Source organism: Silene latifolia, chromosome 9 (assembly GCF_048544455.1).
Source record: "Silene latifolia isolate original U9 population chromosome 9, ASM4854445v1, whole genome shotgun sequence".
NCBI lineage: Eukaryota > Viridiplantae > Streptophyta > Magnoliopsida > Caryophyllales > Caryophyllaceae > Silene > Silene latifolia.
The window spans coordinates 131,915,202-131,987,290 of NC_133534.1; positions in this window are offsets into that span (position 1 = coordinate 131,915,202).

Sequence of the window (72,089 nt, forward strand, 5' to 3'; positions counted from 1 at the left end):
ATAAACCCACCCCAAGAGCTAAGAAGATGTCAGAACAACAAGTAGTCGTGACCGACGAAACCGAGCTACACCAAGATGATACATTTCACCATTCTGGAATAGTGCAACCCTCCACCGGCGGAGTAGTCCAACCAGAAATCGGAATGCCGATAACACCGGACACACCGCCGCCCGTCAACCAGGTCACCATCATGGGACAGGTGGTTGACATAGCGAAACTGAAGACACTCCTAGACCTGATTGGGAGTGCACCAGCTCACGCAGGTACGCCGACACAAGCGGCAGAAGCCGTCCAGGAGACCAGGGCCCAGAACGTGACTCCAAGAAACTTGAACGGAGCACTGGGAGAAGCAGACCTTATCAAGACGCCGGAAGAGCCCAAGGTAGACGTGGTGAACCTAAGCCCTTCTCGCACCCGGGAGAGGACATCGTCGCCGCAGCACCGACGAGGCACACCCCAGAGGAGCCAGAGAAGCCCGACTCAGGTGAGTCGGAGAAGAAGCCCGAGTCGGAGAAGGAGTCCTTCACGCTACGAAGAGAGAAGCCGGACTAGGAATGCGAGGAGCCGTTCGCCGCGCGCCATCCGACACGTGGTCAAGCAGCCACTCAATGATTATGTCCTTGACACCGCCGTGTCAACCAAGCTTAAGTTGCCGGCGTTCACGTATAAAGGAGACAGTGACCCAACCGACCACGTCGAGGCCTTTGAGTCTTACATGTCGGTATGGGAGCAGCCCGACGAGGTCTGGTGTCGGGTCTTCCCGACGACTCTGCATGGATTGGCTCAGAGTTGGTACAAGGGGCTTCCCGACGGTTCGGTATACTGTTTCGCCGATCTAAAAGACGCGTTCTTAGCCCAGTACTCTTGCAACAAGAGGAGGGCCGTGGAGACATCGGACCTCCTGACTATCAAGCAGGAAGAGGGCGAGTCTCTGCGAAGCTATGTGAAAAGGTTCGACGGCAGGGTACAGCAGATTCGGGAGATCAACCCCGAATTGGCGGCTTTCGCGCTAATGAAGGGCCTCCCGGAGGGGAACTTAAAAGACGAGCTCATCAAGCACGGAGGCCTGGGCCTGGATGCCGCCAGGAAGATGACCGACCAGGCCATCAGAGTAGAAGACTACCACAAAACCTGGGTAGGCCCCAGCGAGACTGAGCCCTCAGAAAAGAGGAACCGCAGGGAGGACAGTCCGGATGGAAGGCGCCGTGGCGACAATAAGTCACGGTCCGATAAGTCCACCAGGAAACAGAGCTCGGCGGACGCCGGGGGGAGTTCGGCACCATACTACCGAAAGCAGTACAATGATCACACCCCCCTGGTTGTATCCGCCGCAGAAGTCTTCGCCATGAGCAGGAGCGAGGGACAGAAGTGGGAAAGGCCCCCTAAGCCGAGGGGCGACGGTGACACAAGCCAATACTGCGAGTACCACGGCTGCACCGGCCACTTAACAAACGATTGCCGACATCTGAAAAACGCCATTGAGGAATTGATCCGGAAGGGGAGCCTAGGCCAATATATAGCCGGAGGCCGAAGAACAGATACCGACGGATCAAATAAAAAATCCGTCTTAGAACGAAAAGGAATAATTAATGTCGTCATCGGAAGCAACAAGAACGGCGAATCCGCTCGTGGATACAAACGGCACCTGAATGAGCTATATCAAGCCATCAATTTTGTGCCCAACTTAGCAACCCCCGCCTCCAGCATCCCCGATATGACCATCGGGAAGAAGGATTACGAAGGAGTCGTCGCTCCTCACAGCGATCCACTTACAGTCCACCTGGACATAGCCAACCACTTGGTGAAGAGGTGCCTAATTGACACAGGTGCCTACACAAATATTATGTACGGAGAATGCTTTCTTAGCCTCGGCCTGAAGGTTGAATACTTGACCCCCTGTACCAGCCCGTTGTACAGCTTCTCTGGGGCCGGTATGGTACCCCTGGGGTCAATCAGGCTGCCAGTAATGTTCGGGGAGCGAGGTGCGGCCAGGAACGTTATGTCGGAATTCGTGGTCATTGACGGTTCGTCCGCCTACAACGTCCTCATAGGCCGAAACACCCTGAGTGAGGCTGACGCGGTGATATCCATCCGGGCTCTGACATTGATGTATGTCTCGGACCAGGGGGAAGCGCATAAACTCGTCTCGAAAAACGAGAACGATGAGGTGGTGAACATCCAAGAATCCGCCAGAGGGTGCAACCTGCAATCCTTCAAAGCGGCGAAGGAATCAGAAAAGGGGAAGAGCCCATCCTTACGACAGGATGGCGAACACACGGATACCACCATCGGCATGGTAGAGGGAGCGGAGACCGAGGAAGTAGAGATTGACCCAGGCCGCACCGTGACTATCGGTGTCGACCTGGAACCAAAGTTCAGAGCCGCTCTCCTAGATCTGCTGAGGGAAAACAAAGACGTCTTCGCCTACTCAGCGGCCGAGATGCCAGGCGTGAGCCGGGAGGTAATCATTCACAAGCTAAACGTACTCCCCACCGCTCGCCCTGTCAAGCAAAGGATGAGAAACTCCTCAGCCGAGAAAGATGACGCCATCAAAGCCGAGGTAGATAAATTACTTGCGGCGGGCTTTATCATGCCTTGCACTTATCCTGAGTGGTTAGCCAATGTTGTGATGGTGAAGAAATCGTCGGGGGCATGGAGAATGTGCGTAGATTTTACCAACCTTAATAAAGCATGCCCCAAAGATTGTTACCCTCTGCCTCGGATAGATAGCTTAATCGACGCCACGACAGGCTACACCATGCTGAGCCTGCTAGACGCCTTCTCAGGATATCACCAGGTATTCATGGATAAGGAAGACATGCCTAAATGCGCATTCATCACCGCGAACGGCACATACATGTACAAAATGATGCCGTTTGGTTTGAAAAACGCCGGTGCAACGTACACCAGACTGGTGGACAAAGTATTCCAAAATCAAAAAGGGCGAAACATCGAGGCTTACGTCGACGACGCTATTGTGAAAAGCAAGTCTGACAGCGAGCACCTGGCCGATTTACGGGAAACGTTTTGTTCACTAAGGGAATACAAGATGAAGCTCAACCCAATGAAGTGCAACTTCGGTGTCCGGGCAGGTAAATTCCTCGGTGTACTCGTCAGTGCCAGAGGCATTGATGCCAATCCAGATAAAGTCCAAGCAATCCTAAATCTACCGGAGCCGAGGAATCGAAAAGAGGTTATGATGCTGACCGGGAGAATGGCGGCTCTCGCCCGTTTTATCTCTCGGTCAGCCGACAAAAGCACCCCATTCTTCAAAGTGTTAAAAGGGAATAAAGACTTCAGCTGGGGGGAAGAACAGAGCACAGCTTTCAAACAACTAAAAGCTCATCTTCAGACCCTCCCGACTCTGTCCAGGCCGATACTAGGGGAGACGCTATACCTGTACATAGCAGTTACCTCGGCCACGGTCAGCGCCGTGATCATCAGGGAAGAAGACAAACAGCAACACCCAATCTACTTTGTCAGCCATACACTGTTGCCTGCCGAGAGGAATTACCCGCTGATTGAAAAAGCAGCTTTCGCCGTCGTCGTGGCCGCAAGGAAGTTAAAACCCTATTTCGACGCACACCCCGTGACAGTCCTGACCGACCAACCATTGGAAAAAGCTTTGGAGAAATTCGAACAATCCGGTAGGCTTATCAAATGGGCAGTGGAACTCTCTGGTTTTGGCATTCAGTACAAACCAAGGCCCTCGATAAAGGGACAAGCACTTGCAGATTTCCTGGCCGAATGCACATATCAAGAAGAACCAAACCCAGGTGTATGGGAGGTTTACACCGACGGTTCCTCCACGGCGAACAGCTCGGGAGCCGGCATCCTTATCATCAGCCCAAACGGAGACGAGTTTGAGTACGCCTTGAAATTTACCTTCTCGGCCTCGAACAACGAGTCCGAATACGAAGCGGTGATAACCGGAGTCGAGATGGCCAGAGCCGCCGGAGCAGAACACATTGTGTTGAAGACAGACTCACTTTTGGTTACTAACCAAATCAGAGGAGAGTTTGAGGCTCGGGATGACGGGATGGTAAGATACCTGGAAAGGGTAAAAGCTGACATAGCAAAACTGAAATCTTTCCAAATCCAATGTGTCCCCAGGTCCGAAAACAACCGAGCCGACGCTCTCTCGAAACTTGCCAGCTCAACCGTCAAGAACGTCAGCCGAACCGTGCTGGTAGACATCAGGAATACAAAAAGCATCACTGAGACCATCGGCATGGTGGGGGACGTGGAAGCCGAGACGACGTGGATGACTCCGATAATGAAATACAAACTCACAAGTGAGTTGCCGGATAACCGGAATCTCTCGTCTAAGCTCAAAAGGATCGCCGCCAGGTACTTGGTATTCGAAGGGGAACTATACAGAAGGTCCGTAATAAGGCCACTTTTGAAATGTGTCGGTCCGACCGACGCAGAGCTAATACTGACAGAGATTCACGAGGGCATATGCGGACACCACATGGGGGCAAGAACACTAGCCCACAAAGCTCTCCGAGCCGGCTACTTCTGGCCCACCATGCTTCAAGACTCCAGAACGAAGACCAAGAGGTGCACGAACTGCCAGATGCATGCCCCAGTGATACATGCTCCTTCCCGAGACCTACAACCAGTGCTTAGCCCCCTTCCTTTCGCACAGTGGGGGATGGATATGCTAGGGCCTTTTCCAACGGCCTCCGGAGGAAGGAAGTTTTTGATTGTCGCCGTCGATTACTTTACCAAATGGGTTGAAGCCGTAGCAGTACCGGCAAAGACCACGGCGGCCGTCAGAAAGGTAATCTGGGAGAATGTTATAACCCGTTTTGGACTGCCCCAAGTCATGGTATTTGACCACGGCCGGGAATTTTGGAGCGACCTAATAATGAACTGGTTAGAAGAGCTTGGCATCAAGTATGCATACTCCTCCGTCTGCCACCCACAGAGCAACGGACAGGCGGAGGCAGCCAATAAAACGATCCTCAATGGTTTGAAGAAGACAGTAGAAGACCTTAAAGGAAGATGGGCCGATGAATTACCCGGCGTCCTGTGGTCCCTACGAACCACGGAGAAAGAAGCAACGGGGTACACTCCTTTCCACTTAGTCTACGGATCCGAAGCAGTCCTACCAATTGAAGCGACGGTGCCAACATTCAGAACGGCTACCTTTAACCCAGACGAAAATGAGGAAGGCCTCAAAGCCTCCCTAGACCTGGTCGAAGAAAGCCGAGATACAGCACGCCTCAACTTGGCGGTATACCAGAACCGGATGAGAAGAGCCTACAACCGAAGAGTCCACAAAAGGGACTTAAAAGTAGGAGATCTAGTCCTAAGAAAATCGGCCGCCACCAACAAAGGAAATATTCATGGTAAACTAACGGCCAACTGGGAGGGTCCCTACAAAGTGGTTGAAGAAATGAGGCCGGGTACGTACCGGCTGACCGACATGGAGGGTGTGCCTTTGATGAGCCATTGGAACACCGACAACTTAAGAAAGTACTTTGTATAGCGGCGGAGGTGTCCAAACCCAATGTGGACACCCCAACGCGTGATCTCAAATAAAGAGAACCAAGTTTTCCATCCAAGAGCTTGTCCCCTCCATAGTTGCCGCCCAAAGAGAAGAAATTGCTATCGAGCCATAACCCCGTTACCTTGGCAATTGGCCGAGAGCGACGGGGACACAATGACCGATACGCTAGAAGAATTTGCTATCGAGCCATAACCCCGCTACCTTGGCAATTGGCCGAGAGCGACGGGGACACAATGACCGATACGCTAGAAGAAATTGCTATCGAGCCATAACCCCGTTACCTTGGCAATTGGCCGAGAGCGACGGGGACACAATGACCGATACGCTAGAAGAAATTGCTATCGAGCCATAACCCCGTTACCTTGGCAATTGGCCGAGAGCGACGGGGACACAATGACCGATACGCTAGAAGAAATTGCTATCGAGCCATAACCCCGTTACCTTGGCAATTGGCCGAGAGCGACGGGGACACAATGACCGATACGCTAGAAGAATTTGCTATCGAGCCATAACCCCGTTACCTTGGCAATTGGCCGAGAGCGACGGGGACACAATGACCGATACGCTAGAAGAAATTGCTATCGAGCCATAACCCCGTTACCTTGGCAATTGGCCGAGAGCGACGGGGACACAATGACCGATACGCTAGAATAATTTGCTATCGAGCCATAACCCCGTTACCTTGGCAATTGGCCGAGAGCGACGGGGACACAATGACCGATACGCTAGAAGAAATTGCTATCGAGCCATAACCCCGTTACCTTGGCAATTGGCCGAGAGCGACGGGGACACAATGACCGATACGCTAGAAGAATTTGCTATCGAGCCATAACCCCGTTACCTTGGCAATTGGCCGAGAGCGACGGGGACACAATGACCGATACGCTAGAAGAAATTGCTATCGAGCCATAACCCCGTTACCTTGGCAATTGTCCGAGAGCGACGGGGACACAATGACCGATACGCTAGAAGAATTTGCTATCGAGCCATAACCCCGTTACCTTGGCAATTGGCCGAGAGCGACGGGGACACAATGACCGATACGCTAGAAGAAATTGCTATCGAGCCATAACCCCGTTACCTTGGCAATTGGCCGAGAGCGACGGGGACACAATGACCGATACGCTAGAAGAATTTGCTATCGAGCCATAACCCCGTTACCTTGGCAATTGGCCGAGAGCGACGGGGACACAATGACTGATACGCTAGAAGAATTTGCTATCGAGCCATAACCCCGTTACCTTGGCAAATTGGCCGAGAGCAACGGGGACACAATGACCGATACGCTAGAAGAATTGCTACCAGGCCGTAACCCCGATTACCTCGGCGACTTGCCGAGAGCGACGGGGACACATCGGCCAATACATCAAAGACGTTACGTAGTTGAGATATGCATTCAAACTGCCTCGGCCATACCAAAGGTAAAAACGAAGGCACTCAATTAAAAACGCAAAAGGACAAACAAAGGTGGTCGATCAAATGCCTCGGCCAAGCTAAAAGCCAATAGGACAAACTTTATTAAAAGAACTAAAAGAAGAATACAGACGACGGCCGTCCCCATAGGGGTAAGCCTAAACACAACCTACCAAGAGAGTTTTTTACAGGCAAAGAAAAGAAAAGCAAAAGGTTACAAACATATCAATTGAAGCGCCAAAAGATGGCAGGGAGGAAAGGCTCAATAGTTGGCCCCCGAACAGCTAAAGCTATCCGAGATGCCCGGTGAGTCTGGTGACGACCGCCCGTCTCCCTATGCCACGGAAGCAGCAACATCATCTTTGGTGGCCGGCTTTGGTGAAGGCTCGTCATTCCCGGCCACCTTCAGCCTCTCAGCCTCCTTTTTGGCCTCCTCGGCATCATAGGCCGCCTTGGCCAACGCTATCTGAGCCGCTTTTGCCGCCTCCGCTTTCTCAGCAGCCGCTGCTTCCGCAGCCTCAGCCATCTCATCCAAGAGCTGGTCATATTTATCCCACGGGAAGCCGTCGGGGACGAAGCCTCCCTCCACGAGCTTCCTGATTACCTCTTTGGCCGCCTCCTCGGCCTGATCATGGACTTGAACGCACATCTTAGGGAGGAGATCATCTTGAAGCATGTCAATATCCTTCTCCTTTTGGGCAAGGATAGCCTGTGCGTCCCCAAGCGCCACCGCCTGTTTCCGGAACCGATCCTCCCACTCGTCCCTTTTGGCCACCACGGCGTTGTAAGCACCTTTATACCTTTCCAGCTCATCCATCATCTTCGCCGTGGCGCAATCAGCCTTCTCAACTTTGGCCCTCTCGGCCCCCAGCAGCTTCTCAACTTCCTCCAGACGCCTCTCGGCGGCAGCAAGATCCCGCCTAGCCTTTCCGGCTTCCCCCTTTGCAGCAGAGAGATCAAGCTTCAGCTTTGCAACCAGCGGCGCAGATTGGTCCAGGGCCTTTTCCTGCTCCACGGCGCGAGAGCCGGCTAGACGGATCCACGCCCCCAATTTCTTGTATAATCTCTCACCCTCAGCCACGAGCTCGGAGGGAGGGATTTTCTGAGCTAAGGAGTCAACGGTGACATTTCTATCACACGCCTTCTCAATAGCCTGACCAGCCTGCTTCCCTGATCGCCGTTCAGATAGAACACCGGCCGCCGATGGTGGATCTACAAAAAATTTACACAGAGCATCCATGTCACCATGCATGGACACATCAGAAAGCCTGTCATCAGGAATGTCCAACGAACCGGCTAAATCCGAACCACAAGTCAGATCCGTACCAGTTTGGGCCCTCTTAGTTGGAGGGCTGGTGGAGGCGGGCTTCTCCTCGGCAACGGTGGAAGCAGACGGTGGGTCTTTCCTTTTCTTCGGAGAAGGGACCTTAGCAACGGTCACCTCCCCCTCAGTAATGTTGATCGCCTCCACACGATCCCTTTCGACCACTGGGGTCGAGGAGGGAGCTGCCATTGATACGGCCGCCGACTGAGATGCTGCCTTCTTCGATCTTTTCGGCACGCCTCTGAGAACCCGTACATGGGCCGTCTCCGGATCCAACCCCCTCGTCTGCTTCTCCATGACTTCGTTGGGGGATGGTCTACGATCACGAGAATCAGCCGTAGGATGCCGCTGTACGACCTTCCCGTCCTTATCAAGCCCCAATCTCTCCAAGTCCTTCTCAGATAGATCCCGCCCAAACCGATCTGCAAAAAATCAAACAAGAGTTACATAAAGGAAGTAAAACAAGGCTCTGAAAAAGGATCACAACAAGCAAAGGTGGGCCTCACACCGACCCCACTCACCCCAGTTGAGGGCCGGTATGAGGCCGACGCGGCATAGCAGCTCATCCTGGAGAATAATCTGAGTCGGGGGCAGCCATCCCTCCTCAGCATCAAATAGCCGCATTGCCCGCTCCTCATCCGAGGTAAGAGGGACAAACGAAGCGTCCATCTTAACCTTGCTACCCTGGGAGACGTGTTTCTCATACTCTTCCCGGGTCTCACACCGTAAGTAAACGGGGCTCTGGAAGGACCGAGGCAATGGGTAGTCCTCCGGCACTTGGACGTACACCCATCGTCCCTGCCAGTCCTTGCAAGAAGTAAGCTTATTCACGGAGACATAGCCTGGCTCCGTCTGTACGTTGTACCACCCCACCTTGCCAGATTTTGATGGCCGAAGGCTATGGAGGCGACGAAACAAGTTAACTGACGGGACCTCCCCCCTAAAGAGACAGATCCATACAAAGCTGACTATCGTCCTCATAGCCAACGGATGCAGTTGAGCCACGGCAACGTTCATAGCTCTGATGATGGCCATGACGTGTTCATTCAAAGGAAACCGGAGCCCATACTCCAGATGCCTAATGTGCACGCCGATATGACCCGGGGGAGGACAGCAGACCGCCTGACCCTCCTTAGGGATAACAATTTTATAACCCTCACCGAAGAAGAAATGATCTCCGAAAAGAGTCCCTCCGGAGCTACTTGCGAATTTATTTGTAAACACACGGTCGAGGCCAGTCGTGCAAGCCTCACCATGATCCGAGATAGTCGTCCTTCCACCATCAACGGAAGCCCTCCCCTCATCATCATCATTAACAACATCAGCATCATCCTCATCCTCCAATTCCTCCACAAGGGACAAATCAGCTACAGGAGAAGGAGACCTAGGGCTCCAGTGTCTTAACGGGACGGCCTCTAGTATCCCCTCCTCGTCGAGACGCAGCGGGGAACCCCCCGGCGCGGAAGTACTAGTCCCGGCATCAACGGGAGACATGTTCACAACAAAATTACTAGTAAGATAAAAGAGAATTTGTTTGTTTACCTCGAACAAAAACACTCGCCGGCTCAAAGACTAAAGATTGGAAGAAATAGCAGCCCTTGAAAGTTCAGAGAAATGAAGATTTTGGGAGAAAATTTTAGAAAATTTGAGTGTGTGGAAGTAATGGCCAAAATCACGGAAAAGCTGCCCTATTTATAGGAAAAAGCCCACAAAGAAGGACCAATCAGGGCACAGCCCATGAAGCGTCAACCAATCAGCGAGCAGACACGTGTCAGACATGCAACCACGGAATGTCAATCGTTGCAACAGTTAAATGTCAATCAATGCTACAGTTACCAAGCGTATTCAACACGCCCATTCACATCTCTTCGCCTGTTCGTCTCCCTCAACAAATTCCTAGGTATCCGCTCTCCGCCGGCCACATGAGCGACCAAGCCAGGAAGCACCGGCCGGGGGCAATCAAAAACAACCGGCACTCTCAGCCATGGTCTCGGCCAGCGCCTCATTCTTTCCCACATCGGATACCCTTTACGCATCCATGTGGAGGGGGGATATGGTACGGCCTAACAAGAACCACGCCGATGCATCAGAAGAAGCCGATACCAGAAATTTTCAAAAAATACTTACGCAGAATATACGCTCAACATACATCGGAGCCCATACCACGGCATAGGCTACGCTGGGGGCAAATTGATGGGGCATATTCTGCACCGCTGACCAAGTCAACATACTGAGCAGGGTCAAGGCCATCCACAGCAGAGTCAACGACTCAGACAGCCTAGCCGATGGAGCCCATCGGCCTGTCACCTGGGTCTCGGCATGGTAACCAGCCAGCCGGGACACATATCCGCGTACTCATATCCAAGACCCTCGGCGAGCCTGCCACAGGTCCATCGGCCGAGGGTACAACGGTCTTTCCACCTGATAGCCACTTGGCCACTTGGCCACTACGTAACAAAAGGTGAATGCCTATAAATACTCCTCAACCTTCATTGAGGAAAGGATCCACGAAAATTGACCTAATAACCACTATTCATTTGGTAATATCTTCCTTATCTCTCTACAATACACTCTTAGCCAAGTTACAACAACTTCTCTCTAAGTATACTGACTTGAGCGTCGGAGTGAGTACGCTCGGCCAAAGCCGAGCCCTCAGTTTGTTCATCGTTTCAGGAGACCGCAAGGAGAACTCAAGCAAGGACATCATTCCACTAGCTACGAGTGGTAACAAATATTCGCTCTGGAACAAATAGCCGGAACAATTATAATTGACACGGTCGATGACTCGATATGATATGCATGTGTTGTTATGGCGATTTGGCAATGCATGCAACATATTAAAAGAAATGCAAAGCAATAAATAAAATTCCTAGTATGGCCTTCCTAAAATAGAAAATCAAATATTCTATTACATATTCGGAAACCAACTCCTTTGGTCCCTTGAATCTTCAATTGGCACGCTTCCCAAGACACCGTCTTCGTCGGATCACCTTTCCGAATGGCACCGTCTTTGAAGATGCTCCATAAATACAAATAATAATAAAAATACAAAGCTATTCCTATTATACATTTGTAAAATGGAAAAACTAATAAAAATAAAAGTGATTCGAGATCACATTAAATTACAACCGAATTAATATTCCCTTTCATTACGGGCAATATTGATTAAACTAAGGCCATACTAAGATTAAATTACATAATTCAAAATTATATAAATAAAAGACATTCAACAATTGAAATATGCAGCATTATAATATGTACCTATCATGCAAAATCATGTGCCAAATCGCCCTATTTAACTTATGTCGTACATATAACCCGGTTTTATGAAAATGCGTGATAATAACCTTTTAAAATCACTAATTAATACTTAAATCACATCTAAGCTCAAGTTAATTATCCTAACACTTTTTAGGACTCAAAAATTAGTCATCACTCAATTTTTGACAATAATTCAACTTGATTTAATTTTATGCTCATTTTTTACCTTAAAATCATTATTTATATGAAATAAATCCAAATTAAATTATAAAAATTTCAAAATTTGAATTTTAAATTTTTGAACATTCTGGAATAAATCCATGACACTCATAATATCAAAAATCATGGCTATAATTTTCGAATTAATTTTGAGAAAATATGGTTGCATTTTATCGGTTTTATCTCATAAAATACTTAAAGTATCCGAAAATTAATCCAATAATTTTTACAACCTTAGATCTGATTAGTGGGATATTAGTGCAACTTAAAATAATTTTCTCAAGCCATGAAATACATTTTAGCTAATATTGCTAAAATAGTCACTATTTATGCCATTTTTACTCTAAAAATCCATAAATCATGCTAAAAGAGATATTTTAATCTAGAAATTTACATACTCTCTGTAAATTATTCATGTGACATCATATTAAAAGATCATGGCTTAATTTGAGATTTAACTATTTTTAACCATTTTACCTCTTTTAATCCATTTTTATCTCATAAAAATCATAAATCATGCAAAATTAATCAAATTAACTCGACTTTTTACTCACAACTTGTAAAATATGCATGTGAGGTCATATAAAATTTCCAAGGTCAGAAACTTAGTTTAACTATTTTTAGGATTTTAATTCCCATTTTAGTCATAAAAATGTAATAAAATCACTAAAAATCATTAAAACGAGCAATAAATTTCCATCAATCATAAAAATGACCTAAAAATATTTTAGGACCAGAATATATAACATGCATGGTGATTTCGTGGCTTATACTTATAAATCACAAATTTTTAGTTTTATATGTTAACCTTTTAACTCGGAAAAACAATAACCGATTATGCATGCAACATCCTTATGCTCTGATACCACTTGTAAGGTTCATATACTTATTATTAGACTCCTCTAATAGTAAACTAATTAACTTGTTAATTATTTGTTCTTTAGATCTAGTGCATGCATAACAAAATGAAAGATTTATAAGAAAAATAATGTTCCTTACATTGTTATATGGTTCGAAATATATGGGCACAAGTAAGGTCACCTTCCTTCACTTGTTCTTGAGCTAAATGTGATGGATGATCCTCCTAAGACTCCAAGTATAGAAGCCACTCCAATAAATTGCACCCAAGATTAATCCCAAAAATTCCTACTAATATTAACTAGATATGTAGTAGAAATGCTCCCTTAATATTACTAATATTTCTAGTATTACTACCTCTAGTAATAGTTTGATGTGTATTAGTATTTATGAGAGATTTTTGCAATTGCATGTGAGGGAAATGTAGAGAGAAAAAAAAGCCAACAACAACATCAAAAATGAGCAACAAATGCTCATCTTTTATGGCCAAAAACCGGTGGCCTCATGTGTATTTGGGGAATATTTTGCTTTTGTTTTTACTCTATTGTAAAGTGTAGGTAGAGTGTTTAAGATGTAGGCATGATTAAACCTAGTATGTAAGGTCACTTTCATGCTTTAATCATAAATCAACAAAGACAAAAGAACATCTTTTGCTCTTCCATTTTGGCCGAAATATTGGACCCTTTTGGTCCATTTTTGTCTTTTGTCATTTGTCCCACAAATGCTTATAAGTCATATGTTTAACTATCTTACATAATTAATTATTAATGTAATCATTTAACACTTAAATATTACAATTAATAATATAATATATACTCCACCTTTTAAGTAGTATACTACCATTATATCAACATATAATGGGTCCCATAATTACTAGTTAGTTAAAATTACAACTTCTTGTAACCTTAAATAACTAATTAACTCTACCTCAAAACTTATATTAAAACCTCAACTAATTTAGCAATTTAACACTTAATTACTAAATTAAATCTTATTTAATCACATTACAATAAGACGTAAAATTGCACTCCCATAATTAAGGAATTAATTAATCTGTATCGCATACAATTAATTAAATATCTATTTGGGCCTCATCCTATAGGTGTGACCTAAAGGGATCAACTGACCACCATCGTCACACGACAGTAATGTCAAACTCTAGTTAGCCAATCATTACCGATTAATGACGGTCAGTCGACTATATAAAGAATCATCCCTCACGTATTCTTAGTATGAGATTTAATAATGATATTTAAATCATATGATCGCACTATTGTTGAGGACACATTTCCCAACATATATATGAATTGCTGTTGTTTTACGTTGGTATATAAAGGTTGTATGTATAGTTGTGAAAGTAAGATGAACATGCGGGTAGTGTTTACGAGTCTGCATGGCTCGATCGAGTGGGTCTGACTCGATCGAGTGGGTAGTTTTCGTTTTCTGAGCAGAAGCGAAATTTTGGGCGCTCGATCGAGTAGGTAGGGGCACTCGATCGAGTGGGGTCAGCTCGATCGAGTGGGTTATAGGCTCGATCGAGTATGTGTTAGAAAAGTTTCTGGTCAGATTCTGAAGTCGAGGCACTCGATCGAGTAGGAGGGGTAACTCGATCGAGTGGCCTCAACTCGATCGAGTGGGTTGAGGAGCTCGATCGAGTGGGTTTTATACAGGTTGTATACATGTTTTGGGTTATGGTATGAGTGTTTATGTCTACCTTTTCTTATATAGTTACAAGATGCCGCTGAAAAGAACCGCCTTGTATGCTAGAGCTGAGAGTATGACGATTGATGACATAGTGAAGATGTTGGAGCACCAAGATGCTCTTACGGAAGCTTTGAAAAGAGTGGGGAAGGATAAGGAGGTTGATCACTCCAAGATTAGCATCCATATATCTAGGTTCAATCCTAAAGAGTATAAGAGAACTGGGGCGCCAATCCTTCTGGACAATTGGCACAGGGAGATGGAGAATATCCTGGAGTTAGTTCATTGCCCGGATGAGTTGAAAGTGGAAAAAGCTGCGTTCTACTTAAGGGAAGTGGCAGATGAGTGGTGGGATAAGGTTAAGGTGGGTGCTAGGGAGATGTACATGAAGTAGGGGCTACCTGCAATACCTTGGGATGAGTTCAGAAAAGCTATGAGACGTGAGTTTGTGCCGGAGCTTGTGAGGAGTAAGCTGAGGGAAGAGTTTGATGAGTTTAAGATGACATCTGATATGACGGTAGCTGAGTACTACCGTAAGTTTAATGAGAAGTCCAGATATGCTGAGGATATGGGGTTGAGTGAAGAGAATTTAGCTTTGAGGTTTGAGAAGGGGTTGACCCCCAAGATTATGGAGAAGCTACCGGTGGGAGTTCTTACAGATGTAAAGGAAGTCTATGAGCGAGCTAAGAGGGCTGAGAGGTTGGTTGAGATGACCAAGGAGAGGGGTGCTGAGATGAGGAAAGCTGAGAGTGAAGGGGGTGGTCAGTCCAGCTATAAGAAGAGTAATCATAATCAGGTGAGAGCATATTCATCGGGCTCGGGGTTTAGTGTTGGGGCTTCATATGGGCGTGGCCGCGGGAGTGGTAGCAGTAGTTGGGGTATGACCTGCTATAACTGTGGCGGTGTGGGCCACAAGATACATGAGTGCACCAGTGCGGTGAGTGGGGGTTTCCAAAGACCGTCACAGGGGAGTTTTTCACAGGGTCCTGCACAGAGTTATGCTAGTAATAGGCCGGCTGGGTCATGGAACAACAGGGGAGGTCAGAACAACAACGGTGAGGGTAACCGCTGTTAGCAATTATTAATCTCATTAATTTACAACATATTCATATATGTTACAATTTAATTTAGTCATAAAATTAATTCGTGATCTTATGCATGCAAACTTAATTTAAAAAGAGAAGAAATCATCAACCCTTACTATGATAATTTCGGATTTTTGGGCACAAGTAAGATCTCCTTCTTACTTGTTCTTGAGCTTTCCTTATATGGATGAACAAGGATTCAAGCTTAGAATCCCTCCCAAATGTGAATACCCAAGGAAATCTCTTAATAACTAATATTATTTTGTACTAGAAATAATATAAGTCTTACTATAAAATTGACACAAAAATAATATTTTGTACTCTTGAAAATTTTCGGCCAAGAGAGTAGGATTTGAGAGATTTTATTTCTCTAAAAATTCTTCACAAGATAAAGAATGGAGTATATTTCTTACACTAGAAAAAAAATATTGTTGAAGAAGTGAATAATTAGAGAAAAGGCCAAGGCCTTTTCTATGTGTGAACCGGTTGGGGGGAGGGGAGATAGCCAATGCATGAGGCCAACTTTCTTCCCAAGAACAACTAGGCATGCAAGGCTATATTAGGTTGTAATAATTATGTTTTCCACTTAAAATAAAAACACAATATAAACCTTATACTCCCTCCATATTTTCGGCACATTTAACATAAAATGGATGGTCCATTTTATTTTGTCATTTGTCAATTGTGACATATGTGACATGTTACTTGACATGTGAATTTGTAATGTATTTTTAACATATTAAAAATCAACATACTCATAAAATATGTCATATACAAAATCTACGTAGTAATTCGTAATTACTTGTGCCAAAATGGTTTATCAAATTATAAATTACAACGTCTTCTATTTATAATAAATTATTCATTCAATTTCAAATTCAATTGTTTCGTAAACAATAATTTTATCCAAGTAATAAAACAATTCGATTACTTAGACCGTATCTAATTTAATCGAATTATAATAAGACACGTTAATCTTACTCACAAATCATCCGTCAATTTTAAGCAATTTAATTAACTCGTATCGGCATACGATTAATTAAATAATCAATTAAGAGTATTTCCCTATAGGTATGACCTAAGGGGATCAACTGATCACCACCGTCGCACGACAGTAATGTCAAACTCTAGACAGCCAATCATTACCGATATGTGTGGACCAGTTGACTGTAAAATATTAAATCCCACATGTATTCTTAAAATGAGATTTAAACATGTGATCATTATGATCGACAGTTGTGATCGCATTATTGTCGGGGGACACATACTCCAACAATCTCCCACTTGTCCTCGACAAGTGTGCGTCACCAATTCTCTTGTCCTATTACTATCTCCCACTCAATGCAAGGTGTCTTTCAGGTCGTACTTGCAAGTGATCATATCGAGAGTTGTTTCCTCGATCTGGAGAATAACTGATTGACCGGAGTTATCTACCATAGATACCATCCGAGCGTGGCCACGCATTTCCAGTTCATTACTCCTCCAGTGGCCCTGAGATATTGTTTTAACCCTGACAAGGGGGTGGACAATTCCTATCGCACTTATTCCCTTCGACTAGCCACAGCCATCATAACCCAAAATATGCCCATTTGACCCCATTTACGAAGGTCGTAGTAACACAAATCAAAGTTAATCTGAAACTGTGCCACCTTAGGCGAACAGTCTTTAGTCAAAAGAATCGACTCATTAGAATACTATAGTAGCTCTCGCCACGACCAGGCTATATAAATTTACCAGAACTCTATAAGCGGTCATAAGGCCCGACAAGGTGTTCCTAACAGTCTGCCTATGTGATCGACTAGTCATCTTACATGACTCTATGGCACTTGAACTTGCCATCAATCGCATCACACTCTAGTCACTTCGAGACGTCACCTCATACAAGTGACTATGGGCGAATACCATGTTAATCCGGGTTCACTTTAACGGGGTTCAATATTGTCTCTACAACCCGTTTGGATGTAACAAAGTATATAAAAGGAGTTTTCAGATTTAAAAACTCGAACGATAAATCTGATTATCACATATGAATAGTCAATACCTGATTACTACTTCATATTTTTATAATCCATTTTCATCTTATATGTAGTTGTTCATCTCAATGCAATTGAAATGACATATGACATGACTCATCATGTTAAGCCCATGAGAAGGCTTTGGTTAGTAGGTTTTATCAACTTCTTGTACCTTACTACATACTCGTTTTCCTTTGTAATGTATACATTTGCATTACAAAACTTTCTGAGTACGTGTCTAGATCCAATCTAGACATAAGCTCTCTAGCCTTAGAATAGCTTCCACTGTTTTCACAGTGTGCGGGACCCATCCCTCTCGCACATCTCATGATTGCAAGTGTACTCAATTTCCGTTGTAAGTATCTCTCATTGTTCTTTATTGCCTAGAACGATTCTAGAAAATATATTTCTTAAATAACATAGCCACAATGGTATCTTAACCATCCTAATGTGTTTTGATTATGGTTTTGTCGGAAACCATGCGCAATCTCAATTGTCAATTGTCACTTGTGTAACACCCTTACACAAAATTGCATCAAAAACACTTTGCATTACATCCTTAATGCTTCTGCAAGCACTCAAGGGTAATCTTCATGGCTTACTTGGTAACTATTACTTAAATTCGATTTGAAACAATTCATCATATTCAAAGTATATGAAGTGTTATACATCATTTCCTATTTAATTGATTCGGCAGCGGAAGCAAATAGAATCAATCAAATATGTTCAATTCGATTGAACTAGTCATGAACCTTATCAACATAAGACTTCTTATTTGACATTTATATCATGTAGATTTATCTCCATAAATCCGGATATTGACGATGTACTATATATCTCCAAAGTCTTAAATCATTCGCAATGATCAATATGTCATCCACATATAAGACTAATTAAAATTTCCGTAACTCCCACTAAACTCCATGTATAAACACAACTTCTCGACTTATCGAGAAAAGTTTTATAACATGATCAAAACATTGATTCCAACTCATTGATGTCCTACTTAAGACCCTCTCTTAAGTTTCACATTATCTTAGGATTGCAAGAATCTAAAAAAATCAAGAGACATGTATTGAATACATTCTTTCTAATTGAAGAAGTGGGTTTTAGATTCACTTGCTATATGTATATCATCATAATGAAACACAATCCCTAAAAGATCCAAATAGACTTAAGCATTTCAACTAGTGCAAAACCCTTTGCCACCAATCAAGCTTTGATATCTAACAATTCACTTGGAATTAATTTCGGATTTTCATGGCTCTAAGCCTTGTATTGAGTTGCGACTTAAACACTCTCATGTAAGTCATATGTTCATTACTTTCCAGAAGTAACTTGAATCAAACAATTTCTTTCTAAGTTGTAAGCTCTTTACTTTCTTAAAAGTAACATGGATTCATCATCTTCAACAAGTGATGAATTTAACCTTCTAGGTTTGAAGAAACAACATTTTACACAAAACGTCTCATGTAGCCAGGAAAGACCAGTTTCTTGCGACATAACATTCTTTATGGCTCTTGAATAATTTCTCCCACTCTGTCTTCTAGAAATAAACTTGTATTTTAGAAAGACAGCTTCACGAGCCACAATCCCGTTGTACTCGTGATTATAGTAAGGAAAAATGAGCATTTGTTTCTTTTGAAAACATACAAACATGGTACCCTACCTTTTCATATCTCATATGATTCGTATTAGATATAGTGGAAAAATATTTTAGACAAAATGATAAAACCCCATATTGAAGTAACTCAAAGTAACTTGATTGAAGTCCAAACCATATTGAATAGCGTTTGATTTCTTTATCCAACCACACATTATCCCATAATGTGTGCCAAGAGAGATTAATTTATGATACTATATCACATTTCCTTTGGCATATATCAAAGTCTTCACTTTGATAATCACATCACGACTAAATCGTGATTCTTTGAACTCATTGAATTTCTTCAAGGATTTCTCTATTTACCTTATTAAGTAAACACAATTGCGTCAACTTAAATCGTTGGTAAAAGAAAATGATCAACCTGTTTTGGATCAATGATTTACAACCTCGATCTCCTTTTCAACCAAAAGGCACGAGACATCTTGCTTTGAATACAAGATACGCATATACCATAAGATCTAATGGTTTCAAGAGTACTCGATAACTCTTTGCGTTCATCATTCCAGAATCTAAGGTTTAATCTTAGGTTACCAATTTGAGTCTTGCATCATCTTTATGATATATCATTCTAGTTTGGTTTAGAATATAATCACCTTGATAATGCTAGCCATACATCAAATCATTGGGTCACAAAAGTTAAACCTCTTTTGTATCTTAACAAATTTATATTCTTATTTGGAGTTTATGCACTTAATAGTCACAATTAAGTACAACTTTAAACTCAAAAACTAGATTGAGTACACAATGACTCTATCTCTCAACATCATTGTTGCTAGTCGTCATATTCTAATAATCCTATGTATCAAATACAATGATGAAAACCTCCACTGGTTTCTAATATTGACGAAGTAGTACTAGCAAAATTTATGTCAATCAAATAAACATTTAAAGAAGAAGGTCCCATTAGATGTCCCACAACTAACTTGTTGATTCTTCAATAATTTGGGGTAGTTTCCTTTCTAGCGTCCAACAATTAAGACAATGGAAACTTTATCGGTCGGGATTGAAAGGTTTAGTATCGTTATTCTCAATAACTTCACTTTTAACATTACCTTGTATCAATTTCATTCTAATTTTACTTCTTTGAACTTCGTCTTTTCTTAACGGTTTAAGAGAATGCTCCCACTCAATTCAATGAGGCTTTGCTTAGAGAAGCAAAATTGAATTTCATGAAGACTACTCTTCAATTCATTTGTTTAGTCTTAAAACTTTCATTGAAGTGGTTGAGGTATTTTGGTCAATTTTGATTTCAAACAAATCTAGTTACCAAAATGATGTAACGTTTCAAAGTACTTAACTCAATTAAGCATATGAGAAACAATTGTAAATAGATATGTTAGTCAAGAATCAAAAACCCTTTTGATCACAAATAACTTCCATCTATACTCTTCACAAGAGATCCTTACAATGAATAATTTGAGTTTTTAGAAGAAAATTCATATTTGTCTTTAGTTACGATGTTTTAATGGAGATTTGAATCAAAAATCGAAATGATATCGTATATGAATTGCGGTAAAGAAATAGAACAATGTGATAACGGAATAGTGGAAAACTCAACATCTATCGTTTTATTAATACTTGTAAATAACAAGTAAAGCATTTACATAGTGACCTCTACCCAATTATGATAAATGATTCCAAGACCCAAATTCATATTAACTTGGGCACGGGGTAGCCGATGAAACCCTTATCAATATAACTCGGTGGATTAACTCTTTAATCGATTCTACTTTTAGAACTCTTGGTCGATAAAATTACTCTAATATTTATCTATAGCCCGGAACACATGCGACTACGGTCACGAATACTTCCGTTGAGGTCAATCCAAATTTCGAATAAATGTGTCCATGATCCAAATTCACATTAACTTGGGCACGGGGTAGCCGATGAAACCCTCATCAACATGAATTCGGTGGATAGACATTTATCACCCACTTCCCCTACGTAACAAGGTTTGTACCCCGGGGTGGCCGAGTGCACTCCCTCGCGAAATAGGTTTTCATGGTTTCTACTTTTTGGTAAGGCTATGTCTCAATTGTTTATTTTTAGCGAGAGGTCATGTCAATTTATTATCTATCACGTTTTAAGTGAACTAAAGTGGTGAACTACGATAATTGTAATTGACACGGTCGATAAACTCGATTAAAATGATAATGCATGTTTTAGTTATGGCGATTTAGCGATGCATGCAACATATAAATAAAATGCAAAGCATAAATTAAAATCCTAGTATGGCCTCCCTAAAATAGTAAATCTAATAAACTATTACAAATTCGGAAACCAACTCCTTTGGTCCCTTGAACTTCGGTCTTGGCACGCATTTCAAGGCAACACTTTTCTTTAATGGATCGCCTTCTCGAGTGACACCGTCTTCAAGGAACTCCGGAATAAATAAATTACATAATAAATTACATAATTTCCTATTATACATTTGTAATTAAAAATAAAATAAATCTATTAAATTACAAAACGGTGATACGAGATCACAATAAATTACAACCGAATCGATATTCCCATACATTTCGGGTAATACCAATGAAAACTAAGGCCATACTAAGTAAAATTACATAATTCAAAAATTACATAAAATTAAAATATGACAATCATAATTAAAATGCAGCATTAAAATATGTATGAACATGCCCAATTTTATGCTAAATCGCCTTTAAGGAGCCAATATCGTATATTAATCGGTTTTTACGGGTTTGCGTGATTTAACCTTTTATAATCACAATAATTACATAAATTCATATTTATGTACAAGTTAATTACCCTAACCAACTTAGGACTCAAAATTAGTCTCCACTAACATATTGACAATAATTAACTTATATTTCTTAATATTGTTCATAAATGGACTCAAAAATACAATATTATGTCATAAACTTCAAATTAAATCATAAAAATTTCAAATAAATTCAAAATTTGAAATTTTAAGCTCATGATTATTCTGGAAAAATACCATGACACTCATAATGTTCAAAAACTTAGGTTAACAATTTTGAAATTTATCGAGAAAAAACAATGTTGCGGTTTATCGGATTTATCAATTATAATCATAAAAAAAATGAGAAAAAATATTTTTCTTAAGTTTTCACTTTTAGATATGAAATATATGATAAAATGCAACATGTGACGTTTTTCCTTAGTCATGAAGTATGTTTTAGCATTTTTACTAATTAAACTCACTATTTATGTGATTTTTCATCAAAAATTCATAAATCATGCATAAAGACTTTATTACAGCCAAATATTTTACACACATCTTGTAAAATGTCATGTGACAACATACTAAATTTCTATGACCAGATTCGAAATATAACTCATATTAACCTATTTTCTCATTTAAATTCGAATTTAACATGAAAAATCCATATTTCGAGCATAACAACTCATAAAATCATGAAAATTTACAGGCTATCAGTGTATAATATATGTGAAAACATATCCAAAAACCACTGGAAAAATCGAAGTTTAGCTATTTTTCGTCCAAAAATGATATTTTTATCATAAAAATCACATTTTAATGCCATTATTATATAAAATGAACAATAAAATCCATAAATTAAACCAAAATATCCTAAAACATTTTAGGACCAGAAACTTTAACATGCATAATAAATTTATTGATATATCATAATAAACACAAATTTATAAGTTTTGTTTGTTAATCTTATAACACGGAAAAACAATAACCGATTTGCATGCAAACAACCTAAGGCTCTTGATACCGCTTGTTAGCAATTATTAATCTCATTAATTTACAACATATTCATATATGTTACAATTTAATTTAGTCATAAAATTAATTCGTGATCTTATGCATGCAAACTTAAATTAAAAACAGAAGAAATCATCAACCCTTACTATGATAATTTCCGATTTTTGGGCACAAGTAAGATCTCCTTCTTACTTGTTCTTGAGCTTTCCTTATATGGATGAACAAGGATTCAAGCTTAGAATCCCTCCCAAATGTGAATACTCAAGGAAATCTCTTAATAACTAATATTATTTTGTACTAGAAATAATATAAGTCTTACTATAAAATTGACACAAAAATAATATTTTGTACTCTTGAAAATTTTCGGCCAAGAGAGTAGGATTTGAGAGATTTTATTTCTCTACAAATTCTTCACAAGATAGAGAATGGAGTATATTTCTTACACTAGAAAAAAAATATTGTTGAAGAAGTGAATAATTAGAGAAAAGGCCTTGGCCTTTTCTACGTGTGAACCGGTTGGGGGGTGGGGAGATAGCCAATGCATGAGGCCAACTTTCTGTAACACCCCCTCATACCAAGGTGCCTTACCAGGACCACCTTACCATGATAATGCGTTACCATCTCGGTTGCCCGAGGTTAGTACATATCAAAAGCGTCTGAACTGAGCACATTTATTAAAGTAATATAAATAACAAAGTTTACAACATCCAAAACCAAATACCGTCTAATGAAATACAACTTCGAAGTCTTAATAATAAAAGAAACTCGCTAAGACTCCGACGGTGATGCTATGACTCATAGTGGCAAATCTCCCAAGGTAATCCCCAAGCTCTCACTAGCAAAACCTGTCAAGCCTGCTCACCATCCCCGAATGGATCACCGCAGATTCCACAAACAACAACGGGGTCAGTATTATGCAACAAACAAGACAAACAAATGCAAGACTCGTCTGATCATCATCAACTCCCAATCACCCTGTCTCACATAGTAACCGACTACACACTAAAGTGTGTAGCCCTGCCAGATTACCCATCGCAACAGGTAATCCTCGCCGCCAGTGGGTGACCGCAGCCGATCCCACCTAGTCCAGCTCCTCACGAGCGACAACGATCCCTATCCCTTAATGTGCACATCCCCTCCCGTGGCGGGTTCCACGGAGGGCGAACTAGGGTGTGAAGCCACTCCCGCAAGTGACTCCACCATAATCACAATCACAAGACATTACTGTCATCTCAATCCCCTCACACCAACACTGTCACAACTATCTCCATATTACGATGATCAACAGACAACGATAATTACAACAACATGTCATGTAAAGCACAGTAAACTGAGTAGGGAAACCCTACCTTAGCAATCACAGCAGTAAGCAACACGGACAATCAAAAGGGCTCCTCTACGAAGTCTTCTCCTATACAATGATCATACAACACAATTACACTTTGTACAATTCCCAACATCCCCTTCCATATAAATGTATAGCAACCCGCAACGATGCAATAATTACAAAGATGTACTTACCAACAGTGCAACAAGAACTTATACGCAAGAATCACCGCAATTATCCACACAAAGATGCTACGAAATGCTCAAAGGAATGATTAGGGAATGATTTGGGTATGATTAGGGTAACGTAGAAATGATAACGCTGTGAAAAGTGATATTAGAAACTGACGCGGAAATATAAAATACCCTAATCACTCCTTAATCAAACCGTCGAAATATAACTTCGCCAAACCGGACACTCGGTCGAGTGCAACAACACTCGGCCGAGTGTTCAATACTCGGTCGAGTATTCACTATACTCGGCCAAGTATTCCTCGGCAGAACCGAAATAACACACACTAAGAGCACTACTCGGCCGAGTAGGCTCTACTCGGTCGAGTAGGCTCCAAAGAAGATCCGTAGTGTTACAATCTTTCCCCCTAAAAAGAACTTCGTCCCGAAGTTCACACTCTACTACACACAAGCACAACACCACGACACAAGACTCTAACAATCACATGAGACAACTCCAAGGACTACACAAGCATCACAACAAGTTACCCAAAACGCATCTCCCGACACGAATCAAACAAAGCAAAGAAAACACAAAACACTATCGCGAACATCTCCTACCCCCCTAAAAAGACAACGGTTTAGTCCCCGTAACCAAACATACCTGATCAAAAAGGTTAGGAAAGCGGTCTCGCATAGCTTCCTCGGGTTCCCATGTGGCTTCCTCCACATTATGATTAGACCAAAGGACCTTGAGTAAGACCGTCTCACCATTCCGGTCTTACGAACCTTGCGATCAAGAATCTCCTTAGGAATCTCAAAGATAGGACAAGAATTCATCAAGTTCGATGTTCTCCATCTCGAGGATGTGCGACGGATCACTCACATATTTCCGGAGTTGAGACACATGAAAAACATTGTGCACTCTATCCAAAGCTGGTGGTAAAGCTAACCTGTAGGCTACCTCGCCAACACGGTCCAGAATTTCATAAGGACCTATAAACTTTTGGCTTAACTTACCCTTCTTCCCAAACCTCATAACACCTCGCATAGGTGACACTTTCAAAAGCACCTTGTCACCTACCGCGAACTCAATGTCCCTGCGGTGTAAGTCGGCGTAGCTCTTCTGACGATCTTGAGCTGCTCTCATCTTTTGGCGAATCAACTGGACTTGCTCAACCATATCTTGAACCAATTGTGGCCCTAAGACCACTGTCTCGGAACTATCATCCCAACAAACTGGACTTCGGCATTTCCGGCCATACAAAGCTTCAAAAGGTGCCATCCCAATGCTTGTATGATAACTATTATTGTATGAAAACTCGATCAAATCAAGTCTGTCTTCCCAATCGCCTCCAAAGTCCATAACACATGCCCTTAGCATGTCTTCTAAGGTCTTGATGGTCCGTTCTGTCTCGACCATCGGTTGCTTGGATGAAAAGTCAGTACTCATCTTCAATGTTGTACCCATCAACTCTTGCAGTTCTTGCCAAAACTTTGATATGAACCTCGCATCACGATCGGAAACAATATCTTTCGGAATACCATGTAACCGAACCACATGCTTTCGGTAACCCAATGCAAGCTGCATCTTAGACCAAGTATCCTTCATGGGGACGAAATGGGCTGATTTGGTTAGCCGATCCACAATCACCCAAATCATGTTGTTACCTTGCTGTGACCTAGGTAACCCCACAATAAAGTCCATGGAGATCGACTCCCACTTCCACTCAGGCACTGTCAGAGACTGAATCTTACCTTGAGGTCTCCTTTGTTCACCTTTGACCCTTTGACATGTCAAACATCTAGCCACAAACTCAGCTACGTCTCTCTTCATGTTCGGCCACCAAAAAGTCTTCTTAAGGTCTCTCAGTAAAGCTTATCACCACCCGGTGAACTGAATAAGGAGTGCAATGAGCCTCGACAAGATCATTCTCCTCAACTCGCATCGTCGGAACACACCATCTCCCATCAAAACGAACACTCCCATCCGGATGTATAGAGAACCGGAAGTCGCTCCACCTCTACCTTTGACTTCCACTCCTGGATCTTAGGATCAAGCTCTTGCTTACTTTTGATGTTTTCATACAACTCTGGCTCGATCGTCAAATCCCCGATGGTACTCCCTTCCCGAATCATAAAGATCGCCAACCTAGACATCTCATCTCTCAACTTCAAAGAAGGACATAGATGTACATAGCGAATGAACGCTCTTCCTACTCAAAGCATCTGCGACCACATTAGCTTTACCTTCGTGATAGATGATTTCCATATCATAATCTCCAATCGCTCCATCCACCGCCTCGTCGCATGTTAAGCTCCTTCGAGTGTAGATATACTTTAGACTCTTATGATCGAGAAACACCTTAAAAGTTGCGCCATAAAGGTAGTGCCTCCATTTTAAGAGCGAACACAATCGCACCCGACTCCAAATCATGAGTAGGGTAGTTCTCCTCATATTGCTTCAGTTGCCTCGAAGCATAAGCTATCACTTTCCCTCCCTGCATCAAGACACAACCCAAACCGTTCTTTGAAGCGTCGGTATAGACCTCAAAGTTCTCACAACCCTCTGGCAAGGCTAGGATAGGAGCTGTGGTCAAGCGTTCTTTTAAGGTCTGAAACGCCGTTTCACAACTCTCATCCCAAACAAATCTGACTTCTTTCCTCATCAAGGATGTCATAGGCCGTGCTATGGTAGAGAAATCCTTCACAAATCTCCGGTAGTAGCCGGCAAGGCCTAAGAAACTCCGGATCTCTGCAACATTCTTCGGCGATTCCCACTTGGTAACGGCCTCAATCTTACTAGGATCCACAGATACCCCCTTCTTGGATATGACATGGCCTAGAAAAGCCACTTCCTCTAACCAGAACTCACACTTGGATAACTTGGCATAGAGCTGATTTTCTCTCAAAGTCTGCAAGACTATCCTCAAATGCTCTTCGTGCTCTTCCTTGGTCTTGGAATAAACTAGGATATCGTCGATGAAAACAACCATAAACCTATCCAAAAATGGTGTGAAGATCCGGTTCATCAAATCCATAAAAGCTGCTGGCGCATTGGTCAACCCAAAAGGCATCACTACATACTCGTAGTGCCCATAACGAGATCGGAACGCTGTTTTAGGAATGTCCTCATCCGCTATCCTCAGTTGATGATACCCCGACCTCAGATCAATCTTAGAGAACACACCAGCTCCACTTAGCTGATCGAACAAATCGTCAATCCTTGGCAACGGATACTTATTCTTCAATGTAACCCGATTGAGCTCTCTGTAATCAATGCACAGTCTCATACTCCCATCTTTCTTCTTTACAAAAAGAACTGGAGCTCCCCACGGTGACACGCTAGGCCTGATATAACCCTTGTCTAACAACTCATGTATCTGCTTCTTCAACTCAGCCAACTCTTTAGGTGCCATACGATAAGGTGCTTTGGATATAGGACCCGTTCCCGGCTTAAGCTCCACGCTGAAATCGACATCCCTCTTGGGAGGCAAACTCGGTATTTCCTCAGGAAATACATCTTCAAATTCTTTCACCACGGAAATCTCAGAAGTTGTCGGCGGCTCTACTCGGTGATCTCTCACATGACAAAGGATTAAGGGACACTTCTTCCTTAAACATGACTTTAAAGTCATAACCGCTATAAACCTACACTTAGGCTTTACCACAAACCCTCTATAGGACACCTTAACACCCTTGGGACTCTTTAAAGACACTCTCTTCTGTCTACAATCTATCCTGGCATCATACCTACCTAGCCAATCCATCCCGACAATCACCTCAAACCCATCCTTAGGAAACTCTAACAGGTTTACTGGTAAATCTACCCTTCCAATCACCATAGATATACCGTTATATAACTTGAGACACGACACAGACTCCCCCGAAGGTATGAACACATCATCTTTTACAACCTCAAAATTGCCCAAACCCATAGACATAGCATGACTTTTAGACACAAAAGAATGTGTAGCCCCGGAATCAAACAAAACAAAGGACGGTACATTATTAACAAGAAAGGTACCAGTAACTACATGAGCATCATCCTGTGCTTCCTGCTTATCCATCATGAAGAGCTTTCCACTATTCTTCTCCTCCTCCACCCCGAATCAAGCATTGGAGGTACTAGGCTTAGCTGCCGAATCCTGGGTGACACTGTTATTCTGGCGCTGGTAAGATCCACCACCACCGCGGTTGTAACCGCTCTGGTTACCCTGTCCACCTCTGTTGCCCCATGAACCTCCCGGTCGGCTACTAGCAAAACTCTGAGTCGGCCCCTGAGAGAAATTTCCTGATCGAGCTCCTGAACCATTACCGGGCTTGTAGCTCGTGCATTCCCGCCTTTTGTGGCCTATACCGCCACAGTTGAAGCACGTAAGGTTGGTGTTGTCACTTACAGCCCGACCTCCATTCTTTCCACATCCACGAGAACCTCCAGAGAAACCAGCTTCACTAGAGAAAGCTTTAGCATGGTTGAAATTCCCTTTCTTGTTGGTTGGCTGATTGTTGTTCCCACTATCAGCCTTCCTCTTTTCTATAGCAGTCCTCTCCTCGATCTCCCTTGAGAGATCCACCATTCTCTCAGCTTGACCCGCTCTCAGATACACTTCCTTGAGGTCAGTAGCAACCCCAGCCGGCATACGACTCACGATCTTAGTAGACAAACCCCTCTCAAAACGGAGAGCCAAACCTCTTTGCCCGAGCTGTAAATCTTCCACATAACGAGATAGCTCCATAAATCGATGATAGTAATCGGACTGTCATCTCCTCGGACATAGTGAAAGATTCAAAGTCGGATCTCATCTTGTGTCGGATATGCTCCGGCACAAACTGCTCTCTCATAGCACTCTTCAACCCAGACCACGGAATAGCCCCTTCCTCCTGGTAGTAAGCTCTAGCATCCTCCTTGACGTTCTGCCACCAAACTGCAGCTTCTCCCCTTAGGTAGTACACAACCTGTTCAACAATCATATCCTCGGGGCACTTAACCATTTCCATGAGAGCTTCAATCTCACGGTGCCACTTCTCTAGCAGCTTTGGTTCGCCTACCCCGTCATATGTGGGAGGGTGGAAACGAGCAATGTTGATGCTAAGCTGGGTTGCATCCATCGTCTTCTCGTTTCCTTTTCCCACATTTTTGAGAGCTTCAAGGAGAGCCTCTTGTTGCTCAATCATGCGAGCAACCTCATCAATAGACATCTCCGAAGCTTGGATCTGCGCAGGAGTTCTTTTGGGCGGCATTTTGAGCTGATAAGAAAGAAAGAAACGTAAACACATGCTCAAAATTCAACACCCTTCCGCCATAATAACACTCGGCCGAGTGTACATCATACTCGGTCGAGTAAGGATAACTCGGTCGAGTACCTTTCCAGATACTCGGTCGAGTACCGACTCCAGAGACAAACGCCAAAACACCAAAAGAACACTCGGTCGAGTGCAACAACACTCGGCCGAGTGGACGCTACTCGGTCGAGTATACCCTCATACTCGGTCGAGTTATCACTTACAGTAGTAATTGCTACTTATTATCAAACAACACTCGGTCGAGTTTTGGCTACTCGGCCGAGTACCCCATACTCGGTCGAGTGCCTACCCTGCTCGGCCGAGTTACGCCATAAAAAGATTAACGATTCCCCTATCATGCTCACTGTTCCCGCAGCAAATACTTAAGGATTTTAAAACCACGTTAAAATCACGTCAGCATGTAATGCATATATTAAACTTTAGCATCATATTGTAATCATATCAACATCCAATTTGCACATATGCTAAATCCAACACCGAAATCACAACCCGTTTCATCAATTACTTATCCCATCACATCAGTTAAGAACTTCATCACACATATATGCAACTATCGACTTTTACCAACATGTATCTTCACATAAGTGCACATACAAAGCCTAGTCCTCATCACACTTTCCCCCATGTTACCGGCTCGAGTTAGTAAAGGCCAATGTGCGACTCCGGGACGTCTCCCGAGTCTTTGCGGTAGCTCCAAACAACTCTCCCCGGGTTCATTTTATTTAGACTCCCTAGGTTCATTAAATTCATTTGTTTAGGTGCCGGAATCTTCGGCTCTGATACCACTTTGTAACACCCCCTCATACCAAGGTTCCTTACCAGGACCACCCTACCATGAGAATGCGTTACCATCTCGGTTGCCCGAGGTTAGTACATATCAAAAGCGTCTGAACTGAGCACATTTATTAAAGTAATGTAAATAACAAAGTTTACAACATCCAAAACCAAATACCGTCTAATGAAATACAACTTCGAAGTCTTAATAATAAAAGAAACTCGCTAAGACTCCGACGGTGATGCTATGACTCATAGTGGCAAATCTCCCAAGGTAATCCCCAAGCTCTCACTAGCAAAACCTGTCAAGCCTGCTCACCATCCCCGAATGGATCACCGCAGATTCCACAAACAACAACGGGGTCAGTATTATGCAACAAAAAAGACAAACAAATGCAAGACTCGTCTGATCATCATCAACTCCCAATCACCCTGTCTCACATAGTAACCGACTACACACTAAAGTGTGTAGCCCCGCCAGATTACCCATCGCAACAGTAATCCTCGCCGCCGATGGGTGACCGCAGCCGATCCCACCTAGTCCAACTCCTCACGAGCGACAACGATCCCTGTCCCTTAATGTGCACATCCCCCCCCGTGGCGGGTTCCACGGAGGGCGAACTAGGGTGTGAAGCCACTCCCGCAAGTGACTCCACCATAATCACAATCACAAGACATTACTCGTCATCTCAATCCCCTCACACCAACACTCACACAACTATCTCCATATTACGATGATCAACAGACAACGATAATTACAACAACATGTCATGTAAAGCACGATGAACCGAGTAGGAAACCCTACCTTAGCAATCACAAAGAGATAAGCAACACGGACAATCAAAAGGGCTCCTCTACGAAGTCTTCTCCTATACAATGATCATACAACACAATTACACTTTGTACAATTCCCAACATCCCCTTCCATATAAATGTATAGCAACCCGCAACGATGCAATAATTACAAAGATGTACTTACCAACAGTGCAACAAGAACTTATACGCAAGAATCACCGCAATTATCCACACAAAGATGCTACGAAATGCTCAAAGGAATGATTAGGGAATGATTTGGGTATGATTAGGGTAACGTAGAAATGATAACGCTTTGTGAAAAGTGATATTAGAAACGACGCGAAATATAAAATACCCTAATCACTCCTTAATCAAACCGTCGAAATATAACTTCGCCAAACCGGACACTCGGTCGAGTGCAACAACACTCGGCCGAGTGTCCAATACTCGGTCGAGTATTCACTATACTCGGCCGAGTATTCCTCGGCAGAACCGAAATAACACACACTAAGAGCACTACTCGGCCGAGTAGGCTCTACTCGGTCGAGTAGGCTCCAAAGAAGATCCGTAGTGTTACACTTTCTTCCCAAGAACAACTAGGCATACAAGGCTATATTAGGTTGTAATAATTATGTTTTCCACTTAAAATAAAAACACAATATAAACCTTATACTCCCTCCATATTTTCGGCACATTTAACATAAAATGGATGGTCCATTTTATTTTGTCATTTGTCAATTGTGACATATGTGACATGTTACTTGACATGTGAATTTGTAATGTATTTTTAACATATTAAAAATCAACATACTCATAAAATATGTCATATACAAAATCTACTTAGTAATTCGTAATTACTTGTGCCAAAATGGTTTATCAAATTATAAATTACAACGTCTTGTATTTATAATAAATTATTCATTCAATTTCAAATTCAATTGTTTCGTAAACAATAATTTTATCCAAGTAATAAAACAATTCGATTACTTAGACCGTATCTAATTTAATCGAATTATAATAAGACACGTTAATCTTACTCACAAATCATCCGTCAATTTTAAGCAATTTAATTAACTCGTATCGGCATACGATTAATTAAATAATCAATTAAGAGTATTTCCCTATAGGTATGACCTAAGGGGATCAATCGATCACCACCGTCGCACGCACGACTAATGTCAAACTCTAGACACCAATCATTACCGATATGTGTGGACCAGTTGACTGTAAAATATTACATCCCACATGTATTCTTAAAATGAGATTTAAACATGTGATCATTATGATCGACAGTTGTGATCGCATTATTGTCGGAGGACACATACTCCAACAACCGCAATGGAGGTAATTCTTATCAAAGAACAGCTACGAATACCAACAATAACCAGGGGTCGGGTGCTAAACCGACTACCTCAGCTAGTACTGTCCAGGGAGGTGGGCAGAAGACCAGTGGCAAGCTGTTTATGATGGAGAAGAAAGCAGCTCAGGACGACGCTCACGTTATCATTGGTACATTTCCTTTTAATGGTGTTTATACCTTTATTTTGTTTGATTCGGGAGCGTCACAGTCGTTTGTATCATCGAGTCATGTTAAACGGTTGGGTTTGAGTCAGTTTGAGTCTGTAAGAGAGGAAGTTTTTATACCTTCGGGTGAGTCTGTATCTTGTGGGAGGTTGTATAGAGGTGTATCCATGATAGTTGGGCAAGTTAATCTACCTGTAGACTTTCTAGAGTTTCCTTTAGACGGTTTTGAGATGATAGTCGGGATAGATTGGTTGGGAAAGTACAAAGCTAAGATAGATTGTCATCAAAAGAAAGTTTCTCTGAGAGGTCCTAAGGGGATCAGTGTGTCTTATCGTGGGTTTGTTGTCAAACCCAAAGTTAAGTTGATTGCAGCAGTGACCTTGAAGTCCTATCTGAGGAAGGGGTGCCCGTTGATCTTGTGCCATGTGAGGGATCACAGAGTGGAGAGTCCGACAGTTGAGCAGATACTAGTTGTGGGAGAGTTTTTAGATGTCTTTCCAGAGGAGATTCCGGGGTTGCCACCAAAGAGGGAGATAGATTTCAACGTTGAGCTGAAACCGGGGACGGGGCCAATCTCTAAGGCACCGTACCGTATGGGTCATAAGGAGTTGGAGGAGCTTAGGAAGCAGCTGGATGATCTGATTGAGAGGGGATACATTAGACCTAGTGTGTCACCGTGGGGAGCACCAGTTCTGTTTGGGAAGAAGAAAGATGGGAGCTTGAGGTTGTGCATCGATTATAGGGAGCTGAATAGAGTGACAGTAAAGAAAAAGTATCCTTTGCCAAGGATAGATGATTTGTTTGATCAGTTGAGTGGTGCCGCAGTCTTTTCTAAGATTGATTTGAGGTCAGGATACCATCAGGTGAAGATTAGGGAAGAGGATATACCAAAGACAGCTTTCACGTCAAGGTATGGTCATTATGAGTATGTGGTGATGCCGTTTGCGGAGCACCAGAGCAAGATCCAGAAGAAGTTACCACTGAAGTCGAAGCGAAAAGGATTCGAGATGAACCACTAGATTAGATGAACCGGTTGAATTCGAAGAAGCAGTTGTTGCTGGTGAGAAAGGTACTGATACTGGAGACAGGTACGGGTAAACATGCTGTGTTTATGGATTTGATGAACCGGGTCTTCAGTCAGTTCTTGGATAAGTTTGTGGTGGTTTTTATAGATGATATCTTAGTCTTTTCTAAGACTAAAGAGGAGCATGAGGAGCATTTTAGGATTGTGTTGTAGACCTTGCGAGATCATCAGTTGTATACCAAGTTGTCCAAGTGTGAGTTCTGGTTAGAGGAGGTAGCTTTTCTGGGGCATGTGATTTCAAAGAAAGGGGTAGTTGTGGATCCTGCGAAGATTGAAGCAGTTACCAAGTGGAAAGCACCAAAGAATGTGGCTGAGATCAGGAGTTTCTTGGGTTTAGCAGGATATTATTGACGGTTCGTTAAGGATTTCTCCAAGATTGCTAGACCTATGACAACTTTGATGAGGAAAGAGAACAGGTTTTGTTGGGATGAAAGTTGTGAGATGGCGTTTCAAACATTAAAGGAGCGTTTGACCACAGCTCCAATCTTAGCATTGCCTGATGGGAGTGAGAACTTTGAGGTGTATACGCATGCTTCAAAGAACGGGTTGGGTTGTGTGTTGATGCAGAATGGGAAGGTGATTGCTTATGCTTCTAGGCAATTGAAGCCCTATGAGGAGAATTACCCTACACATGATCTGGAGTTGGGTGCAGTTGTGTTTGCTCTTAAGATTTGGAGGCATTATCTATATGGGGCGACCTTTAAGGTGTTTTCAGATCACAAGAGTCTCAAGTACATCTTCACTCAAAAGGAGTTGAACATGAGACAGAGGAGGTGGATGGCATTGATTGGCGATTATGACATGGACATCATCTACGATGAAGGGAAAGCCAATTTGGTTGCAGATGCCTTGAGCAGGAAGAGTGTGCATTCCTTATGCACAGCTATATCTTTGATGAGATTGAGAGATGAGGTGGGGAAGTTCGGGATACATATGATCCAGAGAGGGGATGCTATGGGAGATTTGACAGTGCAGCCTGACCTTTATGATGATATTCGCAGTAAACAGGCGTTGGATCCCAAGATAGTGAAGTGGAGAGCTGGAGTAGAGAAAGGGACAGTGTCTAGATTCTCTATTCATACAGAAGGTAGTGTAAGATTTGATGAGAGGTGGTGTGTTCCTAATAATGAGGAGCTGAAAAAGATGATCATGACAGAGGCTCATTGCACACCATACTCGGTACATCCAGGCGGTGACAAGCTATACAAAGATTTGAAGAAGACTTTCTGGTGGCCTGGGATGAAGAAAGAAATAGCTGAGTTCGTGGGTCGTTGTTTGACATGTCAGAGAGTGAAAGGGGAGCAGCCGACCACAAGGTAAAATTCAGTCTCTTGAGGTACCTGAGTGGAAGTGGGAGTCCATTTATATGGATTTTATCGTGGGTTTACCGAAGAGTCAACAGGGTAACAACATGATATGGGTTATAGTGGATCGACTGACCAAGTCAGCTCATTTTGTGCCAATGAAAGATACATGGACTAAGACACAGTTAGTTATGGCTTATCGGAATATTGTGGTTAGATTATATGGGGTGCCTAAAGATATAGTGTCTGACAGAGATTCGAGATTTATCTCACGGTTTTGGAAAGAGTTGCAGGAGTCTTTGGGAACTACCCTAAAGATGAGTACAACATTTCATCCTGCGACAGATGGCCAGACGGAGAGGACCATTAAGACTCTAGAGGATATGTTACGAGCTTGTCTTATGGATTTTGGTGGTCGCTGGGAACAGAGGTTAGATCTGATTGAGTTTTCTTACAACAACAGCTATCACACCAGTATTGGCATGACGCCATTTGAGGCTTTATATGGGAGGAGATGTATGAGTCCGATTTGTTGGGACGATAGTGCTGAGGCAGTGGTTTTAGGACCAGAGATGGTACATGAGATGGTGGAGCAGATTAAGCTGATCAGACAGAGGATGAGAGCGGCCCAGGATCGACAAAAGAGTTATGTTGATCTACATCGACGGGATATAGAGTTTCAAGTTGGGGACAAGGTTCTTTTGAAAGTGTCTCCTATGCGTGGGGTCATGAGATTTGGCAAGAAAGGGAAGCTGAGCCAGAAGTTCATAGGACCGTATGAGATCTTAGACCATGTGGGTGAGGTTGCTTATCGGTTGGCTTTACCGTCTGCTTTGGATAAGGTACATAATGTGTTTCATGTGTCTCAGCTACAAAAGTATGTTAGTGATCTGTCACATGTGTTAGAGGTAGAGAACATAGAGCTGGATGAGTCCTTGTCTTATCTTGAGGTGCCTAAGAAGATCCTTGATCGAAAGGTTAGGAAAACTAGACATGGTGAGACAGTGTTTCTTAAGGTTCTTTGGTCTAACCATGAGGTTGAGGAGGCTACATGGGAGGCGGAGGAGGCTATGAGGGAGCGGTACCCGTCTCTTTTTTATCAGGTATGTATGGTTACGGGGACGTAACCTTGATTCTTTTAGGGAGTAGGAGATGGTCGCAAAGAGTTTTTACATGTTTTTATGTTGATTTTGATATAGTTTGTAGTTGTTTGAGTCGGTTGAGTTTGGTTTGGGAAGTATGTTTTGGAGTTTTATGTTGAGTTTTGTTTTCGTTGTTGTGTCGGGAGAGTGTTAGTGTGTTTTTGTTTTGTTGTGGTTTGAATTTCGGGGACGAAGTTCTTTTTAAGGAGGGAAGATTGTAATACTACGGTTTTATGAGTCTTTGGGTACTCTATCGAGTGGGGCTTACTCTGTCGAGTAAGTATATTTTTATACGAAACAGTAGTCTGCCTGTAGGGTACTCGATCGAGTAGGCTTGGCACTCGATCGAGTAAGTGGCACTCGATCGAGTAAGTGACTTACTCGATCGAGTAAGTCGGTTATCGGGTGTTTTGCGACGGGTTTGTTAATAATGCGGATTAATATATATTAAGTTCCGTCATCTTCTTTAAACACTTTTACAAAACCTAAAATCACAGTCAAGAGAGATTTCAAGTTACGTTGTATCATTCCTTCGCATTATTAGCAAATCCCGAAGCTAGAGGTGTCGGTTTCCTTTGTTCTTTGTACCGTTGTGATCCTTGCGTCATGGGTAAGTTCTATATATCATTTTTATAGCATTTGGTTAATATTAGTTAAACCCTAATTTGGGGATTTGGGGGTTTTTATAATCATGTGGTTATGGTAGTAATTATATGTATGTATGTATAGGAGAAGGCTTTGTTGAGGAGAGATTCTGAGTAGCTGCTTAGATCGTCTGATTCTGTGATTGCATTCCAGGTAGGGTTTTCCCTACTCAGTATTAGTTACATGATATGTGTGGTGGTTGTATTGTGATCGTTGATTAATTATATTGCTGGTGATTGTGTCGGTTATTGGTTATATTGTTGATTGTTAATTGTATAACTGTCTGTGATATTCGGGGCGCGTCCCTGGCTGAGTGGAGTCACTTGCGGAAGTGGCTTCACGCCCTTGGTTTGCCTCCTGTGGAACCCGCCACAGGAGGGATGTGCACATTAAGAAAACTTGGGTTATTCGCTCGGTGGTTGATGAGCGGGGATTTGGTGGGTACGGCTGCGGTCCCCCACTGGCGATGTGGAGTACCTGTTGCGATGGGTACTCTGGCAGGACTACACACTTTAGTGTGTAGTCGTTATGTGGAGGTTGGTGATGGAGACTGGGAATTGATGTGTTGATTGAGCTGTTTGGCATTTGCTTTCTATTGGTTTGTATCGTGTAATTAGTACTGACCCCGTTTAATTGTTTTAAAAACTGTGGTGATCCATTCGGGGATGGTGAGCAGTTGTTGAGCAGATTTGATATGATGCATATGGGCTAGCTGGGATGAGTCATCACTTGGCAGTTAGAAGAGTCCTCCGCTGTGTCAGACGATGTCCTTTAGTTGTTCAGTTTTGTTAGTAGACAGTTTTGGATTGGTTGTATTTCAGTTAACAGTTTTAGGTTTGAATATGTAATCGCTTAAACCGTTTCTACTTTTAAATTATGTTTCTTCATTGTCTTATGATATCATTGCCTCGGGTAACCGAGATGGTGACGTTCCTATACCTGAGTGGTCCTGGTAAGGCACTTGGAGTATGGAGGTGTCACACAAGGTAAGTTAGTAGAAATGGAAGAATGGTATATGATGTGCAGGATGCCTTCTGAGAAAGACATTAGGACTGCTGTATTCTCTATTCCTTATGATAAAAGTCCTGGCCCTGATGGATATACCAGCTGTTTCTTTAAGGCTAGCTGGGATATAATAAAAAAGGAAGTTTGTGCTGCTGCCCAAGATTTCTTTCTGACTGGAAAACTACTCAAGCAACTTAATTGTACTCCTCTTTTGTTGATCCCTAAGATTGATAATCCAAAGTTAGTTAAGGAGTTCAGATAAATAGCGTGATGTAACACCCTTTAAAAAGTAATTTCTAAGCTCATTTGTAATAGGGTGAGTGGGGTTCTTGATAAGATATTCGGTCAAACTCAATGTGCTTTTATTAAAGGGAGGAGTATCTTAGGTAACATTCTAGCTAGCCAGGATTTGGTGAGGCTATATACCAGGAAAACTATTTCTCGAAGATGCTTAATGTAAATTGATCTAAAGAAAGCATATAATTCTATTGAGTGGGTGTTTGTTGAACAGATGTTGAATGCTCTTAATTTCCCCCCAAAATTGATCAATCTAATAATGATTGTGTTAGTACTACTTCTTATTCTATAGCATTGAATGGGCAGCTTCATGGTTTTTTCAATGGCAATAGGGGCTTGAGACATGGGTCTTATGTTTCCCATGTTGTTTACTTTGTGTATGGAGTATTTGAGTAGGCTTCTTGCAACAAGAGTTGAAATATGGGCATGTCTTTTTTGTGATCAATTAAAGGGAAAATGCTAATGACAATCTAAGAAAGAAATTATCTAAGCAAAGAATATTTAAACATAGTATTTCTGTTTTGATTTCAGAATTATGGTCATTTTGTTTGCTCCCTATCTTGAGTTTTACTTGGCCAAAAAATTTGTTCTTTATATGTATAAAATATTGAGAATGTTAGCCTTCTCATGGACTTGGAATGGTCAAGTGTCACCAAGTATATTTTGTTGGAGTATGTGTCCTCGACAATAATGTGATCACATGTTTAAATCTCATAATAAGAATACATGAGGGAAAGTAATATTTTATTGTCAACTGATCCACATTAATCGGTAATGATTGGCTGACTAGAGTTTGACATTACTGTCGTATGACGGTGGTGATCAGTTGATCCCTTAAGGTCATACCTCTAGGGTAACACTCTTGATTGATTAATTAATTGTATGTTGATATAAATTAATTAATTCCTTAAAATTGAACGAATGATTTTATGAGTGAGAATTCGTATCTTATTGTAATTCGATTAAATAAGATTCGTTCTAAGTAATTAAAGTTGTTTTATTACTTAGGTATTATTATTGTTTATGAAACAATTATAATTAGAATGAATAATTTATTATAATTACAAGGTGTTGTGAATTATAATTTAATGACCCATTTTAAGTATATGTAATCTTGGATTGCTAGTTGTGTTATTGTATGTGATTTATTATGTGTGTAATGATTTTAATAAGTTAAAAATGCATTACATGGTCACATGTCTAGTAACATGTCACATATATCACATAATACAATTGACAAAGCACAAACTTAAAATGGAATCCTATTTTATGTAAGGGGAACGAAATTTTCATGGATGGGGGACAATGGGTGCTTTTGGCTTAAATGCTTAAGACAACTTTTTAAGCATGGGTTTGGAAATGCTCAAAAAAGGTTTCTTATGAAGAACAATTGTTAGACAAAATAAATTGAGCATGCATTGGCCTTGAGACTACCCATGGACCCGGCCACCCATATGAGAAAGAGGAGTTTTTTTCTTCTTTTCCTCTTAATTCATTCTTGTATAAAATTATTAGATTGATAATTTTCAAAATTCTCTCTAATTGTTGAAGAACACACAAGAAAGAATATCTCACAAAATCACTAATATTACCAATACATTACTAGTAGTAGTAAGTAATAATATTAGTAGTTATTTTTAAGATACATATACTAATTCTAGTATTCAAATTAGTATTTGTTTAAGAGATTCTAATATTGAATCTAAGTTCATCCTTGAAGCACTAGAATTTTCTTAAGAAGACTAATTTGGTAGGAGACCAATTAGTATAGTCTTTCGGCCCTCCTTGTAAGTAGATCAATTTCTTCTTACTATGTTTATATTTTGTTATGCATGCATAAGATCTAGTTAGTTTATGACTAAACTAAATTTTTATAGTTATTAGAAATGTCTAATAAGAGGTTAATGAATCTAACATATTTTGCCCAGCAAGCCTTCAAAGACTGGCACGATTTCATGTTTCAATTGCATTAGTTCTGACCTGTCAGTACTAAAGGGATCATATCTCCCAAACCAGGAAACATCTTGGGGTAATTCTTATTGAAGAGTGTAGCTAACACGTGTAGCTCCAATTTGGTAAATGGTTCACCTCGTGGTGCATCTTGAGTCAAAAGTTATGCCATATAAAAGTTGCAACGCATTCTGAAATGTACAGCAGAGACTAGACGTGACCTGTTATCACTCCAAGCTCAATATCTAGAGTTCCAGGTCACTAATTTGAGTTATCCTGGTTTGAGGTGAAAGGTAACATCCGTAGCTTCGAAATGGTATAGGTCAGGCATGCGAGTTACAAGGGATCAGAGAGTTATGAGGCCTGCAAGACGGGTCTGATTCCAAGAATGCAATGTAATGGCATGTTTAGTACCTATGTGCAACGAGGGCATTCTTGTCGTTCCACGCAAATGTTACAAGTTTAAGGGATGCACTAAGCCCTCCCAATTAATACAACCATAAGAATAAAAAGGGAGTCATAAAGTCAAAAACTAGATAAACTAATGTGTCGACAATCTAAAAGCGAGACCGCTCCCCAAAAGCCTCCAACCACGTATATGCATGCTACCTGTCAGACATTGCTCCCCATATGGGCGAAAATCACCATATGGTTCACCACAGATATTTGAAAACTCAACTGTTAGCTTAATAATACAAATGCTCAATGGATGCTACGAAGAAAGACTAAATGATCATATGATGGATGTTAAGATAACCAACCATGATTCCAACATATATATGAAATGCATAATATCATCTTCCAAGTTCTCACCTCCGCATCACCGGTGCCAGGGACACGCCCACGACACCACATACCAACACTAGGTACTCGGAACACGTCCATGGTAGGGGGCCGAGAGAGACTCGAGTCCCCTGCCAGACACCGTGTCTCAAGTACACGAGTCCTCCAAAACTCAAGTACTAAATGTTCGCATCCCCTTTGGAGTGGGAAGCTCCAAGGGGTGACTCAAGTGGAAGACGGTCTCCTAACCACCTTTCGTCTCCACAACAACAACCAAGTATACTCCACAATCCTCCAACACCAATTATCACAACCACAATACAGTTAATTACCAACAAGAACAATCAATTAACCACACAAGTGTAGATACCCAGTATCTCTGAGACTCCAACAAAACACCTGATGATTATCGGACTACAACATGTTTTGGAATCGCGGTGTTTGATCGACAGTTTGTGTACAACTTTACGTCAGAAAACTTAAAACGATTTCGAAAATAAAACATTTTAAAACATTCAAAAATACCTGGAGTGTTAAATGCATGACGACGGGGTCGCAATGACACTAACTAGAGTCAAAACCGACACCGGACCAAAAACCGACTCAAAAATTCAAATCCCGACTCCAACAACGAGTCAAACCGAGTCAACCACCAAAAACAAAACATTTCAAACCTTCTACCTTAAGTTTTCCCGGATTCATGTTGGTCAAGTACCAAACATGTGACTACAAAACCTAGGATAGAACAAATCATGATTGCGTTTGTTGTGAAAGTGACAACACAACTCGAAGAACCGCGACGTGGCTCGCGCCTCTTTGAGCAGCCCAAGTGGCCACGTCGCTCAAAACTCACACAACCACTCATTTCCCTATAAATACCCCTCAAATGCCACCCATTTAAAACTTACGCGAGTGTCCGCCCCCTCTTTTCTCCCTTAAAATTCTCGACTCGACTTCTTAAGTCACAACCCGACGCGTATTTACGACCTACCGATCCTAAACACGAGCCTTACACATTGTTTGGTACCATCATCGTGCATTAAATCACTTGACCGACCACTTCGACCACTACACCATCACTAATATTAAAAACACTCTATTTACTTACCAAAAACGGTTTTAAACCGAGTTTTTTCCGATCAAACGAGTTGTTACACTTACGTCGGTCACTCGCTATAACCAAACATGTAAGTATGAGGGTGTAAAAATCCTCTTTTATTATGTTTTCATTTGTTTTATGAATGTCCCGCCAGGCGGCCACCAATGGCCCAAAAGCCGACCTCTCTATCAACGCCCTCGTCCCGGCCCGGATAACGTCGTAGAAACCCAAACAGGTAGAAAAGCCCAAGAAAGTCCTCATGGTGCCAATCTCCTGAAATCAAAGACAAACAACGTCAGAATGCCTATTCAGGCCTGACACTTCAAAAATGACAAAATTCAATCGGGGAACACGACTCACCAAGCCCTCGTGAGCACGGTAAGAGAGGTGTTTGTCCAGTCGAAGCAACAACTGGCTGCCGTCAAAACCCTCGGCCCAGTCAGGCGCCGCCCGTAAAAGCAACCCCCGCGGGGCCGTGGCTCGCCTGGCTCTCTAACTCGCGACACTTACGTCGTCCTCAACTGTCTCCGCTCTCCGTCTCTTATGGCCGCGGGACTCAACGTGGTGGGTAGGGCCCATCTCAACGACCCTGGCCACGTTCTGTAACGACCGTCTGGTCGCCCGAGGACGACACTCCCTCGAAGAAACCCTCCTCCCGGAGGTACCAGCCTCAGACCCAGTCTGAGCTCTCCCAGCGACAGTAGCCCCAACAATGGGCACCTCACGCTCCTCGACGGCCCCTGTGGCCCCAGCAGTCTGCTCAGGAGGTCTCTCCTCCTCGGTGACGTCCTCCACAACCACGGCAGGTGTACTAGCCGGAGAGCTAACCGGCCCCACCCCGAACAACTCCTCTAGAGTCGCAGCAACAGACCCGGTCTGTCCCGAACACTCTCCTACAAACAAAAAACGTCAACCGAAATTTCGGCATTACGACGGCATGAAATGGATAAATCCAAACAAAAACAACAACAACCTGCAATGCAAAACAAGGGCAATCCCGCCCAAAATCCAACCAAACAAAACCATTCACAAAAAAGACACACGAATACAAAACGACTCGCCCCTCTTTTCAAGCAAAAGACGAGTCAAAACCACAAAAACGGCATTTTTCTGCGAAAAAACCACAAAAACCCCTACACGGTCCGCCTACAAACCAAAATACATTCCCGACACAATGGGGTATTTTTCTGCGGCTCAAAAAGGCAATTCATACACTAATTTGAGCCCAAACCGGTCAAAAACTCAAAAAACGACCGCAAAAAGGCAAACGTGATTTTATCACGCCTCAAGGTGACCTAAATCACCAATGAGGTCCATTTCAAGGCAAACTGACTCAATTCAAGCCCAAACAGACGCTTATTTTGTCAGACATAAGACCGTCACAAAAGGCAAAAATCCAATTTTGCTCACAATATCCAACGAATGTCCATAAATTGCGAATACAGGTTTTCCCAACTACAATGCAACCTAGTAGGACCCATTATCCAAGCAAATAAACTTGGCATTGCGAAATGAGACGGTTTCTCAACTCACTCACGTTTTTCGAGCATAGGGAGCGGAAACGGGGACCAAAATGCAAACTAAAAGCACCCCTATACTCCTAAACAGGTTTCTAACCTAATGCAAGCATCAATTTCACTCGAAATGGGCTCAATCAAAAACGCCCAATTCGATTTTCTAGGGTAAAATTCGCCCTAATTCAATCAAGCTAAAGATCAACAAATTTAAATGGATTCAAGAGGAAATGCATACCTTGAGATGACATTGTTGATGATGGCGCAATTTCGAGCAAGCTAGAAGGTCCAACAATGGCGATTTTGGCTTGTTTGTGTCGAAAAATGAAGAAGACGAAATGGGAATGCGATGCAGCCTGAACTCGCGTCTTTTACAGAAAAAAGGGGAAGCCCCTTTGATTCGCAAGATGGCTCGCGCCTCAATCAGGTGTCCACTTGCTTTTTCAGCGAATTTTGGGTTTTAGCCCAATTTCCACATGACAAAATTCGGATTTTCATTGACGATATTGAAAATCGTGATTTCCTCAAAGACAAAAAGACAAATAGTAAAAATTTAAATTCGCTATTTTCAAAAATTTCAAGCAAACAGCGATCAAAACCGCCAACTTCAAAAATAATAGTGAAGATTCCAAATTCACTATTTCCATCAAATGTCAACGACGTCACATAAACCGTCACTTCAATTAATAGTGAAGATTCCAAATTCACTATTTCCATCAAATGTCAACGACGGCACATAAACCGTCACTTCAATTAATAGTGAAGATTCCAAATTCACTATTTCCATCAAATGTCAACGACGGCATATAAACCGTCACTTCAATTAATAGTGAAGATTCCAAATTCACTATTTCCATCGAATGTCAACGGCGGCATATAAACCGTCACTTCAAACGTAATAGCAGATTTAAAATTTGTTATTTCCTTCAAAATTCAAACAAACGGCGATCGGAACTGCCACTTCAAATTCAAAGAAGAAACGACGAATGGTGAAGATTCCAAATTCACTATTCCTTCCAATACCAGCAGGGGGCTTCCTCGCGGAACCCGCTCATTTTCGAAAACAGTGATAGTGAAAATTTGACTTCACTATTTCCACAGCGGCATCATGAGTTTGCTACTTTCTAAACAAACCCATTTGACGCGGCTATTCTCATTGAAGTTCACCGGCGGCATCACGAGTTCGCTACTTTCAAACAAGCCCATTTGACGCGGCTATTCTCATGGTCCATTAACCGACCGCCCAATGGCTGGCGAGCCTTTGTCCGCAACCTTTCAAGGACAGATCCCGAAGATGCCTCGGGTACATTTCCTTGTCATGGTTGGCGAGCCTTTGTCCTCAACCTTTCAAGGGCAGATCCCGAAGATGCCTCGGGTACATTTCCTTGTCATGACTGGCGAGCCTTTGTCCGCAACCTTTCAAGGGCAGATCCCGAAGATGCCTCGGGTACATTTCCTTGTCATGGCTGGCGAGCCTTTGTCCGCAACCTTTCAAGGGTAGAACCCGAAGATGCCTCGGGTACATTTCCTTGTCATGGCTGGCGAGCCTTTGTCCGCAACCATTCAAGGACAGATCCCGAAAATGCCTCGGGTACATTTCCTTGTCACAGCTGGCGAGCCTTTATCCGCAAACATGCAAGGACATATCCGAAGATGCCTCAGGTATGACTCCTTCTTATGGCTGGCGAGCCTTTGTACGTAGTCTAACGGACTTTAAACGACCCCACGGACAGTCGATAGACTCTAAACTGTTCCTGACGACAGGTCCTTGACTCGTACCCTCGAGTCGCCTTGGCGTCGCCCTTCCCGACGGCAGGTCCTTTGCCCGAATCCTTTCGAGCCGCCTCGACGTCGCTTGGGTCTCCAGGTTGTAATCTTCGATTGACCTGGGGGCTCTACTTTGACTTTTTCCCTGTCCAAGCCTCAGTCAAAGTGGGGGCTCTGTAGATACCCAGTATCTCTGAGACTCCAACAAAACACCCGATGATTATCGGACTACAAAATGTTTTGGAATCGCGGCGTTTGATCGACAGTTTGTGTACAACTTTACATCGGAAAAATTAAAACGATTTCGAAAATAAAACATTTTAAAACATTTCAAAAATACCTGGAGTGTTTAATGCACGACGACGGGGTCGCAATGACACTAACTAGAGTCAAAACCGACACCGGACCAAAAACCGACTCAAAAATTCAAATCCTGACTCCAACAACGAGTCAAACCGAGTCAACCACCAAAAACAAAACATTTCAAACCTTCTACCTTAAGTTTTCTTGGATTCATGTTGGTCAAGTACCAAACATGTGACTACAAAACCTAGGATAGAACAAATCATGATTGCATTTGTTGTGAAAGTGACAACACAACTCGAAGAACCGCGACGTGGCTCGCGCCTCTTTGAGCAATCCAAGTGGCCACGTCGCTCAAAACTCACACAACCACTCATTTCCCTATAAATACCCCTCAAATGCCACCCATTTGAGACTTACGCGAGTGTCCGCCCCCTCTTTTCTCCCTTAAAATTCTCGACTCGACTTCTTAAGTCACAACCGGCGCTTATTTACGACCTACCGATCGTAAACACGAGCCTTACACATTGTTTCGTACCGTCATCGTGCATTAAATCACTTGACCGACCACTTCGACCACTACACCATCACTAATATTAAAAACACTCTATTTACTTACCAAAACGGTTTTAAACCGAGTTTTTTCCGATCAAACGAGTTGTTACACTTACGTCGGTCACTCGCCATAACCAAACATGTAAGTATGAGGGTGTAAAAATCCTCTTTTATTATTTTTTCATTTGTTTCATGACTATAACATGCTAAAACGTGCATAACATGAACCAAAACATGGAATAAACGAGCCAAAACTGATTTTTGGTCTGAGGCAGAAGCCCCTTAAGTCGCCAACTTGCCCGCGCCTAAATGGGGTGTTCAGACCAGAGATCAACCGTGTTTGTTCTCGTCATTTCCTTTTAATCCATCTTCATATTTGTAATCGGTTTTCACCATTTCAAGTATTTTCGAACCCTTTTTATTTTATTTCACTTGTTTTAACCATAAAGCATTTTTCACCCTTGGTTCCTCATACCATGACGGTTAAATCCGTGTTTCGGTGATAATATTTGGTTAATGACATTTAAAAGGTATTTTAAAGCCTTTTATTTCATTTCTTTACATTTTCAAACAAACATATTAGTCACCAACACAAGGTCATCCTTGGTTCTACATACCATGCCGGATTTTAACCCGGGTACGATGATGAGTATCGACTAATAACATTAAAATGGACTTAAAACAATTAGTCCATAATTATTTTCAAAATTATTCATGTCAAGTTTGTCAAATCGAACCCGACACCGAATATTATCCAAATAAAGATGATTATTCTAGTCTAGTTCTTCAAATCAACAAATGCGGTCTAAACGACCCCTTCCAATCAAACCGGGTTCAAATACCCATTTTCAACACGTTTTATAACGTTTTCTAAAAGGTCAGAACACGGCACATAAACCGTGGGCTAACCCGCGCCTAAACAGGCTCTCCATTTCTCACTTTCAAAACCAGAAGGAGGCCCCTTACACCGCTGGCTGGCTCGTGCCTCATATAGCCGTCTGGTACAGGGCCTGTTCCCTTCCAACATTAGTCTAGGACGATCCCGACTCCGGTTAACCCGGATATAGGACGGATCAGATGACTATTTCGATTATTCAAAATCATATTTGCAAAATGCCTTACTTAGACAAATGGATCATGTTATGCACCCTAAACCTAATACGGTAAATGGATGTTTAATTTCCGTCTTGCATGCAAATCAATCATTAATCCAACTCGACATCTTATACTTGATACTTGGATTAAATCAACCGACTTAGAAAGCTCTCATATGTTAGGTTTAAATTATTGGATGCGCATTCATGCATTTAAACCGTTTTATCAGCTTTTGCATTCAACCAACCAAGATCGATCAGTAGAGGCCGCTAACGGGGGCGGGATTGGGTGTCTGAATAAAGGGCTTCCCAATATGTACCTTCACCTCTTACTCAGAAACTTTGGATAGTGGACGACCTTATCCAGGGCGTACGAGAGTCATTCTAGAGATAGGATGCTAAAGGGGGACGATTTCCTTATCTTTAGTACCTATGTCAAACGTTGCTTTGTGCTTCGATTTGACCGAGGTATAAAGTGGATTTCGAACGGGTTCCAGGCATCCCAAAAATGCTTGGTGGCGACTCCGAACATCTCTAATCGTTTCGAGACCCTTACCGAGACGAAACCGACCGATCTAAAACGATCTGGTCGAAAGCATTTTTACGCCGCCGAGCGTGGCTTTCAAAAGACCGCTGTATGTCCACAGATCGGCTGGGCTTGCAGGTGGGCCATGTCCACAACAAGGCATAATATGAAACAATTGCACAATCCCTCCTTAATTCATCATTTTCTCATGTAATTGCTCCCTAAACATGTTATAATGCATTCTAACAATTTATGCAACATTTAACCATGTTTACTCCCTTCACCACTTACATAATTAACACAAGGCAATATCATGTCACAAACCCTAATTACTAATAATCATGCTATAATGCAACTACCATGAGATAAGTGTAATTAATGATAATAAATGCATAATTAAACATCCATATTATTAGAGCTAAGTAGGAAAAACCCTACCTCAAGCTTATCTTCACAAAGCCTCAAGCTAAGGCCTAGAAATGTTCCTCAATGAAGCTTCCTACACACATTAATTACTACATTCATTACCATAATTCACTACAATAAACACAGTAACTAATCCCCGTAATCACCCATCTTAATTGCCTGTAACCCTAATTAATTATGAGATAATCTACTAGGAAAAATTATGGTTTACTAAGATAAGATTAAGGAAATAAAAGTGGAAATCGACTTACAAATATTGTGGATGAACTAGAGAAAAAGAAAAGCAAGAACTCTTAAAATATGGAGACTGGATTTTTAGAGGATAAGTTTGTGGTTGTTTGTGAGTTTTTAGAGAGTGGTAGAGATTAGGTTCGGAGTGATTTTAGGTGTGGAGAATCTGAAAAGGATAAGGGTCGAAAGCGACACACCACCAACCAAATCTCGCGTAAAACTGGACACGACAGGGCTACTCGGTCGAGTGCCCGGTCCACTCGATCGAGTGGGGCTCCACTCAGTCGAGTAAATAGTCATTCGGTCGAGTGACTCTGTTTCAGCAACTTCGAGCCGCTTTCCAAAGTTTACTCGGTCCCCCATTCGGTCGAGTGGGTGGTCTACTCGGTCGAGCACGGTCATATAAAATGTGAGGTATTACAATCTTCCCCCCTTAAGGAGAACTTTGTCCCCGAATTTCACACCCAATACTATAATTCACCAAAATTCTATGTCCCTTATTGCCCCAAGGGTGCATGGCGGTATGTCAAAATAACCTGAGACTAGTACGGTATGACCAACTAAAATGCTATGAGGTGAGGTGGTGACAATATAAAGAGAAGAAAGAAGGAAAACTTGTACTTATTGTACTTGCGTAATACGCCCTACCCCTCTAAAAACACGGTTACGACCTCGTAACCAAACTCATACCTGTGCGAAAAGGTGAAGGTATCGTTCTTTCATGGTTTCCTCGGCCTCCCATATGGCCTCCTCTACTAGATGGTTACACCACAATACTTTTACCAACACCGTCTCACCACGTCTTGTCTTCCTTACCTTCCGGTCTAGGATCTCCTTGGGTGTTTCCACATATGTTAAAGCATCATCTAACTCGATCATTTCCGCCTCAAGTACATGTGAAGGGTCACTTATGTATTTACGCAATTGAGACACATGAAAGATGTTGTGAACTCGGTCCAAGGCCGGGGGAAGTGCTTAACGGTAGGCCACTTCCCCGACTCTACTAAATATCTCCTAAGGCTCTATGAACTTTTGACTCAACTTGCCTCTCTTCCCAAATCTCATCACTCCCCTCATGGGTGAAACCTTAAGTAACACCTTATCTTCCACCACAAATTCAATGTCACTTCTCCTTAACTCGATATAACTCTTTTGCCTACCTTGTGACACTCTCATCTTCTCTCGGATTATATGGACTTGGTCAATCATGCCTTGGATCATTTGAGGTCCCAAAAAAACGGCTTCATTGTTATCACCCCAACATATTGGACTTTGACACTTCCTCCCATACAAGGCTTCAAACGGTGCCATGCCAATGCTAGCATGGTAGCTATTATTGTAAGAAAATTCGATCAAGTGTAGCCTATCCTTCCAAGAGCCCCCAAATTCCAAGATGCAAGCTCCCAACGTGTCTTCCAAAGTTTGGATGGTTCTCTCCGTTTTCCCATCCGTTGTCGGGTGGAAAGTCATACTCATTTTCAGTTGAGTACCGAAAGAACTTTGAAGCTCTTGCCAAAACCTTGAAATGAATCGCGAATCACGGTCCGACACAATATCCTTTGGAAATCCATGAAGCTTGACCACATACTTGCGATATGAATTTTCTAATTCCACCTTGCTCCAAGTGTCTTTCATTGCAATGAAATGAGCCGATTTGGTTAACTTATCTACAATGACCCAAATCATGTTGTTCCCCTTTTGCGTTCTTGGTAACCCCACTATGAAATCCATAGATATCGACTCCCACCTCCATTCCGGCACCTCTAGTGGTTGAACTTTCCCTTGTGGTCTCTTGTGTTCTCCTTTTATCCTTTGGCAAGTTAAGCATCTTGCCACAAATTCCGCCACTTCCCTCTTCATGTTTGACCACCAAAAGATCATCTTAAGGTCCTTGTACGTACAACTTATCACCACCCGGGTGCACCGAGTAAGGTGTGTTATGAGCTTCATTCATGATCTTTTTCTTAAGTTCTTCATCATTTGGTATGCACCACCTCCCTTTGAATCTAAGGCTTCCGTCCTTATGCAACTCAAACCTTGAGGGCTCACCGCTCTCTAGCACTCCTTTCCATTCTTGGATCTACACATCACTTGTTTGCTTCTCCCGAATTTCATCGTACAACTCAGGTTCTAAAGTTAAGTCTCTGATTGCCTCCCCTTTTCTTATCATATAAATGCCCATCTTCTTCACTTATTCCTTTAATCTTAGCATGGACAAAGTGGTACACAAAGAGTGCACCTATTTCCTACTCAAGGCATCGACTACCACGTTGGCTTTCCCTTCATGGTACACTATCTCCATGTCATAATCCCCAATGAGCTCAATCCAGCTTCTTTGTCTCATGTTCAACTCCTTTTGGGTGTAGATGTATTTCAAACCCTTGTGATCAGAAAACACCTTAAAGGTTGCTCCATACAAGTAGTGCCTCCAAATCTTCAAGGCAAAGACAACGTCCCCCAACTCTAGATCATGTGTTGGGTAATTCTCCTCATAGGACTTCAATTGTCGTGATGCATAAGCAATGACTCTACCATTTTGCATAAATACACATCCCAAGCCATTCTTTGAAGCGTCGGTATACACTTCAAAATTTTCACTCCCTTCCGGCAAGGCTAACATCGGGGCCGTGGTTAGGCGCTCCTTTAGGGTCAAGAAGGCCGTCTCATAACTCTCGTTCCACTTGAAACGGTTTTGTTTTCTCATCAATGACGTCAAAGGCCTAGCAATCTTGTAGAAGTCTTTCACGAATCGTCAATAGTACCTGGCTAGACCTAGGAAACTTTGAATTTCCGCCACATTCTTGGGTGCTACCCACTTTGACATGGCCTCAATCTTTGTACGGTCCATGCCAACTCCTTCCTTTGATATCACATGGCCTAGGAAGGCCACCTTCTCCAACCAAAACTCACACTTACTATGCTTTGCATAAAGTTGATGCTCTCTTAGGGTTTGTAACACGACTCTTAAGTGCTCATCATGCTTCTCCATGGTCATAGAGTAGACCAAGATATCGTCCATGAACACCACTAAGAACTTGTCCAATTACGGACTAAAAACCCTATTCATGAGATCCATGAACGCGGCCGGGGCATTCGTCAACCCAAACGGCATCACAACGAAGTCATAATGCCCATATCTTGATCTAGATGCAGTTTTTAGAATGTCCTCATCCTTAATCTTCAATTGATGATAGCCCGACCTTAAGTCAATCTTTGAAAATACACCGGCTCCACTAAGTTGGCCAAATAGATCACCAATTCTTGGTAATGGATACTTGTTCTTGAGGGTGATACCATTCAACTCCCGATTCGATACATAACCGCAAAGTCCCGTCCTTCTTCTTCACAAATGGATACTTGTTCTGGATGAAACACTAGGTCTAATGTACCCCTTATCTGCCAATTCCCAAAGTTGCTTCTTAAATTCTTCTAACTCCTTTGGACCCATCCGGTACGGGGCCTTAGAGATTGGTCCCGCTCCCGGTTTCAAGTCCACCCCGAACTCTACTTCCCTTGGTGGAGGTAATCCGGGCAACTCCTCCGGAAATACATCCACAAATTCTCCCACTACCGGTGTTTCTTGAGCTCGCGGTCTTTCCATACTAGTGTCCCTCACATGACCTTAAATCATAGGACAACCCTTCTTCAAACACGTCTTTAAGGTCATCACCGAAACGAGTTTCACCTTGGGCTTGACTAAATAGCCCTTGTACGACACCCTAGCACCTTTGGGTCCTTTTAACGCTATTTTCTTTTGATGACAGTCTATATTGCTTTGTGTTTGCTTAGCCAATCCATTCCTAAGATTACTTCAAATCCCTCTAAAGGAAATTCAAAAAGGTTTACCGAAAAATTTGTTTCATGTACTAAAACCGACACCTCTTTATATACCTTTGAACACACAATAGATTCTCCCGAAGGTAAGGACACATCATCATTAGCTAATTTGCCCTCCCCCAAACCTAGGGTCGACACACGACTCTTAGACATGAAATAATGTGTGGCTCCCGATTCAAATAAAATGAAACAAGGATGAGAATTAATAAGAAATGTACCAGAGACCACGTGAGAATCCTCCTCGGTGCTTTTCTTGTCCATGGCAAAGAGCTTGACACTAGCCTTGGCCTCTCCTTGCACCGTACTTGCCGAGTTGGTTGGTCTAGCCCCCGAAGTGTTGCCTCCAATGTAGCTTGTTGCCCTTGATGGTGCTCCCCGGTTGAAGTTTCCACGGTTGTTTCCACCATTGTAGGTTGAGTTGGCATTCCTTTGGTTGCTCCAGGCTCCCGAGTTCCGGTTGCTAGCTCCCCTTTGGGAAGGGGTGTGGTAATAATTTCCTTGCCCAAACCTCCGGTTGGGGCCCTTTGGAGTGCTAGTACACTCGTTGATACCGTCGTCAGGTACCAAAAATAAATACCTAAGTACTACTAAAAGAAGTCAGCGGTAAGTAGGGTCAATCTCCACAGGGAGGCGGTCACTATCTACTTGTCTATTCGGTCTGTCTAAGGTCACAGTTGGGGGTTTGAATTGTTTAAGCTAAACTAAAAGAGATTAAAGCGAGAGAAGATAACAAGAGAGATTAGCAAGAGAGAGAGAGAACTAGGATTGTCGGGTCATCAATGAATGTCAGATAATTGCAGCTAAGGTCATAGATCGGTCAATTGTATCGGTCTAAGAGGCAACGAATATCTCCTTCCGCTCTCAATTCGCCCTAAAATACTATTAGCTTAGCTTCCGCCCTCACTAAAGCATCCTAATGTTCACTGCAGGTCTCACCCCTTCCAACCTTCCGGTCTAGGTCAATGCTTACCAAGGTTAATTAGCTAAATGCATCGATTCAAGCAGCTATTTACAGTTAATTGTAGTGATTAACAACAGAGACGTGATAACAACAAAAGATCTGTAAACCTAATTAGCAACTAACAACAGTCATTGAATCCCCTGAATCCTAGCAAGTAAATTAGCTAGACATATTAGTAAATAGAACAAGAGCGAAAGAATAGAGGAATAATAAACATCACAAATTAAGGAGAGAGTAAAGAAAGAGAAAGAGTAAAAGGGAGAGTTACAAATTAAGAGATCCGGGAAGTAGAGTCACAGTAACGTCGAACAGTATCCAGAGGTAAAAAAAAGAACTCCCCTAAACTAATTACCCTTCTCCTATTTATAGGAGAAGAATTTGTTATTTGACCTAAAACACATTATTAAGCTAAAAAGCCCGTGTTCAATACTAACTACTCGATCGAGCCATTTGAAACTGCTCGATCGAACAGAATTCAACAAAAATCACTCGATCGAGTGAACACGCTACTCGATCGAGGAACTCCTAAAAAGCACATTTCGATCGAACACATAAAGCATTCGATCGAGGTCTTCTCTTCTCCAAAAGTGCTCGATCGATCAATAGAACCTTCGATCGAGTGACTTTGACTCAGCCAGCAACATTGCATCGTTATTTTCAGCATTGACTTGTTGTTTTAGCTCCCGAAATGACTTCATGTGTCCCAACACAGTAGCATCTCCGCTCCAAATCCACTCATCCTCTAAATGCATGCAAAACGGATTATAAAAGGCTCGATTCCGCTACATACGGGTCCATTCCTGTAAATAAAGCAAAACAAACCAAAGTAGAATATTTGGGGCATTTCGTTGCATAAAGCCACGAGAATCACATGGGAATACGTGCATAAGAGGCTTATAAAGACTATATAAAATGCACGTATCAAATCTCCCCAAACCAAACCTTTACTCGTCCTCGAGTAAACTAAATGCAAACTAATGGAACGGAAAAGAAAGCTCAGAGCTAGCTACAAATGCCCACTTAAACCAATTTAATGCAGCAAACTAACACTTATAGCAAAACAGCCAAATGCAAACGAGTTATGAGATGTTTATAATAAAGCTGAACCGTCGACCTTGCAAGACCTTTGATGATGGACTCTCACGGGTCACTCTTCTCTCATGAAGCAAAGGGTAAGCATATGAATGTAAGAGAGAAAGAAAAGTAGTCGCTCACCTAAACTACGACCTACATAAACATGCATGCAACTAATATGATAGACAATTATAACTACCGTACATACATTCCAACCAAACAAAGTCTATCATAGCCGAGCGCTTACAAAAGTATGGTAAAGTGAGGTAATGGGTAATAAAAGGCCAAACATTTTTGGGAATGTGAGGGTATAGGCGGCCAAGCTAGTACCTAAACAGAACCAAATGGAACATATCCATTTCTAATCCATCAGAATTAAGCACAATGCCCTTGAATTGCATTCAAACTCACCAACCGAACCAAACATACTCCTCAATAAATATAATGATCGCATAGGAGTGAAAACCGACTTATGAAACAAACCTTTTTTTTCTTTTTCACGATTTCTTTTTTTTTGTTTTTCTCTTTTTTTTTCTTCTTCACGTTTTTTTCTGATTTTCTATTTTTTTTCTTTTTTTTTCATCCTCCTTTCTCCTTTCATAAATTACCAACTCCATTAATCTAATACAAACCAAACTCGGCTCAATAAATAATATACCGCAAAAATATACACTAAACTAGCTTGACAAGGCAGGCTAAATTTGGATGTAGTTAAGGGTCAAAAGGCAAATTTGGCTAATGTGGAGTTAATTGGGTAAAAATGAAAGAAAAGGGAAATGTAAACGCCTCCCTGCATGTGACACCAACCACTAACCCGAATGTATGTAGGCAAAAAGCAATTGAATTTCATATGTGTGCAAATTAATGAACATGTTATGCAAGGAGAAACTACTCACAAACCTACATGAAACTGGTCACAAATGACACCAGTTTATACGGCTCTAAATCTTAGAAATTATAAGTAGGTTGCCAAAATTTCAGGTCAAGTCTATTCGTTCAGCTGAATTTTAAATAAACTCGTAGATATGCAATAAGACAATGCTAAAAGAATATAATAGTTTATGCAAGGCTTAAGTAAAAGGACAAATTATAGTGCAATATCATCATTGAAATCCACCGTTCCGACTAAACCTACATGCAAAAATAAACATGAAATTTTTTGATTTTGTTTTTGAAAAATTCCAATTTTTATGAGATTTTTGAATTTTATAAAAATAACCAACAATGCATACAGAAATTAAACGTGATAACAGAAATGCAATAAAAACATAAATGCTGACACATATATGGATGCATAACCTCCCCAAACCAAACCGTACAATGCCCTCATTGTACCCAAAAATAGGGAAAGGAAATGCAAACTAAAAAGGAGAGAGTACAGATGCGGAAAACTCACAAGAATACGTGAAGTAGGACCTCCCCAAACCAGCCAGCAACATAAGAGGTCACAAACAGCTCCAGAACAGCGTCATTGGAAGCAAATCAAGTAAACTTACTCGATAGTACTCGATCGAGTGGATTTAGTACTCGATCGAGTACATTAGGCTACAAAACTGTTCGATCGAGGAGAAAGGTTACTCGATCGAAAGACTCTCTTTTGTAGGCACTCGATCGAAAGGAGCAGATGTTCGATCGAGTGAAATCAGCAGCAAAATAGTTCGATCGAGTATATAAAGTACTCGATCGAGCCATCCACGATAGATTCCTGCAAAGACGCAATAAACAGCCCGCGGAACTAACAAAACAAGCTAATTGATCCAGTCTATGGTTGTAAAAACCATTTATTACACACACAACAAAAACTAAAATGCAAATCAACTAAAAATTTAAACTCCGGGTTGCCTCCCGGGTAGCGCTAGTTTCAGACAGGTCCCAGCTCGACCATCTTTTCTTTTTAACCTTAGCCAATCCAGTGGTCATGATCAAAGCAACTCAAGGCTCTTAGCAGTAGATCATAAATCTGCGCATGTGCTACACAAGAGCATAAGTAGAACCAAAATAGAAAAGGAGCAAATGAAAGCAATCTGGAGTACCGTCTCAGCCTAAAAAATTTCCGATGACAAATATGGTGAAACTTTAGTAGCCTATCTGTCCAACTGGGAGGGGGTGGAGTATTGAAATACAGAGCATAAGTCATATGAGGTAACGTACTGTTTATAGCAATAATAATAAAATGATCGCTAATTACCTCAGGTTGGTCGCTCCTAACGTCGGAATCATTGATAAAAGAATGTATTACCTCTACCATGCTAGGAACATTTCCGGACTCAGCTACCTTCTCATTCCCCTCCTCTGTGGGTTCTATCCCGTAAATCGCAGCCTCCAAGGCATCCAGCTCGGCTTTGAAATGGGGAATTCACCATAACCATTATCTTCTTCAAAATCGTCATCCAAAACGGACCAAAGTGACATATCGTTGCTCTCCGTGGCCAATATGTTCGATCGAGAAAGGATGGAGCTCGATCGAAAGCTTTCCTCTTGAATATCACTCGATCGAACACAGAGATCTGCTCGATCGAGATATTCCTCATATAGTTGTTCGATCGAGTGGATAACTCTGTTCGATCGAACACTTCCTCAGATATTTCACTCGATCGAACAATATAACCAGTTCGATCGAGTATTTGTTGTTGTACAGTGCAGAAATCTTCTCAAGTAATGCGTCGTTTTCAGATAGATCTTTGTATTCCGAGTCATACAAATCATCAGTATCGATAGGCAACTCGGGTCCTTCATGGAAAAGACTGATATCGGTGTAGGCAGCGTGTACCTTCTCTGAGTGCCTAAAGTTCAACTCGGCAGCTAACCAAGCTATTTGAGACTCTAGCTCATTGAATTGAGCTTCCTTATATCTATCATCTTCTTGCAGTTTAAGTGCAAGTGTCTTAATCAAAGATTTCAACTCAGCAATCGCTTCTTTCTGTTTATCAGGAGGAGGAGCTTGTTGTTGCGGTGGCCAAGCAAATGGAGGCTTTTGATAGCCTTGTCCTTGAAACGGATGTGGTGGCATATATGTAACGGAATGACTATCTTGTCTAAGCTGCCTAAACGCATAGACTTCGTCGCGCCAAATTTTCACGGGGTCGTTTCCCGCTAGACAGATGACAGCATTGTGCCCCGCAGCACCACATCTCTCACAGTAAACCACCTGCTGCGCCATAGGATGGAACATAGGTGGAAGATCAAAGGTACTCAAGCCTTCCCTTTGATGATCTCTTACCTAGAACTTCCTAGGTAGGACCTGTAGGGCCTATCAAAACAACACTAGAGAAAAATATGAGAACTTCCTCAAGGAATAAATCCCTTGAGGCTAAAAACAGACAAAATTAAACAAGTAAATAAAATAGTTGCCTCCCCGGCAACGGCGCCAAAATTTGATACCGTCGTCGTGTACCAAAAATAAATACTTAAGTACTACTAACAGAAGTCAGCGGTAAGTAGGGTCGATCTCCACAGGGAGGCGGTCACTATCTACTTGTCTATTCGGTCTGTCTAAGGTCACAGTTGAGGGTTTGAATTGTTTAAGCTAAACTAAAAGAGATTAAAGCGAGAGAAGATAACAAGAGAGATTAGCAAGAGAGAGAGAGAGAACTAGGATTGTCGGGTCATCAATGAATGTCAGATAATTGCAGCTAAGGTCACAGATCGGTCAATTGTATCGGTCTAAGGGGCAACGAATATCTCCTTCCGCTCTCAATTCGCCCTAAAATACTACGGAGTATTAGCTTAGCTTCCGTCCTCACTAAAGCATCCTAATGTTCACTGCAGGTCTCACCCCTTCCAACCTTCCGGTCTAGGTCAATGCTTATCAAGGTTAATTAGCTAAATGCATCGATTCAAGCAGCTATTTACAGTTAACTGTAGTGATTAACAACAGAGACGTGATAACAACAAAAGATCTGTAAACCTAATTAGCAACTAACAACAGTCATTGAATCCCCTGAATCCTAGCAAGTAAATTAGCTAGACATATTAGTAAATAGGACAAGAGCGAAAGAATAGAGGAATAATAAACATCACAAATTAAGGAGAGAGTAAAGAAAGAGAAAGGGTAAAAGGGAGAGTTACAAATTAAGAGATCCGGGAAGTAGAGTCACAGTAACGTCGAACAGTATCTAGAGGTAAACAAATAACACCCCTAAACTAATTACCCTTCACCTATTTATAGGAGAAGAATTTGTTATTTGACCTAAAACACATTATTAAGCTAAAAATCCCGTGTTCAACTAACTACTCGATCGAGACATTTGAAACTGCTTGATCAAACAGAATTCAACAAAAATCACTCGATCGAGTGAACAAGCTACTCGATCGAGGAACTCCTAAAAAGCACATTTCGATCGAACACATAAAGCATTCGATCGAGGTCTTCTCTTCTCCAAAAGTGCTCGATCGATCAATAGAACCTTCGATCGAGTGACTTTGACTCAGCCAGCAACATTATGTTGTTAGTTTCAGCATTGACTTGTTGTTTTAGCTCCCGAAATGACTTCACGTGTCCCAAGACAGTAGCATCTCCGCTCCAAATGCACTCATCCTCTAAATGCATGCAAAACGGACGATAAAAGGCTCGATTCCGCTACTTACGCGTCCATTCCTGCAAATAAAGCAAAACAAACCAAAGTAGAATATTCGGGGCATTTCGTAGCATAAAACCACGAGAATCGCATAGGAATACGTGCATAAGAGGCTTATAAAGACTATATGAAATGCACGTATCACTCATTCCTCTTGTGGCCAAGGCCGCCACAATTATAGCATCTCAAACCACCACCTTCACTAGCGACCCTTCCTCCATAGCCGCTCGACTTCCCAAAGCCACTCACTTGAGATCCTCCTGAATAAGGCTTAGTTTGATTGTAGGTAAATTTTTTTGATTGATTTCCCCCGCCTTCACTCTCGGTCTTCCTCTTCTCTCCGAACCTTTCCTTGGCATCCTTAGTCATGTTGAGAAGCCTCTCCGCATTCCCGGCTCTAGCATTCACCTGTAACACCCCCATATACCAAGGTGTTTTACCAAGGACCACCCTACTATATAACGATGCTACCATCTCGGTTGCCCGAGGTAAATATATCAAAAGTGACCATCCAAGAACATTTATTAAAGTATAATGTTAAATGAATAGATCTATAAACCCCAATACATCAAAACAAAGTATCTAAAACTCGTGACAGCGGAAGCTAGACTCAAAGTGATGACATCCCATCCTCGTCCCCGCAGCTAACATGAAATCATCACCTGTCACAATCTGCTCACCATCCCCGAATGGATCACCACAGTTTTATAAAACACAACGGGGTCAGTTAACTGAATAATCAAAATAAGATAATTACAAAGAAATAACCAAAGCAATCCAATCCAACTGTATAACCATTCTGCAACTCCAATCGTATCCAGTAACCGGCTACACACCTAAATGTGTAGCCCTGCCAGATTACCCATTGCAACAGGTAATCCTCACCGCCAGTGGAGGACCACAGCCTTGCCCACCTAAGCCCCGCTCATCGCAACGAGCAATAACCCATGTCCATTAATGTGCACATCCCCCTTGTGACGAGAACCACAAGGGGCAAATCAAGGGCGTGAAGCCATTCCTGAATGATGACTCCACTCGGCCGAGGACGCACCTCGCAGACATAGACAAGCAACAACAAAACCAACAACCCAGAAACACAATTCCAACAACGATACTAATCATGCCAATACAACAATCAATCTATCTTATATCAATTAAACAGGTAACTGAGTAGGGAAACCCTACCTTATCACTAATCTGAATCACAAGTACACAACGGAAGCTAGAAACGTTCCTCTACGAATCCTTCACCTAACAACAATCACAACAATCTAATCACAAACATGCCAATCACCCTTTTCCCCAAATCCAATCATTAGGGCAAAACCCTAAAAGACAATTCTAAACAAAAGATACGGAACTAGTGACTTACCGACGAAACTGACGCGAAAGAGATAAATGAAAGACTCACGAATGATCAATTGCCTTGAGAGTGATTAAGGATCATTAGAGGAGTGAAGAACGCAATTAGGTCTTGGAAAAAATGAATAGAAACTGTTAAACACGATTTATATAACCTTTAATCATCCTTAACCAAACCGCAAAAATAAATCTCGTCAGACCGGTTACTCGGTCGAGTACCTGGAGTACTCGGCCGAGTATTACACTACTCGGCCGAGTGTTCCTGGACAGTCTCCTGACCATTTAATACACAACACTCTACTCGGCCGAGTTAGCCCTATTCGGCCGAGTAACTAGACCCAGAAAACTGTAGTATTACAGTCTTCCCTTCTTAAAACGAACTTCGTCCCCGAAGTTCATACCATACCCAAAATAAAACAACACAAAACAACACCAACTACCCAAAGACAACAACCACAACTACTCAAAGGTAACAACAATACAAACCATAAACAACAAGACAACTCATCCCAAGCTCAAATATGCCAACAACACAACCATGTTGACCTCAAACTAACTCAAAAAATGCATGTGACTATCTCCTACCACCCTTAAAAGACAACGGTTATGTCCTCGTAACCAAACATACCTGATCAAAAAGGTGAGGAAAGTGCTCCCTCATAGACTCCTCTGGTTCCCATGTGGCTTCTTCCACATTTTGATTAGACCAAAGTACCTTTAGTAAGACGGTCTCACCATTTCTTGTCTTGCGCACCTTATGATCTATGATCTCCTTAGGAACTTCAGCATAAATTAGAGACCCGTCTAACTCTATGTTCTTAACCTCAAGCACATGTGATGGATCACTCACATACTTCCGGAGTTGTGATACATGAAACACGTTGTGGACCTGATCAAGCGATGGTGGTAAGGCTAGCCGATAAGCGACTTCACCTACCCGGTCTAGAATCTCATAAGGGCCGATAAACTTCTGACTCAACTTCTCTTTCTTGCCAAACCTCATCACACCTCGCATAGGTGACACTTTAAAAAGGACTTTGTCACCTACTGCTGTAATACCCGGTATTTTAATATGATATTATATTAGGCCGAGTTACCAGCTGGGTCGTGTAGTGTATTTGTGACTCGGATAATTATGTGACTCGGGTTTTAATTAATCTAACTAGGCTAGGCCCGTATCGTCTTAATAGCACCTATCCTATATGTATAACCCATCTAATCAAACCCTAATCTCCCTATCACTAGGGATGGCAATGGGTCGGGGACCCGACCCAGACCCTGAGGGTCGGACCCTAACGGGTTGGGTATGGGTCTCATTTTTTCAGACCCAATGGGTATGGGTCGGGTATGGGTCTTCAGAAAATATTTCGGGTCCGGGTCCGGGTCTAAGTTATGAGACCCATACCCGACCCTTAGACCCTTTAATAAAGAAAAAAAATCAAAATTACAACTTTTCTGAATTCATACTGACAGACTGTAGAAACCCAACTAAAGTCTTTTTCTGTTTCTTCATCCCATAAAGTGATAAAACTCAACCAAACTCTTCTGAAAATACCACCACTCCACCACTGACACAAGAAAACCACCACCACAGCACTGATACGCGACTGGCAACCACCTCTCTAATAGCCGGCGACCGAAAACCACCATTAACGACAAATTAATAAACTCATAGTGTTAAAGTAGTATGAATTTTGTTTTTAATATTATAGACCCATTGCTGTTAATCTTGTTACTAAAGTGGCTGAAACTCGGACCCGCGGGTAGACCCAGACCCTACCCTTACCCATAGGGTCCGGGTATGGGTCCTCAAATTTTAGACCCTTGCAGGTCTGGGTCGGGTACGGGTCCAAAGGAAAAATCTCGGGTCGGGTCCGGGTCTAGGCGGACCCTACCCAGACCCTACCCATTGCCATCCCTACCTATCACCATATTCATTTTTAACCATGAGAAAAGAGAGAAAAGAGAGAAGAGGGAGTCGTGTGTCAAGGGAGCCGCGTGAGGAATTGCGAGGCGATTTCTCAGCCTATTCTCATCCTATTTCGTAAGTAGACTATCCTATTACCTCTTTATTCAATTATTAGCATAATTATAGTAGTATTGGGATAATTTTCGTAACCCTAGAATTGGTTTGGGGGTTTTTGATTATAAATTGTATGAGATAAATGAATGGAATAGTTACAAAGAATTTACGATTCATTGGTCTGTGTTATTTGAGTGTTTTACCTGTCTTAAAGCCGTGGGATGCAAAACGTTAAAGAAGAGACTCATGTTTATTCCAAGCCTAGTTTATGCCTGTGAAAATTGATAGCATTTCACCGTTTAGTTTTTCCTGAAGAAATTATTTGTGAACGTCTATCTAAAAAGTCCGCAAATCAGTAGAGGCTGAAAGATTACTTCTAAAATATAATTTAGATATTGAATTGGTGCTGGGTCTTTTTCATATATTTAATTTAAAGAGTTTAGATGAGTTAGGCGTTGGTTTTACTTAAGAATCATTTGTCAAACTCGTTTTATGAATCAATACTTTTTATGCGATGGTTTCTGTCAGTTTTTGGAAATCAGTCTGAAAACCCTTGATAAGTTTGGAATTTGAGAAAAACACGTTAGATATAAATTGTAGCTAAGACTCATGGGGTTCCAACTCAATTGGCCTTGCATCAATTCGAATTTTCTGGAATTAGTTATTCATTTTATACCGAGTCTGCCATGAGCAGGAAAATCAGGAAAAGTCGTGTTTGTTCTTTAAATTGATATTCCTATTAAGTTATGATGAGTCTAGGTTATGTGCATGATTAATTGACTGAGTAGATGGTAATTATACATAATTATGTTATGTAGGTGATGGATAAGTGAAGGATCATAAGTGATTGCTTGTGTGTGCTTGGATTGCGAAAAGGTAGGGAAATACACTTGACTTATTATCGTTGATGTTGAATTGTGTTGACTTGTTTGTGTTTCGTATGACCAAACTGTGAACGTTGACTTGCTTCGTGGCTGTTGATTTACGTTATGATTCATATACTGGAAGGTGATTGACTGAATTGATCGTATTGAGTATGTTATCACAATATTTGGTAACCGGCATGATTTTATGATTGATCAGTTCAAAGATATATATATATATATATATATTGTGTTGCATTAATTTCTTTTGAGCATTCATATGCATTGGAGATGTAGGATGTTGTGGTGATGTGGTGTGGTGAAGATGATGTTGTGATAAGGCCTAGACGGGTTCTCACAGACTTGCCCTGGTGTCCTCAACAAGCGAAATGGCGGATCGGCTACGGTCGATATATAGTCTACCGGGGATCGGTATGGCTGGGTGTTCCGGGTTATGAGATATGAGTTGAGATGGAGATGGAGGTGACGGAGGAGCATGCATATCATATTTTGTTGTTTCATTGTATTCCCTACTCAACCTCGTGGTTGACCACTGTATTCGTGAACACCCGTGACGATCCAAATATTGGGGAGCAGGCTTGACAGGTTTATGAGATAGGCTGGGAGCTTGATGGGCGTGAGACACTGGATCAGAAGACTTAGTAGCTAGATCATCATCTAGAAGACTTTCACTTTCATTTATGTTAGTTCCTTGTAATTTGATGTAAAAGAGGTTTTGTAATAATTAAGTTAAAGTAATTATATATTTTGCCTTGGAGTTTAATTTGTTATTCACTACCTCGAAACCGAGATGGTAATGATCCGGTTTATTAGGGAATGTCTTGCTAAAGGCTCCTTCATAAATCGGGGTGTTACAAAGTGGTATCAGAGCGAACGATCCTCAGGCCTAAACCAATGAACCCAATGAACGTAGGATGTGTCTAAATAAAATGAACCCCTGGGAATAAACTGTTAGGAGCTCACAGTGCGGTTAAGAAGGCGCCCTTAATACGTGCTCTTTTGCCATCTCAGTTTTGAACCAGGTAACCCGAGAGAAAATTGAGTGAATGGGGTAGTTAGAAGGAAAACCTTGGATATAATCGAGTTGATGTATACCTTTAGACCCATATATTCTGACCATTCTGCTGGACAATGTCACGGTAAGTATTTTGTATGAATGATGACGTGATCATATGATGTTGTGGAGATGAGAAATAAATTTTCGTGTTCAGATTGATAATCAATGAAGTGTTGGATTGTGGTAATCGTGAGCGTGAAAATAATTGCAAATTGATGATATTTATCTGGATGGATGTGAATGACGTGTTGATAGTGCTATTATGTCTAGTGATATGCGGTTATGTGATCCCGAAGCCATGCTAGTATAGTATTGTGGTAGTAATCAGAAACACTATTGAATTGCTTGTTTCTAGTCATAGCAATCGTGATTTAGATGTAAGGAGTAGATCGAGATGCAAAGGGATTCTATGGGATAGATATTTACGTAAGTACAAAGTGTGAGATTTAAGTTGGGATGGGTTAAGATACATAGTATGTTCATAAGAGCTTGTAACATAGTAAAGAATGACCTAGTGCTGAAACTCATTTTGTTTGATTTTACTCTTTAATTGACCTTACTGCCATTTCTTTTCTGTTTATTGCCTATGGATGAAAATTTTATGAGAGATAGCCTCGTGAGTTAGTTTTCATTTGGCGTTGGTCTCATTATTATAGGATATATGGATTAGGAGTAATAAATATTTTAGTGGGCTGTGGTCAGGAAGTTCCTGTGCAGTGATGTTTCGACCAACGATTTTGTAAAAATCCTCATTTAAATTGTATTAATAATTTTTGCATAATTCTAACTCCATCGATCAGAAGATTCGCATATGTTTTCAAATTAATAAGCCACAAAAATTCTTGATGTCTCTATATTAAATGGTAAGTTTTGCAAACTGACCCAAGTTTCGGACCAATTGCTGTCACATACTTGTTTGGACCAACTGAGTTGTAAAATCCTTTAAAAATTGAATTCTTGAGCTTTGGACCTCATTCTTTTTCTCACGAATTATTAACTCTCTGTATGTTATAAAAAGTAATATAACTCAAGTTTTCGTTGAACGGTTATTTATTCGTGATTTTTTTGGAAGTTACAACGTGAATCATAACTTTTAAAATGTGAATGCTATGTTGAGTTTTCATGCAGTTGTTCGATTATTTCATGAGCCTTATTAATGTGAAATTATGGTGTCCTTATATGATGATAGTAGCACACATATTCATTGGTTATGTATCTTAACTAGTGATAAAAAAAAATTAAAGTTTAGTTTATAACATTGTTGGCATGATAGTATGAGTGAAATTGAATAGCTTAATTTGATTCTTAATCGAGGGTGAAATGTTTTATACGAGTCAGTTGTTTGCATATTTTATGCTTGGCATGTTATAATATCTCTGGTGTGTTCATCATATTTGTATAGTGGTCGGATATATATAAATATAAAACTATATTGTCATATCTTGGTAAAGTTGGTGGCGTTAAATGTTAACTTGATTGTTCTAATATACTCGCATGAATATTTATAATAATTATGTTCAAATGTTTACACATGGATGGTAGTAATGAGTATGTCTAAATGTTCACACATGTAGGATGTCATCTGAGTTCTAATGTCTTTTATGTGAGTCTGTGTGCCTATAGTTATACTTATTACTTTCATTGCATTAATTTATTTCAGTTGAACCTAAACTTATGATATGATAATAAAATAGTGTTGTTGCTCCTTATTGGATATGTTCATAGTTGTATTGTCATGAAATGCTAACGTGATTGTTGCAATTGTCACGATATTTGAAATATAGTTTGATATAGTTACGATATAGTTACGATATTTGGAATATATTCTCGAACCGTCGCTATGAATTATAATGAGATAACCCTTTGATGATTCACATGTTATGCGTATGTTTAAATGATAGTCGTTATAGTTACGTTTAATTGAGCCGCGAGTTGCCTATTTGTTCAAACCGTGCAAACCAGAGAACTTGTTCACCTTGCTAATCTTTTGTCATAGATAATGTTTTACAAGTTATATGATGGTATATGTACATGTTTAAGTTGTTTATGCGATATCTTTTATTTTGCTGAAAATGAATTATACTGAGTTGATGGATACAATTAAATGGTATGGTTGCTAAAATGTTAAACATATGTGTGATATGGAAGTAATTTTGTTGTTATTGTGAATCATATAACCATTAATACTCAATTGTAATTTCAGTTGTTTGACTTCTACATTATTAAGTTAATTACTCATGACGCCTTACGATCGATGGTTCCGTAAGGAGTTTAACTAGGAATTTTATAATGTGCCTCCGATCTAAACTAATAATCTTCTTATATTGACTATATGGTTAGACTCTTGTCTAGTTCTTATGACGTGATAAATCGTTTTAAAATTTAACATGTGATTGAGTTGGTACTTATACTTTTGTGTGACCATGCAACCCGTGATAAATAGATCTGTAATAAAGAGGTAAAATTTTGATTGAACACAGTTAATTTGTAGTTACTTGCTTTACATCATGGTACGAATCGTATGCTTTACTGAGACGTCACCAGGGAATGTGTACTATCTAAAAGGTCTCCGATTAAATGCTGTAGTCGTGTTAGCCGTGAATATAACTGAGTAAAGAAGTGCAACTAAAATCCTGATGTTGAGTTAATAGTCGTTCATTAGTAAAGATAGGACTGAAATGAATAAGATGAACTCAGTAAATTACGAAATATGAGTCGACACCTAAGCTTGTATTGTTTGAAGGAATTGAGTTAAGTTTATCGATTTTGAGTCAAATGGATTATATGGACTCTCTGTTATAAGATTTATGTTAAGAAAGTTATTCACCGTCCCAAAGATGAAAGTAAAAGTTTTGAAAATGAAGTTAAATTTTGTCGTGTGAGTATAAATTTAATGAGATTTCCGGCCGATGTCGGTTGTATGGTTTCATGATATTTGCTAGTCTGGGGAATGAAGCTAGAACGGAGTCACAAATAGTGGGTTAATTTAGTCATGTTGTTCGTTCATGTAGTGAATTAGTGGGTTGTGGTTAGTTACGAATGTCAAAACGGGAAATGTAATGTGGTGATTTAAGTGAGTTGTGTGTTAACATGGTATGTTGATATTAGCATGATATGTAATGAATATTTGTAAAATTGGTGTAGTTAAATACATTTAATCTTTTATGTCATGGTGTTGGGTGCAGTTTAAATATATTTAACACCAAGAATGAAATTTTATGTATGATAGTATTGTATGTTAACTTTCCAATATCGCTGTTTACTCGCTTGACTGACTCGACCAATAAGCTTGTAAAATTTGCCAATCAATGTGCATTCGTCATTCGTCATTCGACCAATATTTCTTGGAAAATATGCTATTTGACATGAACCATATGTGAGCACCTAAGCATCTTCATCTTTGTAACCTGAGTAGTAATGTATAAATTAGATTGACAAGCAGATCCTGTGAATGTTATTGCATGTATTGATTGATATGAAGAGTGTTTAGATTAATACTAAAATGTCTTAAGTTATTCAACGTGGCTTTTGCTCCGATCCGTGGCGATGTCTTTGTCAGAGCAAAGAGAATCGTAGCTTCCTTGAGAGAGCTTGTATATTGATTGTCTTTAGTAGGGATTAGTTAACTTGAACGTGAGTTGTGAATCTTTTATCCTCTTTCAGTTGTTAGCGATGGTTTGAGAACTTTTGTTATAATAATGAAGGTTACGGGGACGTAACCATGTTTAAGGAGGGTAGGATTGTAAAATCTTTATACTTTCATGTGTGATTTCTCAGTTTGGCTATATTGGTTATGCGTTGTGTGGGTTATGTTGGAGTGTTACATGATATATTTCTGTTATGGTTAAACTTCGGGGACGAAGTTTATTTTAAGGAGGGTGGAATGTAATACTGCGTTTAATATTCAATTTGGTGGGTGCCTTACATACTTTTGTATATGCGTTTCATAATTCGTTTGCGTTGGTTGGTAGAGAGGGTAAACTTCGGGACGAAGTTTCTTTTAAGGAGGGTAGACTATAATACCCGGTATTTTAATATGATATTATATTAGGCCGAGTTACCAGCTGGGTCGTGTAGTGTATTTGTGACTCGGATAATTATGTGACTCGGGTTTTAATTAATCTAACTAGGCTAGGCATGTATCGTCTTAATAGCACCTATCCTATATGTATAACCCATCTAATCAAACCCTAATCTCCCTATCACCATATTCATTTTTAACCATGAGAAAAGAGAGAAAAGAGAGAAGAGGGAGTCGTGTGTGAAGGGAGCCGCGTGAGGAATTGCGAGGCGATTTCTCAGCCTATTCTCATCCTATTTCGTAAGTAGACTATCCTATTACCTCTTTATTCAATTATTAGCATAATTATAGTAGTATTGGGATAATTTTCGTAACCCTAGAATTGGTTTGGGGGTTTTTGATTATAAATTGTATGAGATAAATGAATGGAATAGTTACAGCAATTTACAGATTCATTGGTCTGTGTTATTTGAGTGTTTTACCTGTCTTAAAGCCGTGGGATGTAAAAAGTTAAAGAAGAGACTCATGTTTATTCCAAGCCTAGTTTATGCCTGTGAAAATTGGTGGCATTTCACCGTGTAGTTTTTCCTGAACAAATTATTTGTGAACGTCTATCTAAAAAGTCCGCAAATCAGTAGAGGCTGAAAGATTACTTCTAAAACATAATTTAGATATTGAATTGGTGCTGGGTCTTTTTCATATATTTAATTTAAAGAGTTTAGATGAGTTAGGCGTTGGTTTTACTTAAGAATCATTTGTCAAACTCGTTTTATGAATCAATACTTTTTATGCGATGGTTTCTGTCAGTTTTTGGAAATCAGTCTGAAAACCCTTGATAAGTTTGGAATTTGAGAAAAACACGTTAGATATAAATTGTAGCTAAGACTCATGGGGTTCCAATTCAATTGGCCTTGCATCAATTCGAATTTTCTGGAATTAGTTATTCATTTTATACCGAGTCTGCCATGAGCAGGAAAATCAGGAAAAGTCGTGTTTGTTCTTTAAATTGATATTCCTATTAAGTTATGATGAGTCTAGGTTATGTGCATGATTAATTGACTGAGTAGATGGTAATTATACATAATTATGTTATGTAGGTGATGGATAAGTGAAGGATCATAAGTGATTGCTTGTGTGTGCTTGGATTGCGAAAAGGTAGGGAAATACACTTGACTTATTATCGTTGATGTTGAATTGTGTTGACTTGTTTGTGTTTCGTATGACCAAACTGTGAACGTTGACTTGCTTCGTGGCTGTTGATTTACGTTATGATTCATATACTGGAAGGTGATTGACTGAATTGATCGTATTGAGTATGTTATCACAATATTTGGTAACCGGCATGATTTTATGATTGATCAGTTCAAAGATATATATATATATATTGTGTTGCATTAATTTCTTTTGAGCATTCATATGCATTGGAGATGTAGGATGTTGTGGTGATGTGGTGTGGTGAAGATGATGTTGTGATAAGGCCTAGACGGGTTCTGCAGGACTTGCCCTGGTGTCCTCAGCTGCGAGCTGGCAGATCGGCTACGGTCGATATATAGTCTACCGGGGATCGGTATGGCTGGGTGTTCCGGGTTATGAGAAATGAGTTGTTTCATTGTATTCCCTACTCAACCTCGTGGTTGACCCTGTGTATTCGTGAACACCTGTGACGATCCAAATATTGGGGAGCAGGCTTGACAGGTTTATGAGATAGGCTGGGAGCTTGATGGGCGTGAGACACTGGATCAGAAGACTTAGTAGCTAGATCATCATCTAGAAGACTTTCACTTTCATTTATGTTAGTTCCTTGTAATTTGATGTAAAAGAGGTTTTGTAATAATTAAGTTAAAGTAATTATATATTTTGCCTTGGAGTTTAATTTGTTATTCACTACCTCGGGGAAACCGAGATGGTAACAGTCCGGTTTATTAGGGAATGTCTTGCTAAAGGCTCCTTCATAAATCGGGGTGTTACAACTGCGAACTCAATGTCCCTGCGGTGCAAATCCGCAAAACTCTTTTGGCGACCCTGAGCTACTTTCATCTTTTGGCGAATCAAGTGAACTTGCTTAATCATATCTTGGACCATCTGTGGCCCTAAAACCATTGCCTCAGCACTATCATCCCAACATACCGGACTCATGTACTTCCTGCCATATAAAGCCTCAAAAGATAACATCCCAATACTAGTGTGATAGTTGTTGTTGTATGAAAACTCGATCAAATCTAGTCTATCTTCCCAACTTCCACCAAACTCCATGGCACAAGCTCTTAACATATCCTCTAAAGTCTAGATAGTCCTCTCAGTCTGACCATCTATCGCAGGATGAAATGTTGTACTCAACCTCAAGGTAGTTCCCATCAAGTCCTACAGCTCTTGCCAAAACCGTGATATGAACCTCGTATCTGGATCTGACACTATATCCTTTGGTACCCCATGTAACCGAACCACATGCTTCCTGTATCCCAAAGCTAGCTGCATCTTAGTCTAAGTATCCTTCATCGGGATAAAGTGATCTGACTTTGTTAAACGGTCGACGATAACCCAAATCATATTGTTACCTTGCTCAGTCCTTGGTAACCCCACGATAAAGTCCATAGAGATCGATTCCCATTTCTACTTCGGTACCTCAAGTGACTGAATTTTACCTTGTGGTCTTCGTTGTTCACCCTTTACTCTCTGATAGGTTAAACACTTAGCCACAAACTCTACCACATCTTTCTTCATATTAGGCCACCAAAACGTCTTCTTTAAGTCCTTGTAGAGCTTGTCACCACCCGGATGAGCTGAATAAGGAGTGCAATGATCCTCTGTCATGATCAACTTCTTCACGTCCGCCTCACTAGGTACACACCTTGTCCTATCAAAACGAACACTCCCATCTGTGTGGATAGAAAACCTCGAAACTGTGCCATTCTCTACCTGAAGAGTCTATCACACCCGAAATACTCGAGAGGGGGGGTGAATTGAGTATTTAAAAATTATGCCTACTTTTTATTTTATATCAAGGTAATTAATTACTTAAAGTTTATTGATTAAACTTTAACTAATTAACTAAATGATTATGAACGTAATGAAATGACTGAAATGAAAACTGCAAGGACACACGATATTTGAAGTGGTTCAGCTTCACACGTCGAAGCCTACATCCACTATTCTCGATTAATAATTTTAGTACCTTACTCCGGATTATAAAATTATCAACCCAACTCGTATAGTTAACTCTAACTATAACTCAATTTGAATATCACTAGATATTCGGTTTTGACTATCTTAAGTTACTAAGAAAGCACTTGAGTGTTCTTCTAAGTGTTCACATAATTGAACGAGTAAGAAATAATATGAAGTACTATTATCTTATGACGTAATCTTAAGAAGGATAAGCAAATTAAAGAGCACGACTTTTCGCAATATTTTCAAAAGCAAAACAATAAAACAATTAAGAATTAAACTCAAATATGTTTGCAAGGATTGTTGTATTTCGAAAAGCTTGACTAAAAACAAGGAATGATTATGTGTATTTATAGTAGAAGAGATAACTAGGGTTTGCACGAAACCCTAGGATGCCGTGAGATAGGCGGCATGCTTTGCAAGAGAAAAATCTCTATCTCTTTCCAAATTCAATCCAAGATATTATAGTTTAGGTAAATAAGATAAAAGTGAATCTTATTTGTTTTCTAAAACTATATCTTTAAGATGTTTAGATAAGTAAACAAATCAAATCATATATTATTAAGATAGGAAAATATCTTATATAAATATAAGCTAGATTTGATTAGATAGATTACTTATACAAAACAACTTACACAACCCATCGGTTTACAGCCCACGGCCGAAACCCTAGGCTCGTGTCCATCTTAGATGAAAAACTCTCTTCTTGGATTAGGGTTAGGTT